This window comes from Cydia splendana, unplaced genomic scaffold (assembly GCF_910591565.1).
Source record: "Cydia splendana unplaced genomic scaffold, ilCydSple1.2 scaffold_10_ctg1A, whole genome shotgun sequence".
Classification (NCBI taxonomy): Eukaryota; Metazoa; Arthropoda; class Insecta; order Lepidoptera; family Tortricidae; genus Cydia; species Cydia splendana.
This window is the reverse complement of record NW_026946835.1, coordinates 182,757-254,145: the sequence shown is the minus strand read 5'-3', so window position 1 is coordinate 254,145 and position 71,389 is coordinate 182,757. Positions and strand designations below refer to the sequence as shown.

Below are 71,389 nucleotides of genomic sequence, written 5' to 3'. Positions count from 1 at the left end.
TTTATATTTTTATGAAGAGCATTTTCTAAAGAATTTATGTAATAATTTCGATAATTTTATGCGTTATTTAATAAAACAAAGGAAGCCTTTTTATCGTTGTCCCGCGCGGCACTTATTTTGTTATGACTTAAATATACCCCCCAAAATTTTCTTTGTCTATTAAATAACGGTTAAATTAAATTTACGACGCAATAGTGCGGTTAGTTGGGCGTCGATCAACATCGAATGTGGACGTGGAAGCAGCTTTATTTATATAAAAACAGGCAAGAATCTCTTTCGATATATTTTGGTACAACTACAACGACATTTGTATGGACGCTTAATATGTTGGTATACAGTCGAAATAAAAATGTGTATTTTACAATAACAGTTACAAATACAGTGTTATAATATATCGTAAAATAAATAAGTGAATCGGTTATATTGTGTAGGAAATATCGCAAAAAAATATTATTGGCAACATTTGTATGGCGACATTTGTACGGCTATTTTTACCATATAAATGTCGATTGTGGTATACAAATGTCGATATACTGCCATACAAATGTCGAAAAGGTGCCATACAAATGTTGTCAGGGTCTTACAAATGCCACAAAAACAATAAATAGTGCCATAAAATGTTGATACTGCCATAAAATGTCGAAAAAATGCTATATACATGTCAAAAACGCCTTACAAATCGCTAAATAGTGCCATACAAATGTCGATATTTAAACGTCCATATAAAACTATATCCTAGTCCTAGCTAACTATAAAAACCGGGCAAGTGCGAGTCGGACTCGCGCACGAAGGGTTCCGTACCATAATGCAAAAAAAAACGAAAAAAAAAGCAAAAAAAAAACGGTCACCCATCCAAGTACTGACCACTCCCGACGTTGCTTAACTTTGGTCAAAAATCACGTTTGCTGTATGGGAGCCCCATTTAAATCTTTATTTTATTCTGTTTTTAGTATTTGTTGTTATAGTTTAGTTTAGTTTAGTTTAGTTTAGTTTATTGATCTCTCAATACAATTTTCATAGTTAATGTAAAAGAATACAGAAGCAATTACTTATCGTATAGCGATCGTCAGGATACAAAACAAAGCAAATAATTAAATTACAATTGATATTATAGTTGAAAAGTAGTTATATACAATGGTATATAAATATATCACAAAATATTAGTAGTAATTGAATTCTCTTACTCTTCTTCTTGCACCATTTTTATTACATCTCTGTTTAGCCCTATGGTTGACTGGTAGAGAATGCCTTTAGGCATTAAGTCCGCCATTTGTACATTTTATTTGTATTTTGTGCAATAAAGTTTAAATAAATAAATAAATAAATAAATAATGTCAAAATATTCAAATAGCAAATTATACAATGTCAAAGATAATAAATGATAATAGAAAATAAAAAACAATTTTAATATAGTACTACAGAGTACCTATCAATAAATATATATATATATATATATATATATTTTTTTTTTTTTTTTTATACAATGTCAAACATGTCAAATGAGAAATAAAAAAAGAATAAAATAATAATTGAAATAAACAACTTAAAAATAAGATAACAAAATAACAATTTACATTAGATACACAATTATAATTGGTCAATTCAATTTGATAAATATTCCTTTACAGAGTATAGGGATTTCTTAAGTAAAAAGATTTTTAGTTTGCGTCTGAACGTCATATCACTTGTCTCATTTTTTATTTCATTTGGTAGGTGCTCATAGAAAGTCGGACCTATCACACGTGGGTTTCTAGCATGCAATGCTGTGCGACGCGGAACAGTCCGAAGTTTTCCCGTGCTCCGGAGGCATTTGCCCACAACTTCCACTCGCTTAAATTGAGACAGCTGTATACGCGTGAACATAATGACCTCAAAGATGTACTGCGAATAATGAGTCATAATCTGATGTTCCGCAAACAATGCTTTACAGGACTGCCTCTGTTTTAGCCCGAGTATAGTCCTCAGCGCCGAGTAAATAGTCACTACCTTGCGCATACAAAGTGGCGCCCCCTATCGAAAAAGTTTTGGTCCAAAACCGGCACAAACACACTACTACCATAAAATTGATACACACCGTAAATATTGAAATAGCATGTGGATTCATGCTTACAATTGAAAAAAAAACTTACTTTTCTTAAAAAAAAACATACACTTAACCAAAATCTTCTTAATCTTAAATTTAAATATTTTACTTAATTACAAACACGTCGACTTACTTTCACCCCCCGAACCGCACTGAGCGACGGCGCAAACGTTCGAGTAATGGCCGCGACAGCCGCGTTAAAACGAAATAAGGCGCAGAAGTTTAAACCTTACGCCCTACAATAGCGGCAACAGAAATACATCATCTGTGAAAATTTCAACTGTCTAGCTATCACGGTTCGTGAGATACAGCCTGGTGACAGACGGACGGACGGACGGACGGACGGACGGACGGACGGACGGACGGACGGACAGCGAAGTCTTAGTAATAGGGTCCCGTTTTACCCTTTGGGTACGGAACCCTAAAAAGTAGAGTGGTGCCTCGTACAGTATATTTTTTGTTGTTAAAAACCCTTTCTAAAGCGATGATTATAAATCTGATTTTCCAAAAATAAAAAATTGCCATACAAATGTTGAAAAAACAACCTCTTCAAAAATTGACCCTCATACGCGAACATAACTTCCACTTCAGAATTTCCACCGCCGCCCAACCAAGCACCCCAAGCACAACCAAAATATCAGAAACCAGTGCAGCCAGAACAGATGGCAAACAAGGAAAACAGCATGGGCTCCATACAACTTGACCAAGAGCTACATACAATCATGAAACAAGTATTACCCCAGTTACAGCTACAACACGACATTCCCATAAAAATTCTCAACAAGTAATCGCAGAAATCGATATCAAAAGCTGCGTATAATGCACCTAAATGCGCAAGGTCTCAAAGGTAAATTCCTCGAGTTAAAATCTCTAGCCGACCGTCACAAACCACATATCGACGCCGAAAAGCAAACACGTAGTAACCCACACAGGGTCAAAAAAAAAATTTATTGCATTTTTGGAATCTCCAATTTTTTCTGCGTCGATAGGTCGAAACCACGTGCCAATACGATGAAAAATGGGGAAAATAGGAACACAAATTTTCTCGTTTTTCTTGAAATTTACTCAGCAAACACGCAGTAAATAGCAAAAAAAACTCAATAATTTAAATCATTGTATTTACAGCACTTTGAATTCCATACAATTTCTAGTTTTGTTATTTACAACCTCCGTAATTCTGACGCAAGTGTAGGTTGCTACGTGTTTGCCGCTCATGAAAGTGAAATTCTTGCAGTTACGCTATTTGGCGGGAAATAATGTTTAGTCGAGTAGTGGTTTAACACAAATTCACATAGTATTCAAATTTGAGAGAAATTACTTTAACTACGTTTACAAGGATCAAGTAAAACTACTACTTAATAATTACTTCACTATTGTAGGGCGTAAGGTTTAAACTTCTGCGCCTTATTTCGTTTTAACGCGGCTGTCGCGGCCATTACTCGAACGTTTGCGCCGTCGCTCAGTGCGGTTCGGGGGGTGAAAGTAAGTCGACGTGTTTGTAATTAAGTAAAATATTTAAATTTAAGATTAAGAAGATTTTGGTTAAGTGTATGTTTTTTTTTAAGAAAAGTAAGTTTTTTTTTCAATTGTAAGCATGAATCCACATGCTATTTCAATATTTACGGTGTGTATCAATTTTATGGTAGTAGTGTGTTTGTGCCGGTTTTGGACCAAAACTTTTTCGATAGGGGGCGCCACTTTGTATGCGCAAGGTAGTGACTATTTAGTTCCAAATATCCCCGCTAGATGGCGCTGCTTGTTAGTTTCGGAAAGATCCGTTAGATGGCGCTGCTTGTTAGTTCACACTACTCCCCGCTAGATGGCGCCACTTTGTATGTGAGTTATTGATTCGCTTAAAGGTTCTCTAAAAAATGTATAGATGTCTCTAGTGCAGTCGCCTCGTCAATGAACACCGCTAGTTAGTTCCGAAAACATCCGCTCCCCGCTAGATGGCGTCACTTTGTATGTTAGTTGTTAAATCACTTAAAGGTATAGATGTCGCTAGTGGCGCCTCGTCAGTGCACCCACTTGTTAGTTCCTAATGATTCCCGCTAGATGACGAGACTTTGTATGTGAGTTGTTGATTCCCTGAAATGAATAGATGTCGCTAGTGGCGCCTCGTCAGTGGACACCGCTAGTTAGTTCCAAAACCATCCGCTATGAAATGAATAGATGTCGCTACTGAGTAGTACTAAAAAAATCCGCAGAGTCAGAGGAGGTTCTCTTAAAGGTTCTCCATCAAATGTATAGATGTCGCTAGTGGCGCCTCGTCAGTGGACACCGCTAGTTAGTTCTGCAGACTTTCGCGGAGCCGTGAGGCACGCTCATCCACTCCTAGCGCTATTGGAGGAGGGTTATTCCATGCCTCAACCATTGCGGCTTCGTCCGCCATCTCGCGGTCCAGCTTTGTTATGGTCCACTTAGGGAAACCATTTCGGCCGGGCATCGGTGGGACTACCGGCGCATTGTGGACCCTCATTTGTATATAGAGGTGGTCGGACAGGGTCTCCACCTCCTCAAGGACCCGCCAATTCGTTATACGCGCGGCAATGGCAGGGGTCGCAAACGATATGTCAACAATAGACCCCCCCTGCCGTCGCACGCATGTATTGGCGTTGCCCTGGTTCAGGACAGCCAAGCCCGTCGCCACCGCCCAGTCTCTTAGGGCAGCTCCCTTTGGGTTTGTGAGGGGCGAGCCCCAAGCCTCACTTTTGGCGTTAAAATCGCCCAATACGAGCACCTGGCTGGGGCTCGCTCTCCTCACAATATTCCCGATCTCTTCTAGGAATTGCTCAAGATCGCGAAGCGGTTTATTGGGGGAGAAGTAGCTCGCTACGACTACAGTTTCACCCCATTTTTCCGCTGCGTATCCCCGGCCTCGGGCTATTGGCGTAAGGAGTGGAAAGTCACCCACCGCCGGTACCATCATGGCCACCCTGCCGTCTGTGGCCCCTACCCAGTTTGACTGAGGAGGAACAAAATATGGCTCTGCCACCACCGCTATGGAGATGCCCCACTCCGCCGTGAATTGCATGAGCAGATCTTGAGCACGAGCGGAGTGGTTGACATTACACTGTAAGATGTCCAGATGTGGGTGTACTGGCATTACATGTCCATATTTTGTCCCTCACAGGCCGGTTGGTCGGCGTTACGCTTTGGGGGGGCTCTTTGGGCCTTCAGAAGAGCCTCTTTGCCTTTTGCTGGTGGGGGCGCACAGGAAAAGCCCCCCATTATGTGCCCCGCTGGACGTTTGGCCGCATGGCACACCGAACAAAAGGCAGCCTCCGCCTTGCAGTCCGCCATCCTGTGGTCCGGTCTGCTACAGTGGAAGCAGAGGCTGCTCCTATCTACTGGCGATGGGCACAGTGCTCTGGTGTGCCCCGTGCCCATGCACCTGAAGCACCTCATTGGTGTTGGGTCCAGCGCCACTACCAGGGCCGAGGACCAACCTATTAGAAGTCGACCCGCTGCGGTGACCCTTTTGGCTGCCGTTATAGGGCATTGTGCCAACGCCGACCCTGTCCCATTATATTGGGCCCTAATAGATCCCACCTTAACTTCATTCAGCGAGCATTCGCCCAATTTAGCGATTGCTCCAGCGATCGCCTCCTGAGTGGCTGCCTCATCTAGGCCCGAAATGCGTAGGTCCGCCATTTTGGTGGGCCTATATACTCGGGCTTCCTCTCCAATCACATCCGTGATTTTTCGGCAGAGTTCGTCAGCCGCCCTGCCATTGTCCGACCCGGACACCTCAATTATCCTGGCTCCAGCAGCTGTTTTACGGACCTTGACGTGCTCTAGACCCACATCAGCAAGGTTCACCGATGTGGTGGCCTTAGACATGATTGAGGCGTATGTCGCCTCAGACTCCGGCTTCAAAGCCACCACGATCGCAGCCGTAGAGGGCACAACCAGCTTTCGTGGGCCCGCAGGTGCCGATTTCCGGGCTGGAGCGGCAGGGGGGGAAGAAGGCTTGGCGGATTTGCCAGATTTGCTCTTTCTGACAACCTGCGTCCAAGACTCTGCAGGCTGTTGTGTTGTTGTTGTAGTATTTGGAGTTCAGTGAAACGCAGGTTTGGAGGAACACTTATGTTTTATTTTAGTTATTGAGTTATTTTACAGCAAGTAGTACTTATCGTTAGGCAAGCTTCCGGCAAAGAGGGTGTGGTCACCCATTTGACATTACATATCATTTTTTTAAAACTACGTTCGGAAACGTCCTATACTGTTACATTTGTTTCGGATACTAATACCACAGATATTACATCTTCCCCTTTCTTTTTTTAAAAATTATACATTCTCTTTCCCCTTTTTTTTTTTAAGTAACGCTGCATTACAAATGAAAATACCAAGTCTAAGTTTTAACTACCACTACCAATATGGTTAAAGATTTACACATAGTTGTATTAAAAAAAAAAATCAGTATGTGCCTCTACTTACATACTAAGTACCTTATGACTAATAATGTGTCTATAATAAGTACCATACACAATATAAGGATCTATGTAGCCCCACACTCAACCAGTAGCAGAGCGCCGGAGGACTACCAATCACCCAGGTCGAACATGATAAGAAGTCCTAGTGTACCTAACATTACTATTATCTATAATATCATAGGACCTCAGTCCATTGTTTTGAACAATTTGGCCTTGTAGCCACTTATTACTATTACAGTCTTTCTTAAACCAGACTTTCTGGCCTACAACAAAATTATTTTTACTTTTGGTATTAGCATTATAGTTATGTACATTTCTAGATACAGTCTTATGGAACTCACTTTTAATATTAATATTCAGTCTTGGTCTTAAATATGTAGATGTTACAGGTAATTTAGTTTTTATTTTTCTATTCATTAACAATTCAGCTGGTGAAAACTTAGTGCCACAAACAGGAGAAGATCTATATTGTAAAAGCGCTAATCTGTAGTCTGTGTTGTCCACCTGGCATTTAATAAGCAATTTTTTAGCAATTTGTACAGCTCTTTCCGCCATACCATTCGACTGTGGGTACCTAGGGCTGGTATAGGTAAATTTAAATCCCCATATGTTAGCAAAATTTTTACATTCTCGTGAGTCAAAGGGAACATGATCACAGACTATCTCACTCGGTACACCAAATATACAGAAAATATCTATAAGACTACTTATGACAGTCTTGGCACTTTTATTACTTATTGGTTTTACTTCTAGCCATTTAGAAAAATAGTCATATATCACTAGATAGCTTTTATTTTTATATTCCATTATGTCTGTTCCTAACTTTGAGAAAGGTAAGTCTGGGATGTTATGACTTAATAGTGGCTCTTTTGTGTTGTTATTTTGGTAAGTTTGACAAACAAAACACTGTCTTACAAAATTATCTAGATGTTCATCTATTTTGGGCCAATAATACATACTTCTAGCTAGATTTTTCATTTTAGTCATACCAAGATGGCCTTCATGCAATTTTTCCATTATGTGTGTCCGTAAAGATTTAGGTATTAATAATCTATGATTCATAAACAACAAATTATCATCAACAGTAATATCACTTTTGAATTTAAAATAATATTGCATGTTATCAGGAATATGTTTTTTATCTGGCCATCCATTTTTAGTAAATTCTTTAAGATTTGACAATTCCGTATCTTTATTAGTTTCAGAAATTAATTCTTTTTTAAATTCATTAGTGCACTGCAAGTTATTTGCTAGGCCAACACAGTGAATGACATCATACATGTCTGGTTCATCAGTTTCATTACCGGTCATGAAAGCACGTGACAGTAGGTCAGCAATATACATAAATTTACCTTTAAGGTACTGAAATTCAATGTCATATTTGAGTAATTTTAATTTTAATCTTTGAAGTCTGGGCGATGGAACCTCATGTATAGATTTTTTAAGTAAGGTTTCCAGTGGCTTGTGATCATTAAGAACAATGCACTTTTGCCCATAAATATAGTAATGGAATTTCCTGGTTGACCAGACAACACTTAAAAGCTCTTTTTCTATTTGTGAGAAATTCCTCTCCGATGCTGTCAAACTCCTCGATGCAAAACAAACAGGTTTTCCATTTTGAAGTAAACAACAACCAAGGCCATCCTTTGAGGCATCACATTGTATAACCACCGGTTGTTTTACATCAAAGTTTTGCAGAACAGGTGCCTCGGTGACATGCAATTTTATTTTATTAAACGAATTTTCATGTACATCTGTCCATAACCAATCTACATTTTTCTTAAGAAGTAATTGGAGTGGTGATGCAATTTTAGCTAGGTTAGGAACGAATTTCCTTAGGTAATTTACCATTCCTAGAAACACTTGTAGCTCTTTTTTATTACTGGGACTTTTAATACTATTAATGGCTTTTATTCTTTCGGGGTCAATTTTCATACCTTCATGAGAGAAAATGTGACCAAAATATTTTACTTCATTCATTTTATATTGAAATTTATTTTTATTGAATCTCACATTATGTTTTTTAGCTCTTTCAAACACCTTTGTTAAAATTGCATCATGCTCCGCTTCACTGTCAGCACATATTAATAAATCATCACAATAAATTATTACTCCCGGAATGTCCCCAAATGCCCTTTCATTATATTTCTGAAAAATTTCAGGTGCTACAGACAACCCAAAGGGCAACCGATTAAATTTGTAGCAGCCAAACGGGCTATTAAAAGTACAAAGATCACTGGATTTTTCATCTAATTTTATGTTATAAAATCCTTCTGATAGATCAAGCACTGAAAAATATTTTTTATTTGACAGTCTGGGGACAATCTCCTCAAGAGTAGGTATTAAATAGTATTCCCTGACTAGCACACTATTAAGATCTTTAGGATCTAGACATATTCTCAGTGATTTGTCTTTTTTTTCTATAATCACAAGATTACTCACAAAATTCTTAGGATGTTCGACCTTGGTGATGATCTGTCGTTCTTCCAACGATCTTAGTTTCTCCGCAAGCCGGGGTTTGATTGCGTTAGGCACCCGACGCGGCGGCCGCACCACAGGTTCTGCATCCGGTTGAGTGTGGAGCACCAAAGGTTCATTAAACTCTCCAACACCCTGAAACAGTTTACCATATTTTTTAAAAATTGAATTTTTATCCCATTGAGACTTATCAATTGTGTTTATATTTTTATTTGGAATGAAGTTTAGCTTGAACAGGGAACACAGGCCTAAAATAGCTTTTACATTTTGTTTTACTATTATAAACTGTGTACTATACTGAACATCATTAAGTGTCAGTGTTAATGTAATTTTTCCTTCAGGAACAATGCGTGATCCTCCAAAAGCCACTAAAATACTTCTTGTCTCAGACAGTTTTATATTATTTTCATCATCGACAACTTTTTTAAGATCTTCTAATGACAAAATATTTGCCTGTGCCCCTGTGTCACACTTAAAATTAATTACAGACTTGTTATTGACTTTTAAAGACTCTGTCCACTCACAATTACATTCGTTACTTGAGTGACATACCCGAACTAGTCAGATCATTTCCTCATTTTCCTGCTCAAAACACTCAATCTGATTGATTAATTTACACCCAACTTTAAAATGATTGTACCTGTTACAATTTTCACATCGCTGGCCATAGGCCGGGCACGCCCGAGGGCCATGCTCTGTGTTACATTTTTTACATTTATATTTTTTATTATTAAGAGAGCTTAGGTTATACTTAGCTTGAGTATTTGGTGGTGACTGAGATGGCTTAGAGTGCTGCGCTGATGAACGCCTTTGTACTGCATCCACCTCCGCCAAGGTCTGCTTTGCCAAGACCCGCGCGTGTTCTCGGGAAAGCTCCGCCGATCTGCAGACATCAACTGCTCTTTCAAGTGTTAGGTCTTTTATTTCCAACAGTTTTTGTTGAACTCGCTGCTCTCTGACGCCCACTACAATTCTGTCCCTTAACATCCGGTCCAGTTGCTTGTCAAAGTTACAATTTTTTGCTATTCTTCGAAGCTCGGTGTAATAGGAATCAAAGTTTTCTCCTTCTTCTTGTATTCTTTTGTTGAACTGCCATGTGTTAATTACCTCACTTGATTTCGGTTTAAAATATTCTTCAAACAGTGTTAATACCTCTTCTAATTTAGCGGTGTCTTCTGTATTTTCTTTCTTTAGCGTAAAAAAATATAGTTCTTGCGCCGGTTGACCGATACAGTTAAGTAGAACTGATGCTTTTCTGGCCTCCGTGATTTTTTCCAAACCAGCCGCTGAGACGAATATTCTAAACGCCTGCTTAAATCTAAGCCATTGCGGATAAAGGTCTTCAATTACCTCAAGATTTAACGGTGCCGGCATGCGGTACTCGACGCCCGACATCTTGACTTGATTTCTTGTGTTTTTATTTTATTCTTATAGTTTTATTTTAACTGGAGCTTGGCTCTTGTACGACTGCGCCATGTAGTATTTGGAGTTCAGTGAAACGCAGGTTTGGAGGAACACTTATGTTTTATTTTAGTTATTGAGTTATTTTACAGCAAGTAGTACTTATCGTTAGGCAAGCTTCCGGCAAAGAGGGTGTGGTCACCCATTTGACATTACATATCATTTTTTTAAAACTACGTTCGGAAACGTCCTATACTGTTACATTTGTTTCGGATACTAATACCACAGATATTACAGTTGTTGCCGGCTGTGAGGGTGGGGAGGCACTGGGCTCCTTCACCATTTTCTGCCTAGGAGCAGAGTTAGCCCTCTTCTTGGTCGCTGGTGCCGCTGGTGCCGAAGGCTGAGTCGCAGGGGCCTTAGGCTGCCTAGTGGGCGGCGCACGTGTCACTGCCCTTGAGGGCACCCCAGAGAGAAGTTCCGGCTGGGGTATGGGCTGGCTCGCAGTCATCTTATTCCTGTTCGCCGCGAGAGGGGGACGGGGGACTGGCTAAGGGGAATAGTCCGTGCGAGCCGAGATCATGTTTCCCATAGTAATTGTAAGATTCCGCTTCAGGTTCTCCTTCAGTTCCTTGAGGGCCTCCTTGAGGGCCTCAGCGAAGCCCGTCGGGGACTGGTCGAATTGAGCCGTCGGGACCTGTGCTATGGGCTGGGTCTCCCTCTCAGAGAAAGCTCTACGAAGGGCCTTCATCTCCGCCTGACATTGGGCAAGTTGCTCCCGCATTCTCTTATTATCAGCCTTTAAGGCTCGCAACTCCTCGTCCTCTTCTCTGTCTGCCAGACAGTCAGTGGCCGCCAAGATGTCCTGGCAGGCCTGGTTCATTTTGCCCCAGACTTGTCCATTTAGGTTGCCGGATTTCCCGGCAGCCTGTAGGACAGTCTGGGTCGCCTCCCGCACTATTTCGATGTAGTCCGTCCCTGTGTATAGGGGCGGGCTGCGTTCTCTCATGTCTTTGGAGACGGGGACGGGGTCAGCTTCCGGGGCTCCTTATCCTTCTTCTTCTTATTGTCCCCCTTGTTGTCCCCCTGGGACCTTGTCTGAAGGGGGGGGGAAAGGGAGAACAACCCCCTTTACCTCCTGGCTGTCCAGCACCTCCAAAAGGAAGTCCTCCTTATGGGCCCTCAGTCTGGCCTTGGCTGCTGCCAAGCCAGTAAAGTGGCCTTTGGAGCCTTTCTTCCCCATGGCCTTGGCCCTACCCCTCAGCGAGGTGCTAATTTTAGGCCCGCTCCCAACATTAGCCTCATAGTCCAGGTCCTCCTGGTTCCGGTCCCCCTCATGGGGCCTCTTGGTGGAGGCGGCCTCGGCCATGTCCTGACCCTCCATAGGTTCCTCCCAGTTGGGCGAGGTCGGAGAAACCGCCCCTAAAGCCCCTTTATGGGGCCCCGTATTTGGAGCCCCCTCCGGATTCAGCCCCTTCGCGGGGTTATCTATATATTTACCACGCGAAAACCACCCCTTATGGGTGGAATTCGCCCAAAAAAGGTGAAAAACCCAAAAACCTAACCTAACTATTTTGGTCAAGTGCGAGTCGCAGCAGAACCAAAACAGCAAAAACAAACTTAAAATTATTTTATGCGACGGGATGTAGCGTCACTCCTGGTTGAGCTACAGATCTCGAACCAGGGTCTAAAAATAGCTCTAAGTATGTGCTACCTACTAATAATTTTTTGAACTAAAAATATGTCATATATTACAAGTTATTAAATTTCCAACACAAAAACCAACTTATGTTTGCGTTTAACGACGCCTGAAATTTTAGAATAGCAATCCTTTAAAAAATTAATAACTACTAAACTATACACTTTAAAAATATAATTCAAATGGATTTGCATTTCTTACAATGAGCTTAATCTAAATAACCTACTAGAAAGAATTTATTTACAGAAGAACAGAAGATATGATTTTTTGAAAGTGAAATCTCCTAACGTCGTCAACCGCAAATGGGGTAAACTTTTTACAGAACGTGTGAACTTTGAACCCCACTATCTCCCGAACCATAAGTCGGATCGGGGATCCTTTTAATTTACCGAAACTTTTTTGACCAAATTTCGTTTCCCAACCAAATTTTACCAACTGCACGTTTGTCAACTCAATCTTTCCCATATGAACATTTAACAAACTTAAATTCCGACAAATGATCATTTCCCAAACTATTACTTTGCAACTTTTATAAGACCAACTGTTTTTTTTCCAAATGTTTTACTTAGACTATAAATGTTCGCTCAAATTTATTTTCGTCAAATGAATCACTGGACAAAATTATTTTTTCCAAAAATATCTTTACTTAAAAAATGTTTGTTCAAACAAATGTATTGCAAAACCACTACTGGACAAATTATGTCTATCCAAAACATTAGGTTATTAAAAATGTGTTACGGCTAGGTTAGGTAAAGTGGGTGCTTAGTTTGGTTTGGGAAACTAAACAGCCCGAAAGCTGCCCAAAAAACCACTATTACCTAGGTAGGTTCGTGAGTTACCTTGTGTTCCTTAGAGCGGTTGCCAAGTCTCACTTGCTTTAAAAAAAGGGATTGTAATATGCAACAATTGTTTTTTTATTAATTAAGTCATACTTTAGAATATGTTGCGTTAGTCTAAACCACGCGAAAGCTACCAAAAGGGGGGACGGGGGGGCGAAGCCCCCGAAAGGGGGGCTCGGGGGGCGAAGCCCCCCGCATTGAAAAAACACTACAGTATTACGTATATTTCCACCTAGATAGGTTCGTTAGTTACCTTGTGTTCCTCAGAGCAGAAAATAGAAGCCCCGCGAAGCGGGGCTTCGTCGACCGGCTGCCGGGTCTCACTTACTTTAAAAAAAGGGATTGTTATCGGAGCCCCCCGCATTGTAAAAACACTACAGTATTACCTGTATTTTTACCTAGATAGGTTCGTTAGTTACCTTGTGTTCCTCAGAGCAGAAAATAGAAGCCCCGCGAAGCGAGAAGCGGGGCTTCGTCGACCGGCTGCCGAGTCTCACTTGCTTTAAAAAAGGGGATTGTAATATACAACAATTGTTTTTTTATTAATTAAGTCATACTTTAGAATATGTTGCGTTAGTCTAAACCACGCGAAAGCTACCAAAAGGGGGGACGGGGGGGCGAAGCCCCCCGAAAGGGGGGCTCGGGGGGCGAAGCCCCCCGCATTGAAAAAACACTACAGTATTACGTATATTTCCACCTAGATAGGTTCGTTAGTTACCTTGTGTTCCTTAGAGCAGAAAATAGAAGCCCCGCGAAGCGGGGCTTCGTCGACCGGCTGCCGGGTCTCACTTACTTTAAAAAAAGGGATTGTTATCGGAGCCCCCCGCATTGTAAAAACACTACAGTATTACCTGTATTTTTACCTAGATAGGTTCGTTAGTTACCTTGTGTTCCTCAGAGCAGAAAATAGAAGCCCCGCGAAGCGAGAAGCGGGGCTTCGTCGACCGGCTGCCGAGTCTCACTTGTTAACGATTATTAATTAAGTCATACTTTAGAATATGTTGCGTTAGTCTAAACCACGCGAAAGCTACCAAAAGGGGGGACGGGGGGGCGAAGCCCCCCGCATTAAAAAACACTACAGTATTACGTATATTTCCACCTAGATAGGTTCGTTAGTTACCTTGTGTTCCTCAGAGCAGAAAATAGAAGCCCCGCGAAGCGGGGCTTCGTCGACCGGCTACCAGGTCTCACTTGCTTTATAAAAAGGGATTGTTATCGATGAAAAAAAAAACATAAATGAGTATTTTATTTTCAATCTTTACTATTTTACCTTTACTAGAACATTTTAAAGAAAAAAATAGGTAAGTAGTTACACGTAAGTAGCTACAAGATATACTTCTATCTTAATAAACAAAATCGGATTCTTCCCAAAAAAATCTTTTATGAAGCAAAGTTAATAATAAATATCGACGGTATTCAGACGCTTATACGGATACTTCAATCTCCTACCCACTTATTAAAATATTAGTGAAATGCAATTCGTACCACCCTACAGATAATAATTTTTGACATTTGTTCTGTAATATTTGCCATTACTAAATTTGGAATTATTTAAAGTATTTATTAAATAAATAACAAAATGTGAAATAATAATTGTCAAAATAAGAAAATGACAAAATACAATAGTTTGTCACGTTTAGTTTTGGTTTTTGTATTCTTTGGTAAGTACTCAAACAAACAAACAAACAAAATTTACTTTATTCATGTAGGCCTAGCAACAAGCTCTTATGAATCGTAATTAATCTTAATCTAATTATCAGAGCAATTTATTGATGTTAATATTATTCCATAATAAAATTGGATTATTATACATATCAAATTTAACACTAAAAATTTCACAAAAGGATCGTCAAACATTAAAAAGATTGTATAAAAAAATACTAGTCTAGAATTTCTAGAATAAAATCTAAATGTCAAAAAAAAAAGCATAAGTGACAAAAGAAGTAGATAGTATTACATCGGAATATCCATTTCCTCATCAATAATCAAATATACCTAATAAATAAATCATCATTTCGAATAACAATTAATCCCACGTTGTAATATCATTCATGTAGTCTTGTGTGGTATAATAAGCTTTAGAAATAAGTTTACGCTTTACATAATTCTTAAATTTATTAATAGATAATTCAGTAATATGGTTTGGAAGTTTATTATAAAATCTTACACAATTACCCATGAATGATTTTTTAATTTTATGGAGCCGAGTGAAGGGCACTGCGAGCTTATGTTTATTTCTAGTATTAATATTATGAATTTCACAATTTTTCCTAAAATTTACAATATTTTTATGTACGTACAGAATATTCTCATAAATGTATTGACAGTGCACTGTCATTATGTCAATTTCCTTAAATTTATCTCTAAGTGAGTCTCTATGGTTCATTTTGTATATTGCTCGAATAGCCCTCTTCTGCAGAACAAAAATGGTATTTATCTCTGAAGCACCGCCCCACAGTAAAATACCATATGCCATAATGCTATGGAAGTAACTAAAATATACTAATCGAGCTGTTTTCACATCAGTTAACTGACGGATTTTGCTCACTGCAAAAGCTGCAGAGCTCAGTCTATTCGAAAGAGTAGCAATATGGGGACCCCACTGGAGTTTAGAATCTAAAGTTATACCAAGAAAAACTGTACTATCAACTAATTCCAATTCCTCATCCTTCACAATGACACTTGTTTGCACATGCCTTACGTTACTACTAGTGACAAACTTAATACATTTAGTCTTTTTCTCATTTAACAGTAAATTATTAACATTGAACCAATTTACTACTTTTGAAATAGCATTGTTTACATCATTGTAAGCTTGTTGCTGTCGTTTGACTTTGAAAATAAGTGAGGTGTCGTCTGCAAACAATACTATATCATGGTGGGTCTTAATAAGGAATGGCAAGTCATTTATGTAGATAAGGAACAGGAAAGGCCCCAATATTGACCCCTGTGGAACACCCATAGAGACCAATGACCCAGGTGATCGCTGTCCATTCACATCGACCCTTTGTATTCTACCATTTAAGTAGGACTTAAGTAAATTCAGTGCCGATCCTCTAACTCCGTAATAATGAAGTTTCCTGATTAATGTTTCATGACAAACACAGTCGAAGGCCTTAGATAAATCACAGAAGACACCTAAAGCATCTCGTGACTCCTCCCAGGCATCGAAAATATGCTTAATTAGCTCAACACCAGCATCGGTTGTTGAGCGACCCCGTGTAAAACCAAACTGCTTATTATGCATCAAATTATTAACGTTAAAATGTCGTACTAATTGAGAAAGAACTAATTTTTCAAAAATCTTGCTAAATGTTGGTAGCACAGATATCGGTCTAAAGTTAGTGGGGTCAGAGCTGCTACCAGATTTAAATAAAGGAATTACTTTACTATGTTTCATTAGATCAGGAAACTCGCCGCAATCAACACTGTTGTTAAATATAACTACCAAGTCAGGCGCTACAATTTCTACTAAGGATTTGACAGCATGGACAGAGACTCCCCAGAGGTCATTAGTTTTTTTGACATTAATTGATTTAAACGCCTTTATTACATCTGAGGTACAAACATGTTCAAAATGAAGGTCTCCACAACACTCTGGAGCGTTATGTTTTAATAATGTAACAGCAGATGAGGGTGATGAATTTAAATCCTTAGTTGTGGATACTGGTACCTCGGTGAAAAAATTTTCAAATTCTGTAGCTACTTCTAAATTGGAATCTATAATTTTGTTATCAATGTTTAGTTTAAGTTCTTTAATTGTATGTTTCGAGCGACCAGTCTCCACATTTATAACTTTCCAGGTTGCTTTAACAATGTCGGAACTACTTTTTATTTTCTGACTTAGATAATTTCGCTTAGCTATATGACAATCTACTTTAAACTTCTTCGAATACTCCTTCACATGTTCTTTAAATTCATCACTCTGATTAAACCGCCGTTCCTCATATAAGGCATACAGTTCACGTCTTCTTTGATGTAAGTCCGCAGTAGCCCACTCACTAAAAACTGATGCACCACTAACTACGACCGATTTTGAGGTGAATATCGCATTATAATGATCCATAAAAGTGTGAAAGAATGAATTATACATACTATTAGGACTCATATCGGAAGACAAAAAGGGTAGCGCCTGAACTAAACTTAGCTTCATTCTTTCCACGCGGTCCGAGGTTACTGGTACAAAAGTTATTTGTTTTCTCATGGTATTTTTCCTTAATGCCTCAAATACCATTAATTGACCTAAGTGGTCTGATTCTAAATTGCTGATAACTTTTTTAGCAATAGGAAAAATATCTGTGAAAATATTATCTATACAGGTTGCACTAGTAGCAGTCACTCTAGTGGGCTCCATAAACATGTGGTTGAGATTACAAGATTTAAAAAGATTCAATAATCTACAAGACGTTGTTGAATTTTCCATAATATTTACATTAAAGTCGCCGCATATAAGCAATTTCTTACTAGAAGATGATATTTTAAGTAGGGCAGATTCCATTATGTTTTCAAATAATTCAAAATTACTTAATGGCGGCCTATACACACAGACAACAATAAATTGCTCTAATTCTACTGCACTTAGTTCTATAGTCCGTTCAACAGACATGGATACAATGTCCTTACGTTCCTTAAATTTTAACTGACTATTTAATATAATTAATGACCCACCATGTATGGAACTAAGTCTGGTGAACGAACTTCCTGCCTGGTGATTATTAAATTGGGGCATTAATTCATTATTATTTAACCAATGTTCAGTAAGACATAAAATATCAATATTAAAATCATTCAAAAAAAGTTCTATCTGTAAATTTTTCCCTCTAATACATTGAATATTTTGATGCACCAGGTGGATATACTTTCCATGTTTGCAGTATTTTTCATTATATTTATTTAAAACTAAATTGCCAGAGACAGAATCTTTTGTCTTAACAGCTAGTTTAAATCTATTAAATCATTGGTTATGACTGGAACCAATTCCATGTTCATACTGGGCTGCTCAATAGGAGCAGAATTGTCTGCCAAATTCTTGGCAGAAATGTCAAGTAAATAACTCATTTGGAGAAATTAAAATTTGTTCAAATAAAAATTGGCAATTTCTTTTTTTGATAACTGTTACATTTGTCATGTTTTGTTATGGTTTTTGTATTCTTTGCCAACTAATACTTTCGAGTAATTAAAATTTGGTAAAATAAATGTTGCCAAAGTAAGGAAATGTCAAAATATTTTTTTGCATATCGTTCTCTTGGAAAATATTTTTTTTCGACTTGTTTAGTTGGGAAATGATTAGTTGGATTTTATATTTTTGGGATAAATTGTTTGGGATATGAAAATCTGGCAAAAATATTTCGGTAATCCATTAGTAACCCGTCGGATCGATATGGGGCAAACAGCTCCTTGTAAAGCAAAAAGCGGACCCAAAATTAACAGACGAAACGAACAAAGTAAGAAAACGAAGATGTGAATTTTTTAAAGTGAAAAAGTGCCTGAAGTGAAATAGTGAATTTATATGTAAAGTGAAAGAAATTGAAAATAGTATAGAAATCTAGGGAAAAGCTGGAAAAGAACAACGGTATAAAATAGTACTCAATTAACTTTATCTAACCACAAAAATTCGCAAAACTCCCTCACTTCTACCTCTCAAATTTTACCTCAACCTAACCTTTTTTTTTTTTTTTTGACGCAGGGGAAATGCGTTTATGCATTCACCCCGGGGCTGGGGCCCATTGGGGGGTGATATGTGGGACTCGCTCCTCCCGTAACTGCCTTTGCTAGTCAGAGGGAGGGGAGGAGAATACCCACTAAAACACCTCAACCTAACCTTTTTTTTTTTTTTTGACGCAGGGGAAATGCATTTGCGCATTCACCCCCGGGCTGGGGATGCCCATTGGGGGGTGGTATGTGGGACTCGCCCCTCCCGTAACTCCCTCTGCTATTCAGAGGGAGGGGAGGGGAATACCCACTAAAACCCCTGCGGCCTTTCCGTCCGTGCCGTTATAGGGGGATGCAATGGGGTCGCGAGCATGTCACCAAGACATCCCCCCGGCAGTCCTGGCCCGGTTAACCGGGACATACCATCAGGTTCGGGGAGAGTTAGCAAACGCATAACTATCTCTCCCCCCTGCCGTGTAGGGTCGTGTTATGCGGGTCCCCTACCCGCTGCCCTACTGGGGTATGGCACGGTTCAAAATGGCATACCGCCTGGGTCTCCTTCCCAGTCTTCTGCGTCGGATTGGGAGCGCATTCGGGTCTTCCTCCCGCTCCCTCTCCTTGGCCTTCTTCTGCGAGACAACGGTGTCGCAGAAGGAGAACACTGCCTCCCAGGATCTCTCGCTGTTCAACATGGCCGCCACGACGCTGTGCAGCGAGAGATCATCCGTCCTAATGGTTACCGCCAGCGCACTACGCTCCACGACCCAGTGATTGCACACCTCGAGGGTGTGCTGGGCCGTGTCATCTGTCTCACCACATTGATGGCAGGCTGGGGTAGGCTCGCGACCAATGTGCACGAGCGGAGTGGTTTACGTTACATTGGAGTACCTCAGCATCTTGTATTAGAGGCATTAATGTTCCATAAGCTGTCGTTCCGTCCGATTTTCAGGTTCATTCGGTAGGGCGGCTGCGGCGGCAGCCATGGGACCGGCAGTGCAGGCCTCCTTCCCTCTAACTGGTGGTGGGGTGCAAGCTTGTCCGCCCATCACATGTCCCGCCTTTAGTCCAGCGTGGTGGCATACGGCACACCAGGGGGCCGTCACGGTGCAGTCTTTGCTCTTGTGGCCTGGTTTGCTGCATCTATAGCACCAGCTGCCTCTATCCACTAGAGACGGGCACAAGGGCCTCGTATGTCCCGTCCCCATGCAGCGGTAACAGCGTAAGGGTAGCTGTTCCATAGCCTCCACACGTGCCGCTGACCACCCGAGCATAATGCGTCCCGCCGTAACGATCACTTTAGCCACTGTTAGCGGGCAGCGTACGATGACTGAGCCGGACCCACTACGTGTCATTCTTATTGTTCCAACCGTCACCTGTTCCTCTTGGCATTTGCCGCTGGCTATTCTGATACCTGGTGGTACCGCAGCGCCTCTTTAATGCAGCCCCAAGGCAACGAGTTAAAGGCATTGGCAATGTCCAGGGACACTGCCAAGACTACCTCGCCTCGGGACACCGCCTCGTCAGCGAGAGCCTTAACACGCTGAATGGCGCCCACTGTTGAACGGCCGCTGCGGAAACCAAACTGGCAATCTGCCACATCAGGTCCGACACGAGCGAGGTGCTTGATGAGACGGCTGGCTATTATGCGCTCCAGGAGCTTCGCAATTTCATCAAGCAGCACTATTGGGCGGTAGGCAGATGGAGAATCTGCCGGGCGTCCTTCCTTTTTTATGAGAACCAGCTAGCCTGTCTTCCACTGCCGTGGAAGCCTGGCTTGATGAAAGCAAGCTGAGAACATTTGCAGCATTCGTGATTCCAGAGCCTTACTGGCCAAGACCCAGGCGCGACCCGGTATGCCGTCCGGCCCAGGGGCTTTGTTTTGGCCTTAAGTCTTAGCACAGCTGCGCCAAGTTCATCATCAGACACGTCGGGTATCTCCTCCTCGTCACCTTCAATTTCAGCGGGGGGTGCCATTGCTGGCGGTGCGAAGTTATCGCAGGCCGGGAACAGCGCTTCCACCACATTTCGCAGTAGATCCGGCTCGAGACTTCGCGTTAGGGGGGGAGCCCAAGGGCGAAGTTTGTTTCGGACCATCTTATATGGTCGCCTCCAAGGATCATTATTTAACATATCGAGCATTTCCCGATATGAGCCCTCCTTTGCCTGCTTTATAGCGATCTTCAGGCTTTTTGCACGCTCTCTATATGTTCAGTTCAGGATCCCGGAGCCTGCGCCTTCGCTGATGACTGTAAAGGCGCCTCGCCGCAACAAATGACTCTCGGAGTTGCGTGAGCTCCGGAGACCACCAGTAGACCTGACGTTTAGGAGGAAGAGGCTTGGCTCGGGGCATCGCTGCATCGCAAATGTTCGACATTGCTTCGCCGAGCCATTTCGCCTCCTCGTCTACATCTATTGGATCCGCCGGAGGCGGGTTCCATGCCTGGACCTCAGCAGCAAGAACCAATGCCTCTCTGTCTAGGCGTTTTAGTGCCCATCTTAGACCGTCACCTGGCAGTGACTGACTAATTGGACCGCTCAGAGTACCTGGGAGTGCGGAGACCCTGAACTGTATGTAACGATGGTCGGATAAGGACTCTACACTCTCAAGCACCTCCCAACCCTGAATACGACGGGCCAAGGCAGCATTAACAAAGGTTACATCGACAATGGAACCACCCTGTATTCGAACACATGTGTCGACAGAACCCCGATTGACAACCACCAGACCAGCCGCAACCGCCCACTTCTCTAGTTCCCGCCCACGTACATCCGTTGCTGGAGATCCCCATGCGACGGACTTGGCGTTAAAATCACCGCTCCTACTTCTACTAGAAAGGCTTCAAATTCGGCCACACTCCTATTGGGCGAGAAATAAACACTGACTACTGTGATGCCACCAAGGAGCGCGGCCACAAATCCCTTCCCTTTTTCCACCTTTTCGAAGGGCGGTGAGCCAGTAGCTGTTTGAGTTATAATCGCCGCCGTGCCATCGTGGTCCCCAGCCCAGTTGTCCCTTTGGGGGATGTGGTATGGCTCGGAGAGGATAGCCACATGTGCCAACCACAGCGCCATGCTCTGAAACAGGAGATCCTGAGCATCGAGGCAGTGGTTGAGATTCACCTGCACAAATTTTAACGCCATTATTATGTGGTTTCCATTGGCGCTGCCTGCTCACCCTCGGCCGCATCATTGGCAGGTTGGTGGACGGATTGCGAGGGGGCTCGGGAGCCATCGCCAGTCTTCTTCCCCTTCTTGTTGATTTTGGAAGCAGAGCATGTCTTGCTCCCAATTGTGTGTCCTGCCGGTTTATTGGCCACCGCGCAAACAGCGCAGTGCGGTGCAGTAGAGCACGTGGCCGCCTTATGGCCGGACTGGCCGCAGCGGTAGCACAGGTCGCTGCGGTCCTCTTGAGCCTGACACTGCGCGCGGACATGGCCTGCTTCAAGGCAGCGGAAACAACGCATAGGCTTTTGATCCAGCAGTTGGACCCTTGCCGATACCCATCCAACAATCAGTCGGCCACTGTCAGTCAACTTTTTAACCACCGTAATTGGGCAGCGGACCCAAATGGAACCTAGGCCTGAGAAGTCCTGGCGGATTTCGCCACACTTTATTTGGTCTAAGTGACACCCACCCACTTTGACCACGGCTTTTCTCACATCATCAGGCGTGACAGAGTCATCCAGCCCTGAGATGCGGACTTCAGCGGTTTTTGCAGGCCTGGAGACTTGGACAACCTCGTTATTTAATTTCTCCCTCAATTTATCAGCGAGAGCATCTGCTTTTTCGCTGCTGGTCGCCCCGGGGACCTCAATAATGGTAGCCCCTGTGACTGCTCGTTTGAACCGGACTCCCTCGATCTGTAGTTCCTTTAAGTCGATTTTAGATCTAGCCTCCTTAAGGATGTCCCGTAGGTAGTTTTACCTCCCTCAGCTTCCGGCTTCAGCGTGAGGACAATCGCCGCTGAGCGTGGAGGGCGCAGTTTACGTGCCTTCTTGGGGGCTGCTTGCTGCGTTGGAGGACTTGGTGCCTTCTTCTTTGTGCCCTTTTTAACCACCTTTGTCCATGTCTCGTCCACGTTAGCCGGAGCAGGCGGTAATGGACGAGGCTCACGCGGTGCATCCGCAGGTTGAGCCGTCTTTCCCTTCTTCTTCTTGCCCTTTTTTGCTGTCGTTTTCTTCCCCTCATTCCCAGGAGCAGAAGATGGTTGCAGACCATTGGGTGCCTTTGATTTATTTAACCCACTAGGTCCAGCGGTAGATTGTACCGTCGGGGCTGGGCGAGGTGTTGCAGCCTGCCTGTTGTCCTTCTGATATGCAGGTTGGGCATGGGCCGTCTTTTTTGTTTTATCTGCGGCCAGCGGTGGCCGCACAGCTTTAGCTGGAAGGAGCCTGTCCTCTAAGGCTTCCAGGCGGGCGTTCACCATTGTGCCCACGCTCATCATTATCGTGCGCTCGGCCTCCTCTTGGGACACGTTAGATGGTGCCACGAGCGACTGCTGTGAGGCCGGTGTCAACGGGGACGGGGCTGCTCTAGCGAGTCGCAGCTCATTTCTGAGTTCTTCATGTTCCTTTTGAAGGTCCGCTATTTGTGTTTGCAGACGGGAGACAGTCCGCTGTAGCAATTTGGTCTCATCCGTGGTGGTGCGTTCTAGCATCACTTGGGCGAAATCAGTAATCGCAGTGGCCGCATCCTTCAGCTTCCGCTGGTAGGTGCCTTTTAAGTTCCCGGACGTAGCTACCACTTTTTTAACCACGGCCACGCTGTCAAGAACTTGCTTGTTAAGGTCCGACATTAGCTGGCTCTCTACGTCTGTACCAGACGCCACACTTCGCTCCATAGTTGGCCGCATGCGGATGGTCATGCTTTCCAGCTCCGCCTCAGCCTCCTTCTTTGTGCCCTTTCCTGGACTGAGGGAAGCAAAGGTGCTGCGTTGTAAGCTTCTCGGGTCTTGGCCATACCCGCGTACTTGCCAGTGGTTATGGCGTGACCACGACCCCGCTTCGATGTGGGCTGCGTCTTTTTGTTCTCGGCGGTCCCGTCTGATTCCGACCCAGAACCGCTCAGATTGCGTTTCCGCCAAAACCGTCGGTCACTGTCACTCAGTGAGTCGCAGCTCATGGCCGAGTCTGACTCAATTCGCTCATCTCTATGCCAGTCATTCAAAGCTGACTCTCCTACATTTACCTCGTTTTCACCCCCACAGGCTTCCGTCTCTTTTTCTTTTACTGACGCAGTCTGCAACTGCGTGCAGCTACTCTTCGGAGCTGGAGAGTCACAGCGGGTTAAAGACACGCGGATGTCTGGGAGCGATCTCCGGCTCCTCAGTCGACACCGCCAGACCCGCCGCGCCGCAAGCCTTGAAGGCTCGCCATCCCACGCCTCCAAGCGGCCGCTGGCCCTGAACCGGGCCCCGACAACAAACGATGCAAACGCACCACCTCCAAGACGGCTGCATCCCCTGACACCTCAGATTAGCTGAGGCATCTCGGGAGCAGCCATCCACAACAACACGGCACTAAAGCCAACGCAGGAGAAGACTCGACTGCCATAACCACTCTGTGACTGGTAGTTCGCAGGGGGAGAATAGCGCGCAACTGAGCGGCTATCTTCCCCTGCCCAGGGTGCACCACGAGGAGGTCTACCAATCCCGCACCCCGCTCCACCTCAACTTAACCTAACCTAACCTTTTTTTTGTTTTTTTTTTTTCGTTGGAAAAATGCTTTATGCATGCCCACACACCCGGGGGAGTAATGCGGGTTATGTGGGACTCAGCAAACACACGCCGCTACCCACTAAAAAACCAACGGTATGCCTTCGCGCCGCCAATGGGGCCTGGCCACGGGTTCTCTTAAGTACGCAACCGTGACCACGCCAACGCCGCTCGCCACTACCACATGCGGCGGGCCCTTCTCTAGGGGGGGCTCCCCCCTACCCCTGCCTCCTCAAAAGGCGCGTGGGCATACCACGCGCGCCTCCTCTGCGAGGCCTATGTAATGGGCAGCGACCCACTGCCCAGACCTCGCTAGGTGGGGGGAAGGAGGTGTGCATACGCTCTCCTGCGGGCCCCTGCGCGCTTGCGGCGGATCAGGTGCGAGGCTGGATCAGCCTCCCGTTCCCTCTCCGCTGCCTCCTTCTGCGACATTACATCCTCGCAGAAGGAGAGAACCGCTTTCCACGACCTCTCGTCGGCAACCATAGTCTTAACTATGGCTGGCAAGGAGAGGTCGTCCCCCACCACTGCCACGAGGTCACGGCACTGCCCCGCCCAGGCTGGGCATTCCTCCAGGGTATGCTGCGCCGTGTCCTCGGCGCAGCTGCACTGGTGGCACTCGGCCGTCACCTCCCGTCTTGCAAACCGGTGTAGGTAGCTCCCGAAACAGCCATGACCCGTGAGCACCTGCACCAAACGGAAAGTTAACGAGCCCCGCTCTCTCTCCAGCCAGTTTTGTAGAACCGGCCGGACCGCCTTGACAGTCCTGTGTCCTTCCCCGCGTCCAGCTAGTTGTTCCTCCCATTGGAGGACGATGGACTGCCGGACGAGGAGCTTCTGCGCCTCTACTTCCCTGGGCGCCGGATGGTACTCCTGCAGCCGGAGGTCCCTGCGCCACTCGTACAGAGACGCTTGGGCCTCCGCCTCCAGATCCCAGGGAGGCGTTCCCGCTAATAAGCAGGCCGCATCGTACGAGATTGTGCGGTACCTGCGTACAACGCTGATGGCCATCGCCCTCTGAGCCTTCCTCAGCAGGGCGACATTTCGGGCCGCCAGATTCACCGCCCAGATCGGTGCCCCGTAGAGGGCCATCGATCGCACCACCCCCATGTACAGACGGCGGCTCGCAACCTCCGGCCCCCCGATGTTGGGCATCAGCCTCTTCAATGCGGCCGATGCTGCCATTAGTCGGGGGGTCAGGCGGACAAAGTGCTCGTGAAAGCTCCAGCTGGAATCGAGGACAAGTCCAAGATATTTCATGTTGGACTCTACCTTGATTCGAGTGCCACCAACGACCCTTTCTGTAATGCGTTCTAGTCGCACTACGGCTTTACGTCTCTCACTAAGCACCCTAGCTGGTTCGGGTGGAGAGCGTGCGGAGTCCACCGCCGTCCCCGGAGGCACGTCTTCAACATGGCGCACAAAGCGCCCCTGGGCATCCCGGAATGACCGGAACCCATCTTTGGGGGGCCTGGTGGAAGCTTCTGCCTCTGCCTCTGCCGGACCACCATTCTCCCCATCACCCCCTCCTTGCAGCCTCAAAACCAAATTACTCTGCAAATCGGTGTCCATAAAGTATTTGCCAGTGTCGTCGTTTTGGAATCTAGAGTGGTTTGCCCCCCCCAGAATACGGAAGGCGGCATGTCGCCACAGCACGGGCGCTTGCTCGTCCTGTGGCGACATGGAGGATTAGAACCTCCTGGGGTAGTTCTCCATTTTCGTTTCCACTCATTTTTTGTTTGCTATTTTTAAGGAGGTATGCCCCTCCCTGACGCTTGTGACTGGACTCCCTCCAGCCACGCATCCCGTCGGCACGTCAGACACACCTTGGGATTGGGATGATTTTTATAGTGGTTTTCTTCCACGTGCTTTCCCTCTCAGTGAGCGGAATCCCCGGCCCACTCAGTGTGGGTTACGGGTTGCCCGACGATGGCCAAGGCCAGCGTCCGTCTGCAGACTGCGAGACGGATCCGCCGCGCTTAGTGACCGAAGCCACTCCCACTCCTCCCCCCGCCAGAGGGAATTCCTAATGGGTCCCATCAGCGTCCCAACAGGGACCTTGCGGCTCACACTGTGCCCTCTGCTACTCAGAGGGACACGTGGAGCCACCCGCCATTTATCTCGGCCCTTCATCCCCGGCCTGTCCGATATGGGAAGCCCTATTCGGCATAGCCCTGGGGAACACTGGCATAGCTACGCAGCCACTCCTCAGGGTATCAACCAAGGAACTGCTCCGCGGGCGAGGATCCGGAATATGTCCCCCGCAGCCGCCATTGGAGGCCAACAGCCCCCCAGACGCGCAACAGATACGCGCGGCATCCGACGCGCGAGCCTCCCGATCCGCTAACACCGCCGACCCGCCCGGAGAAATGGATCTGCAATTGGGTTTCACAGAAGCCCAATGCACAATCCTTCCAGACAGCTAGGCAATGTCAGAAGAGCAGAAGGCTCCCCAAACCGGCAACCACACACATCCATGAGGTGTCAGGGGCCCATCCAGTCCCCTCCAGTGCCTACGGGGGGAGAGTCCCCGGACGTTCGCGCGCAAAACAGTGACCCGATTGACACCACATACCATTACTATCTGCTCATCCACTGCGCCATCTGCTTATTCAGAGGGACGCGTGGAGAGCCATTCTCGGGCAGAAAGCCCCCCCAATTCCCCCCCGGTGTTTGGTTCGTGGGACTACGTCCTACCCCGGCTTGATGACGAGACGGGGCTTTCCCCTATTCACCACCTGGGGACGCGCCACGTCGGGGTTCACCTCCCCGCCCACTCGGACACCCGAGCAGGTCCGTGGAACCTTTTTTTTTTTTTTTTTTTTAAGAGGGGGAAATGCGTTGCGCATACCACTGGGGCGCGGGGACGGGCCCCGGTGGTTATGTGGGACTCCCGTGTGCGGTTTACCCACTAAAACCCCCTCTGTTTGCCACCTCTACGCTCTGAGGCGAGGTCACAGGTGTTAGGGTCCTACTGGGACGTAGAAATAAAATCGCGGACTGTATCAAAATAGGCTGGTTTATTTCGCCTTAATTACATGAAAAAGCCCGGCCAAACAATTATAAAATTAAATTCGGTATTCGTCCGTTGCCGGTGAAGTAGGTAAAGCGAAGTGGTGGGCCGCGGGTCGCTCGCGGCTTGCCGCGATGACGTCGCGTGCTGCCCGCCGCCCGCGCGTCTCCTCCCGTGCGTATATCCAGTACTTAACAACAGGGACACCGAAGCAAGCTTCCGCAATCTCGCCAGCGGCAGTCCGAATTTTTCGGACCCGACTTGGGAGGAACTGTTCCTCCGTTCCTCATTGTGGCCGCACCGCCGGAGCGGCACGCCTGCCCACACAGGGACCCTTGTGTAGGCGACAGACGTCCCGAGTCTAACGCCCACAGGTACCTTTAAGGGGGGAGACGGCGGTCATACGCCAACCGCCGCTGCCCTACTCGCTTGCGACGCATAGGTTGAGAAGCAGGGTCAGCTTCCCTTTCGCGCTCCGCCGTTTCTTTTTTTGACATTACCGCTTCGCAAAACTTAAGCACGGCCCTCCAAGCGCGTCACTGTCCACCATCCTGCGGACTACAGTAGGTAACGAGAGGTCGCTACCCACTGCAGCCGTAAGCGCTCGGCGTTCCTCATCCCAGGCAGGGCAGTGCTCCAGCGTATGCTGGGCGCTCTCCTCTGGGCAGTTCCTATAGTGATGACATTCTTTAGTCAGTTCCCTCCCCGCTATTTGGTGTAAATACCATCCGAAACAGCCGTGTCCCGAAAGGATCTGTGTCAACCGGAAAGTCATAGGGCCGTGGTCCCGATCAAGCCACTGTTTTAAGACCGGGCGAATAGCCTCGATGGTTTTATGGCCCGCACTAGCATGGGCCAGCCGATGCTCCCAAATCTGTATCATTTCAAGGCGGATTGTGTCGCGCCATCCTTCGCTCTCTCTTGGTGCTCGTGGATCACCTCCCTCACGTGCCTCCTCGCGCCAGCGGTAGACCGCTGCGAGGGCTCTTGCATCGAGGTCCCAGGGAATAGACCCAGCCAGCACACATGCTGCTTCAAAAGAAATTGTTCGATACCCGCGTACGGTTCTTGTGGCCATAGCTCTCTGCGGTGCTCTCAAGAGAGATATTTCCGCCTTCTTCAGTACATCACCCCATACTGGTGCTCCATATAGGGCCATGGATCTCACGACTCCCATATAGAGCCGTCGACATGACGCCTTGTCTAGTAGTAAGTATACGCCCTAATGCGCCAGCTGCTCCCAGCAGTTTCGGCATCAGGTGTTCGAAGTGAGCACGGAATGTCCACCTGCTATCGAGTACGAGACCGAGGTACTTCATATTGGACTCTATGCTTATCCTGGATCCACCTACCACTATGCATCGGGTGGAGGAGCATTTCTGGGCCCATGGAAGCACAGAGCTTCCGATTTATGTAGGGCCACTTTCAATCCCAACCGTTGAATTTGGCTAACGACATGCGCGACTCCTGCTGTTGCCAATATAGCCGCTTGCCTAAAATTGGCTCCTCGAGCTGTTACCAAGGTGTCATCGGCATAACAGGTGAGATCTATGCCATTCAGAGTTGCACCTCGTAGGACCCAATCATACCCAATATTCCACACATCTAGCTCTGCCTCCGTTACCGGAGGCACACCGACTTCCGCAACGTCATACCCTACGAGCTGATGGGAAGGTGCCATTGCTGGGGGCTGGTGTTCCGGTCTGTTCGGGAACAAGTTGGAAACAACCACCTCCAGCAGTCGAGGCTCGAGACTCTCCGTCAAGGGGGGGGGGGGGGGGGGGCAGGGGCACAGTTTGCCCCTGACTGCCTTGTACGGCCTCCGACGCTATTTTCACCGCTTCACGATCTAGGCTGTTCAGGGCCCAACGAGGGGAAGGAGTCGCAGCGCGGCCATTTGGACGACGACGATCCGTGTCTGTCGTGTCCCCGGAGGACGTGGAGACATCAAACCGGATGTACAAATGGTCTGATAGTGTCTCCACCGTCTCTAGCACTCTCCAGCCACGGACACGCGTCGCGAGTGCCGGGGAGGTCCGTGGAACCTAACCTTTTTTTTTTTTTTTTTTTTTTTTTTTTTTTTTTTTATTTATTTATTACTATTCGGAGATCCAACAGCTGTTAACATGTTAATAGGTTTTATAAATGTGATACAAGAAGCCAATTACAGGTTCTCACCAGTAAATACAGATTAACAAAAACAATTGGTGGTTAGCACTATTGCACTACACATACATTTCAACGCCAAAGGCAGAGTAGCAAATTTTTAATTCGTATTACTAAAGAAGATTCAAAAGAAATACAGATTAACAAAAACAATTGGTGGTTAGCACTATTGCACTATACATTCATTTCAACGCCAAAGGCAGAGTAACTAATTTTGAATTCGCATTACTAAAGAAGATTCAAAAGAAATAAAGAAAAAAAAAAAGAAAAAACACAGCACAATGAAATTTCACATTCCACTAAGCCATGCTCATTTAAAGAACTCCTCTGTCAGGATACGCCGCACAGTTTGGATGTTGCTGTTGAAAATATCGATGTCATGCTCCTTCGTGAGTTTATTTAGACATTTACTAGCACGTATCAAAAAACTGTTCTGTCTGTAGTTACGCGAAGCATTTGGAACAGCAAGGGGTCGAAAATTTCTTGTAGATTTGGATGGAATACTGAAAGAGAGCTCAGCCAACAACTCAGGGCAATCAATATTTCCGTTTATAATATTGAGAATGTAAACTATGTCTGAGATTTCACGGCGTGTATGCAACGGAATGAGATGATGCTTCCTACAAATAAATTTTTTACGAGGGGAAATGCGTTACGCATACTCCCGCCCCCGGGGGGGGGGGTCGGGTTATGTGGGACTCTCCTCCCTTAGGGGGAGGCCTACCCACTAAAACCCCTCGGTGTACCCTCGCTCCGCCTGAGGTAGGGCTAAGGGAACGCTTGGCGCTTACCTCGGCCCTGCCATGTGCGTGTCGCCCTTGCGGGCTCGGCTATTGCGGCTTTTGCCACTGTCCCTCCTAGGTGTGCACTTTTTGCGCCTTATCCGCCTCGGGACACTCTCGTCAGGCAGGAGATCCCCCGATCTCCTGCCCGAGGTCCCAGTTAGGGCGGCAAGCGGCGGTCATACGCGGCCCGCCTCCGCCCGGTCCTTTTTCGGCGGATAGGGAGCGAGAGGGGATCGTCCTCTCGCTCTCTCTCCGCCGCCTCCTTTAGGGACATGACAGCGTCGCAGAACGCGACGACCGCCTCCCAGGTGCCTCTGTTACGGACCATCGCACTGGCTATTGCCGGCAGTGATAGGTCTGCTCCAAGAACCGCAGCCATCTCCGATCTCGGTTCATCCCACGCAGGGCATACGGCGCGGGTGTGATGCGCCGTGTCCTCCTCACCTCTGTCATAGTGCTTGCACACCGCTGTGTCCTCTCGTCGTGCCACTCGCCACAGGTACCTACCAAAGCAACCGTGCCCAGTAAGTACCTGTGTCAAGTGGTACGTCATTGGCCCGAAGTCGCGCTTCAACCAGTCCCTAAGGACTGGGCGTACTGCGCCCACCACCTCGCGGCTTGCGCTCGGGGCTTCTAGCCTTTCATCCCACCTCCGGAGAAGGTCATCCTTGGCCTCCTCCCTCCAAAGCTTGATCTCCTCCGGAAGTGGACGATTTCCCGCCGCCCGCTCTTCCGCAACTTGCCAATATACCGCCGCCAGGACCCCAGCCAGGTCCCATGGTGGGCTGCCGGCCAGCAACGTCGCCGCCTCAAAGGAGACCGTCCTGTACGCTCGTATCGCTCTTGTGGCTATAACCCGTTGGGGTCTGCGCAACAGGGCCACGTTCCGAGCGTTCAGGGATTCTGCCCATATTGACCACCAATAGACTTGTCGTTTAGGAGGGAAGGGCTTAGACCGTGGCATAGCTGCATCACAGATGTTTATCATGGCCTCGCCAAACCACTGCGCCTCTACGTCCACGTCTATTGGATCTCCTCGGACCGGGTTCCATGCCTGAACTTCAGCGGCAAGAACGAGCGCATCTCTGTCCAGGCGTTTTAACGCCCATCGTGGTCCATCACCTGGCAGCGACTGACTAATCGGCCCACTTGGTGCATCTGGGAGCGCGGAGACCTTGTATTGGACATACCTGTGGTCCGACAAAGTCTCCACATTTTCGAGCACTTGCCAATCTTGGACACCTCACTAGGGCAGCGTTGGCGAACGTCACGTCCACGATGGAGCCACCGTGTTGTCGCACGCACGTGTCAACCGACCCCTGGTTAAGCACAGCCAGCCCTGTTGCGATTGCCCATTCCTCCAGTTCGCGTCCACGAGTATCCGTTGACGGCGATCCCCACGCCACGGATTTGGCGTTTAGATCGCCGGCAACAAGCACGGGGCGTGGGTGGTTTCGACCAATAACCATCCCCACATCTGCCAAAAAGGATTCAAATTCAGCCAGGCTTCTATTGGGCGAAAAATAGACACCGACTACTGTTATGCCGCCGATGAGCCCAGCCACGAAACCCTTTCCTTTCTCTACCTTTTCAAGTCCAAAACCTAACCTAACCTTTTGTTTCTTTTTTTTTTTCGTTGGAAAAATGCTTTATGCATGCCCACACACCCGGGGGAGAAATGCGGGTTATGTGGGACTCGGCAAAGGCGCCGCTACCCACTAAAAAACCAACGGTATGCCTGCGCGCCGCCAATTGGGCGTGGCCACGGGTTCTCTTAAGTACGCAACCGTGACAACGCCGGCGCCGCTCGCCACTACCACATGCGGCGGGTCCTTCTCTGGGGGGGGCTAGAGAGGAACTTCTACCCCTGCCTCCTCAGAAGGCGCGTGGGCATACCACGCGCGCCTTCTCTGCGAGGCCTATGTAATGGGCAGCGACGCCCCCGCGCCGCTGCCCAGACCTCGCTAGGTAGGGGGAAGGAGATGGGCATACGCTCTCCTCCGGGCCCCTGCGCGCTTGCGGCGGATCGGGTGCGAGGCTGGGTCAGCCTCCCGTTCCCTCTCCGCTGCCTCCTTCTGCGACATTACATCCTCGCAGAAGGAGAGAACCGCTTTCCACGACCTCTCGTCGGCGGTCATAGTCTTAACTATGGCTGGCAAGGAGAGGTCGTCCCCCACCACTGCCACGAGATCACGGCGCTGCCCCGCCCAGGCTGGGCATTCCTCCAGGGTATGCTGCGCCGTGTCCTCGGCGCAGCTGCACTGGTGGCACTCGGCCGTCACCTCCCGTCTTGCGAACCGGTGCAGGTAGCTCCCGAAACAGCCATGACCCGTGAGCACCTGCACCAAACGGAAGGTTAACGAGCCCCGCTCTATCTCCATCCAGTTTTGTAGAACCGGCCGGACCGCCTCGACAGTCCTGTGTCCTTCCTCGCGTCCAGCTAGTTGTTCCTCCCATTGGAGGACGATGGACTGCCGGACGAGGAGCTTCTGCGCCTCTACTTCCCTGGGCGCTGGATGGTACTCCTGCAGCCGGAGGTCTCTGCGCCACTCGTACAAAGACGCAAGCGTCTTTGTACGAGTGGCGCAGAGACCCAAGGCCCAAGGGCCTCCGCCTCCAGATCCCAGGGAGGCGTTCCCGCTAATAAGCAAGCCGCGTCGTACGAGATTGTGCGGTACCCGCGTACAACGCTGATGGCCATCGCCCTCTGAGCCTTCCTCAGCAGGGCGCCAGATTCACCGCCCAGATCGGCGCCCCGTACAGGGCCATCGATCTCACCACCCCCATATACAGACGGCGGCTCGCAACCTCCGGCCCCCCGATGTTGGGCATCAGCCTCTTCAGTGCGGCCGATGCTGCCATTAGTCGGGGGGTCAGGCGGACAAAGTGCTCGCTGAAGCTCCACCGGGAATCAAGGACGAGTCCAAGATATTTCATGTTGGACTCTACCTTGATTCGAGTGCCACCAACGACGATGCTGGATCCTTCAGGTGGCGCCTTTCGGGCAGCGTGGAAGCAGAGCGCCTCGGACTTGTGCTGCGCCACCTCCAGACCCAGCATCGTTATGCGCCTCACCACCTGTGCTATCGTCACGGTGGCGAGGCGTGCTGCTTCCCGGTACGAGGTCCCCCGGGACGTGACTAGCGTGTCATCTGCATAACAAGTCACACTTGACCCCGGGAGAAGCTCCCCCCGCAGCACCCAGTCGTACCCAATGTTCCACAGGAGCGGCCCTAAGACCGAGCCCTGTGGAACACCGCACGATGTCTCCCACCTTGTTAGCCCGCCGGCCCGGACCGGATACTCCACGCACCGCTCCGAAAGGTAGGCCCCGACAATTTGGCACAAATAGGGGGGCACTTTGTGGTGTTTCAGCGCCTCCCTAATGCACGACCACGGCAGGGTGTTAAAGGCATTGGCGATATCCAAGGACACCGCTAGCAGAACCCCACCGTGGTCAACCGCCTCATCCGAGAGGGCTTTGATGCGCGCGACCGCATCTACGGTCGACCTGCCCTCTCGGAATCCAAACTGATGTTCGGACAAGTCAGGTCCCACTCCCCGGAGGTGCTCGACGAGGCGACAGCAGATGATACGCTCGAAGAGCTTGTCAGCCTCGTCGAGCAACACGATCGGACGGTAGGCTGATGGAGAGTCCGCGGGACGCCCATCTTTTTTAAGGAGGACGAGCCGGCCGGTTTTCCAGATGGTCGGAAATCGGCCGGACTGCAGACAGGCGTCCAGTAGCCCGCGGAATCTCTCCCCCAGGGCCCGCAGCGCCAGAGCCAGGACGCGTCCTGGGATCCCATCTGGACCAGGTGCCGTGTTTTTAGCTTTAAGCCTCAGCACGGCTGCATCTAGCTCTGCCTCCGTTACCGGAGGCACCCCGACTTCCGCAACCTCATACCCTACGAGCTGATGAGGAGGTGCCATTGCTGGGGGCTGCCCAAGTAGCACAGACTAGTTGTATAGCAGCCGCATAATGAAGTACGAATACGCTTGAAGCTGTAATATAAAAGCTGCATAAGAGCTGTATAAGCGTCTTTTCAGCTTTTATAACTCTTAAATGGGCACAAATTAGGCAGCCTTAAGTTCACATAGCTACTTAAGAGCGTTGTAGCAGCAATTTAACGGAATTATAAGGGGTAACAGGAGTTATAAGAGGTGTATATTGGCTGGGTAAGAGACCACCAGTTACCCTTTATTCAGCTAATATGTCACATGTGCGCCCTAATACCGGGAAATATTGACATTGGGCTGAATAAAAGATAATTAATAACATACTTTTACACCTCTGCCTTAAAAATCAGCTATTATATTTAGTATAGTGACGACGAACGCAGAGGTGAACATATTTATATTGAAGCAAAAACATTAAGCGCAACGATACCATAAGTCATTTTGTTAAAGTGTTTGTTAAATGTTTGTAGATGATCTTTTATATATTAATGCGAGAAAGATGTTTGGGAATGCAAGTTTATTGACATTATATATATACATTATCTAAGAAAATTTCAGTGCGCCACGAAAATAATCAGTATTTATTTATTTTAATGATATAAATAAGCTATGTGTAAAAACTATTTCAGTGGTTTGGACAGAATTATGAGATAAAAAGTTAATAATACGTTATAGGAAGTACTAAACTAATGATTTAGGTTAAGAACTCAGGCACAAAACCATATTGTTACCCTTATAAGTTGGAAAAGCAATTTCAATCTTGTAGGTTATATACAATAAAATGGCGGTCAATGTTAAAAAGCAACGTGAACCGTTAAAATTCTTATATGCAGCATACGACTGTTATATATCTGATAAAGATACTTAAGTGAACCACTATAAAGTCCAAGTCGCTATTTCGATACACTAGTGAACCTCTAAACAGTTATAAGGCATCTTATGAACGTTTTAACAGCCGCTATGCAGACAGTCCCAATGGTAGTATAATAGGCTGCTTAGCGGTAAACATGTTCAGCGCTAAGCCGTATTATGCGCCACATGTGTTCGATTATACGTCTATTTGTTTCAAAATAGCTCACTCGTTCTCCCTTATAATAATTCAGCGAAATAAAAGCTGCTTTAGCGGTAAACATGTTCAGCGATAAGCTGTATTATGCGCCCCATGTGTTCCATTTATACGTCTATTGGCTTCATATTAGTTCACTCGTGCTCCCTTAAAAGTCAACGTAATAATAGCTGCTTAGCGGTAAACATGTTCAGCGATAAGCTGTATTATGCGCCACGTGTGTTCCATTATACGTCTATTGGCTTCATAATAGTTCATTCGTGCTTCCTTAAAAAGTCAGCGTAATAAAAGCTGCTTAGCGGTAAACACGTTCAGCGATAAGCAGTATTATGCGCCACATGTGTTCCATTATACGTCTATTGGCTTCATATTAGTTCACTCGTGCTCCCTTAAAAGTCAGTGTAATAAAAGCTGCTTAGTGGTAAACATGTTAAGCGACAAGCTGTATTATGTGCCACATGTGTTCCATTATACGTCTATTAGCTTTATAATAGTTCACTTGTGCTCCCTTAATAAGTCAACGTAATAAAAGTCCACAATTACCTCCTTATACAGCACATGGCGTAATTTTATCCACTAAACAGACCTTATAACGGTTAAAGCATTTGAAAACCCTTAAAGCTGTATAGGGTCGTAGCAAATATACCTTTATATCACTCTTTGCGTATTAATGGTAGTTTTCAGAGCCGTAATGCAGCTTTTAATCGGCCCTAAGCTATATAAATATCACTGAGATCTATTATACAGCTGTAGGACCACGAGTGTGCTCTTATAAGTGTCTTAATACGCACAGAGCGTTAGATAGAACTAAAAGTGAGTAGTTATAGAGCTATCTGTGCTACTTGGGTGGTGTTCCGGTATGTTTGGGAACAAGTTGGAAACAACCACCTCCAGCCGTCGAGGCTCGAGACTCTCCGTCAAGGGGGGGGCCCAGGGGCGCAGTTTGCCCCTGACCGCCTTGTACGGCCTCCCCCATGGATCTCGGTTTAGCGTCTCGAGAAGCTCCGCTCTGGCGCTCGCTTTCGCCTCGCAGATGGAGAGCTGCAACGCCTTGACTGCCTCTCTGTAGGCGTTGTACAGCCGCGTCTCTTCTTCAACGTCTCGGGTCTGCCTTCGTCGGCGGGACCGTGTGTACTGGCGTCTCGCCCTGTTGGAGCGGGATCGAAGTTCTTCGATTTCTCGAGACCACCAGTACACTTGACGCTTCGGAGGCCGTGGCTTGGCTCGTGACATGCCTGCGTCACAAATTTGTGACATAGCTTCACGAAACCAGGCTGCCTCTTCCTCGACCTCCACAGGCCCAGGAGATGTTGACCAGGCCTGTACGAGGGACGCTATTTCTACCGCTTCGCGATCTAGGCTGGTCAGTGCCCAGCGAGGGGAAGGAGTCGCAGCACGGCCATTCGGACGACGATCTGTGTCTGTAGTGTCTCCGGAGGACGTGGAGACATCAAACCGGATGTAGAAATGGTCTGATAGTGTCTCCACCGTCTCTAGCACTCTCCAGTCACGTACTCGCCCACTCCTCTAACAGATCTCCACGAATATCTGTTGCGGGACAGCCCCAAGACCTGGATTTGGCATTTAAATCACCCGCGACAACTACCTGGCGCGGTTGGGTCTGGCCGACGAGAGCCGCTAGCTGGCCGAGGAAGGCTTCAACCTCGGAGACTCTTCGGTTGGGGGAGAAATATACCCCAATCAGGGTGATTTCGCCCCAGAGGACAGCCACATAGCCTTGACCTCTCGACAAGGTGGAAGGGGGCGGTATGCCCGCTGCCCCTGCCTTTGTTATAATGGCCACTAAGCCGTCCAGGTCCGCAGCCCAGTTGTGGCTGGGAGGGACATAGTACGGCTCGGCGACCACGGCGACATCTATCGACCATTGCGCCATGGACTGCAGGAGGAGATCTTGAGCCCCGGCGCAGTGGTTTATGTTCGCCTGGAGGACCCGATTAACTGACGTCGTCATTTTGACGCATTGTTAATCGTATCGCTCTTGTGGCTATAACCCGTTGGGGTCTGCGCAACAGGGCCACGTTCCGAGCGTTCAGGGATTCTGCCCATATTGGGGCCTTGGGGTTTGAGTGGGGTCGGCATCCGTGGGCGCACCTTTCCCTTTCCCTTTCCCCGGTTTTTGGGGTTGCCCGTTGGAGCCTTCCCCTCCACGTCGGTTCCTTGACGTTCCGTGGTCGGGCTCCCATGGCGACTAGGGGGGGGGGAAATCACCGGCGACGGGCTGGACCGCACCGTGTACATGGTGCCGTCCGAGTCACCCCCACTTCCCGCTAGAATCCCTGGGTCTATTCGGGTCAGGAGGACTTTGGCGACCCTCTCGAACCTGGCCTCACGGCCTCCCTCGAGCGCCAGTAGTGCGCGTGGCTCCTCCTGTCTTGCCCCTACTTCTGTGGCGGTGCTCGGAGTTGCACCTGGCGCACGCCGTATAAAGCGGCCCTGCCTGTCCTTTGCCGCTGTTAGGACGTCAACCCCTCCAAACGGAGGAATCTGCAGCTCGGGCAAGCTGAGGTCAATGCGTGGGCTTGGATAGTCCACACATTGACTGTGCTGTGACACGTTCGCCTGTGCAGGGACAGGCCCCTGCACGGGCTAACGCGCCAAGGAGCTTCGCGGAAGAAAGACCCTTTCCTCCTCGTCCTCAGAGTTTCCTCCCCTCATCCGCAAAATATCCATATCGCTTGCGTAATCGAGTTCCGTTTGTTCATAGCCAATGTCGTGTTCACGAGAGCCGGCATCCCGCCGGCCCACGAAGCAACTTTTGCCCCCTCCGTATACGACGGGGCTCTCACCCGCCGAAGCGAGTGAACGGGATTGGGTACCCGCCCGGAGAATTTTAAAGTTGCTGATCTCCATGATTAGCTTTTTTAAGGGGTGAGCTCCCCCGCACGCTCGGGACTGGACTCCCTCCAGCCACGCATCCCATCGGCGCGATTGCTCACCTTGGGATTGGGGTAATTTATTATAGTGGTTTTCTTCCACGCGGTGCTACTCTCAATGAGCAGCACCCCCGGCCGGCTCAGTGCGGGTTACGGGTTGCCCGACGGGGAGCCGAAACTCACCCAGCAGTCGCATGACTGCAACTGCCAGACCCGTCGCGCCGCGAGCCTTGAAGGCCCGCCATCCCATGCCGCTCGAAGGCGGCCGCTGCCCAATATTAGGGCTCCTTCAAACACGGTGCACGCGCACCACCACCGTGCGTGCCTCCGTCGCGGGTACCTGGCCTCGTGAGATCCACACACATCTCAGGCCAGGCCCGCCCACCCTATGTACTTCCCCTGCGCCCTCTGCTCCGTCAGAGGGACGCGGGGAGAACCGTCATGTGCCGCTCTTTGTCTGGTCTCTCACCCCAGGCCTGTCCGGTATGGGTAGCCCTGTCCGGCGTAGCCCCGAGGATCATTGAGACACGCAAGCCCCCCCACCACGGCAAGGTGGCAGCACTTCGAGGGGGGAACCTAACCTAACCTTTTTTTTTTTTTTTTTTTTTTACGAGGGGAAATGCGTTACGCATACTCCCGCCCCCGGTGGGGGGGTCGGGAGTTATGTGGGACTCTCCTCCCTTAGGGGGAGGCCTACCCACTAAAACCCCTCGGTGTACCCTCGCTCCGCCTGCGGTAGGGCTAAGGGAACGCTTGGCGCTTACCTCGGCCCTGCCATGTGCGTGTCGCCCTTGCGGGCTCGGCTATTGCGGCTTTTGCCACTGACTGATAGGGAGCGAGAGGGGATCGTCCTCTCGCTCTCTCTCCGCCGCCTCCTTTAGGGACATGACAGCGTCGCAGAACGCGACGACCGCCTCCCAGGTGCCTCTGTTACGGACCATCGCACTGGCTATTGCCGGCAGCGATAGGTCTGCTCCAAGAACCGCAGCCATCTCCGATCTCGGTTCATCCCACGCAGGGCATACGGCGCGGGTGTGATGCGCCGTGTCCTCCTCACCTCTGTCACAGTGCTTGCACACCGCTGTGTCCTCTCGTCGTGCCACTCGCCACAGGTACCTACCAAAACAACCGTGCCCAGTAAGTACCTGTGTCAAGTGGTACGTCATTGGCCCGAAGTCGCGCTTCAACCAGTCCCTAAGGACTGGGCGTACTGCGCCCACCACCTCGCGGCTTGCGCTCGGGGCTTCTAGCCTTTCATCCCACCTCCGGAGAAGGTCATCCTTGGCCTCCTCCCTCCAAAGCTTGATCTCCTCCGGAAGTGGACGATTTCCCGCCGCCCGCTCTTCCGCAACTTGCCAATATACCGCCGCCAGGACCCCAGCCTCCAGGTCCCATGGTGGGCTGCCGGCCAGCAACGCCGCCGCCTCAAAGGAGACCGTCCTGTACGCTCGTATCGCTCTTGTGGCTATAACCCGTTGGGGTCTGCGCAACAGGGCCACGTTCCGAGCGTTCAGGGATTCTGCCCATATTGGGGCCCCATAGAGTGCCATGGAGCGCACAACACCCTGATAAAGGCGGCGGCATGTGCTGCCCGGTCCCCCGGTGTTCGGGAGCAGTCCCCCGAGTGCTCCGGCTGCGGCCAGCAATTTTGGCGCCTTCCGCGCTGTGAGAACGCATCCATAATGAACGCAACCGAATATGCGGTCTCTTTCGCGCCGCGTGGTCTCGCTCTTCGTTCGTAAAAAAACGTAGACATTAATGGCCGACTGAATGTAAAACAAAATTATAATAAAGTGCAAAGTTAATCAATCTGAGTATCTTTTCTCAAACATCACAACTGGCGACGAGGACGTTCAATAAAATTAAGAAAAATCAAATAATTGCAGTGAACAAATCATAAAATAAGTGTTATGTCGAACCCAGTACTCGAACCGGCGTGACTGTCTATTGTTTCATGTGAAAAAGTAACCTACAAAATAGACTAATGAGTAAAATCACAGAAGATAGTAGTGTTGAAGATATCATCGAAGAATTAAACAAAGGAAAAAGAGGTTATATTTACTACTGTAACAAAGAACAACTATTACAATTAGTGAGCCACCTAAAACTTGACAGTACTAATAAGACCGTGGATCAACTTCGAAAACTCATAAGCGAAAAACTCAAATCTCAAGACACAGAAAAACACAGAAAACAATGTCACACAACGACACAAATGTCAAACCGTTCGATGGCACAAATTGGGAAGCATTCGAAAAGCAATTGCAATGCTTACTATTAGTAAACGACATTCCAGAAGAAAAGAAAGTGCCACTACTAATTACAAAATTAACCACTACTGTTTTCGATAATATTCTTAACATTTGTGAACCAGTATCACCACTGACAAAGTCATATGATGAGTTGTGCAGTCTCCTAAAGAAAAATTATACAAATACAAAAGCTCCATCAATTAACAGAGTTGAATTCAGAAAGAGGAACCAAACGGCAAGTGAATCGATTGATCAATATATCACAGAATTACGGAAAATTGCTAGAACATGCGGATTCAAGGACATGGAAGATCAAATAAAAGAAAAATTTATTGACGGATTGACTTCAAATCCTATAAAGTTTGAATTGTTGAAAAATTCAGAATTATCACTAGAAAAATTAGTTATCTTGGCTCGCAGCATTGAAGCAGCTTTGAAGACCACAGAGACTACAGAATCAAAAAACATAACACCAATGTTTAAGAACACCTCGGTTAATTATAGAAACACAAATACCAGACGAGGACAAGGCCGGGGCGGACTGACAGGTGCAAATTCAAGAATGTGTGTTATTGCTGTGGAAAAACCAATCATATCCGTGCAGAGTGTTCACTTCAGAAGAAATATTGTTCGGAATGTGGACGACAGGGGCATATATATAAGATGTGCCCGAACAACAAGATGCAACGGTCCACTAACATGGTCTCAACGGACGAGCACAAACCAGAAGATGAAGGCAATGAAGACATTTTTGATGGCTCCTTAGCACCTTTGTTTCAAGAGTATGAAGTAAAGTCACTAGGTGTAAGTAAAATACCTGCACAATATTTAACCTTAGACATAGATGGTATAAAAATAGATTTTGAACTTGACTGTGGGTCAGAGGTGACTGTAATACCTATCAATTATGTAAAAAAATATTTCCCACACAAAGAAATAAAAAGGTGTAACACACTTTTTAAAAATTTTGACCAAAGTTTGTCACAACCCATAGGTATTATTGAGGATCTTAAAATAACATTTAACGGAATTTGTATTAAATCTACTAGTTTTGTAGGAAAAGAAGTGATGCCTTGTATATTAGGTCGGGATTGGTTATACCAACTAAAGCAATGGCCACTTAAATTAAAGGGCCAAGAAGAAGAAAAATCACAATACTTTAATACTCAAGAATGTAACCTGACTAAAACTGTTTCAGAGGCTGAACAATTAATTAAAAGGAAGTTCGCAGAAGTATTTTCACCTGGCTGGGGAAACTTTGAAGGCGAGGAAATAACTTTAAAACTGAAACCAGGTGCCACTCCCAAATGCCTACCGGTAAGGCGGGTGCCTTTTTCTCTTCGAGACAAGGTAAAAAATTAAATCTCTAGATTATTGGCTAATGGAAGAATAGAACCTATAGAACATAGTCAATGGGGAACCCCAGTTGTTCCAATTCTCAAACCCGATGGGTCAGTGCGTCTATGTGGAGACTATAAGCTAACCCTTAACCCTAACCTAGAGATTGACCATTATCCGCTACCACATGTAGAAGAAATCTTTAATTGTTTAAAGGATGGACAATACTTCTGCGAACTAGATCTGAAAGAGGCTTATTTGCAAGCCCCACTAAGCAAAAAGTCACAAGAATGCACTACAATTGTGACAGAGTTAGGAACTTTTAAATACAAATATCTTCCATATGGTGTGAACACCGGCCCAGGATCTTTTCAAAGACTAATGAGCAACAAATTGGCAAACATTCCTAATGTAATAGTATTTATAGACAATATCTATATGTCAGGCAAAGACCTTGAATCCACCATGGAGACACTATGTAAAGTACTAGAAAAATTAAAACAGTGTGAATTTAAACTTAAACCAGAAAAATGTAGGTTTTTTCAGAACCACATTGATGTGTTCGGTTATAGAATAAATAGTAATGGAATAAGTGTAATAAAAAAAAATATTGACCCTCTGCTGAGAACACCGCCGCCGACAAATTTAACATTATTGAAATCATTTCTAGGCAAAATAAATTATTATTCGCGTTTTTTAAAGAATATGGCTAGCATTTTAACACCCCTATATGACTGTACAAAGAAAAATAAATTTGAATGGACACCTCAGTGTGAACAAGCATTTAATGCAATCAAGTTAAAACTTGCTTCAGTTCAAAATTTAAGACACTATGATCCAGATCTGCCCTTAATATTAACATGTGATGCATCAGATGTGGGGGTGGCAGCGGTGATCTCAAACAGGGAGTCAAATGGTACTGTCAGACCAATTGCATTTGCTAGTAAGAAACTGAGTTTAGCAGAACAAAGGTATTCAGTTATAGATAAAGAAGCGCTCGCAATCATATTTGGTGTGACTAAATTTTATAACTATACTTATGGGCGCAGTTTTGAACTGGAAGCAGACAATGCAGCCTTAGTCAGAATATTTGGTCCTAACAAGTCAATACCAAAAATGGCTGCTAAAAAATTGCAGCATTACGCAATATTTTTGTCTGCATTTAAATATAAGATAAGACATATTAAAACAAACCTTAACCCTGCAGATTATATGTCTCGCACCGTTGAGGAGAGCCAAAATGATGTAGAATTACATAAACTATGTAAAGAAGGGGATATAGGGAATACATTTTATACAGATAGTAGCGAATTGGAAGTGCTAGATTGGAAATTAATAAAGAAAGAAACAATAAAAGATTGTAATTTGTCAACTGTAATACGTTATTTAGTAGATGGATGGCCAAGTAAGGAAATGACAGATCCTAATTTATTACCATACTTCAACCGAAAGGATGAAATTAGTACAGATAGGGGTTGCCTATTTTGGGGCTATCGCATCATAATTCCACATTCACTACAAGACAAGGTATTACAGGAGACACATAAAAGCCACTTCGGGATTGTAAAAATGAAAGAAATAGCCCGGTCATACTTTTGGTGGCCTGAACTCAATAAACAGATAGAACAAATTACCAAAAACTGCATGGCTTGTCTAAGCAATAGTAAAAATCCAACAAAAATTGTAAAATTGTGGCCAGTAGCGCCATCTACTTGGTACAGACTTCATGCCGATTTTATTGGACCATATAAAAAAAAGATGTTTCTGGTAATTATTGATAGTTATTCAAAATGGGCAGAGGCTTTTATCATGAATGATATAACGACTAAAACCACCATAGAAATTTTTAAAAATTTATTTGCTAGGTATGGTTACCCACATCAGCTGGTTACAGACAATGGCACAAGTTTTACCAGCGCCGAATTTAAACAGTTTTGTAATTTAACTCAAATTAAACATACATTCTCACCACCTTACCATCCAGCCACCAATGGCGCTGCAGATAAATTTGTGGAAACATTTAAAAGTCATATAACTAAAATAATGGACAGTGGGTACAACATAACAACAGCAATGAATCTCTTTTTGGCAGATTATCGTTCCACACCGCACAAAAGCAATGGCGTGACGCCAGCGCGATTAATGCTGGGGAGAGAGCTGAGGAACAGATTTTCACTGTTGCGACCACCTCCTGTATCTTGTATACAATATGAAAATAAAATCAAACAAAATAATTATAGTAGTGGTGACCGCAGTGTAGATTTTAAAATAGGACAGAGTGTTATGGTTAGAGATTACAGGAAGGGATGCAAACCATGGATTAAGGGAATTATAGTCCAGGAGTCTGTACCCGGAGCAACATATTTAGTTGATGTCAATGGTTCGGTTTGTAAAAGACACGTTAACCAAATGCTTGAATGTGGAGAGCAAGATGTTAACTGTGATGTGTAGAATAAGTTACAATTCTGTATCATATTTAATATGTTAGGTTTAAGCTGTACCCTTACTTAAGTATTAAAGGCGGGAAGAGTGTGAGAACGCATCCATAATGAACGCAACCGAATAGCGCTAGGACGGCACTGGCGCGTTCATTGGAGATCCCAGAGCCGTCCGAAATGCGCCGAGGAAGACTACTGGGAGGTTTTTAGTCGGTGAAAGTCCGACATAACCTCCGCGCTGTCCCTGCGGTGCGGAGGTATCCATAACGGATTTTCCTCCCAATAAAAAAAAAAAAAAAAAAAAAAAAAAAGGTACTTATACTAAAATTATACAGGTATTTTATTTAACCCCTTACCGCACACGAAGCCATTTATGGCGGATATAATATTCAACTCTATTGACAGCTATTAAAGTTCACATTTAGAACAACAAAATTTTCAAAATTTTATTTTTTTATGTGCAGTACTGGGTTAGTTTATATAATAAACATCCCCAATATGGGGGTTTATTAGTGCGGACATCCAGTGTCTTTGCAAAAGACTGTCTGGCCTATCCGCTAACATATTTAGAATGCTGTTGGGACTACCCTGGATTCTGCTTCTAATAGACACTATTTTTTTGCGCATTACGGCGTGGAAGTCCTCTACGTGGGCGTCAGCGAACATTCCAGATGCGCTGCAGAATCTAGGGAGTCCCATCAGGACCCTAAACATGTTATTATAGAGGACTCGTAAGGCGTTGAGTGCTCTCTGAGTGTAACTAACCCACAGGCCGCTGGTGTAAAACGATTGACAGAAGGACTTGAACAAGGTTCTTTTTACTTCCCCTGTACAATGCGCGAACCTGCGAGCCAGCATATTCCCCCGAACAGCCAACGCCCTACGCTCCCTCTCTATATCACTGTCGTCCTTTAGGTCACTCGTGATAATGTGACCTAGATATTTGAACCGGTCAACCTTCTCCAGCTCTTTTTCATGCAATTTGATGGGCGGCACATAGTCTAAAGACCTGCCCCGCACTGTGAAAACCATAACCTGAGTTTTGAGACAGTTATACTTCAGTCCATGTGAATCGGCATAGGTTTCGCACTTGCGCAGCAGGTCTCTAAGTGCACTGACTGACGGACTCAGCAACACCATATCATCCGCGTAACTAATGTTATTGACCATTTGGCCATCTATAGAACATCCCGCATACGTGTTGCTGAGTCCGGCAATCAGCTCGTCGACATACAGACAAAAAAGCTTAGGCGAGGTTAGCCCCCCCTGCCTCACTCCGCATTCCAGTCTGTATCTGTCGGACACCGCTCCCGCCCACTTTACACAATTCTCCTGCCGCTCATACCAGTAACTGAACAAGTCAACCAGCTCTTTAGGCATGCCAGTGGCCCGCAACTTTCCCCACAGTATCCGATAGGAAACCATGTCGAAGGCTTTGGATAAGTCCATAAAGCATCCATAAACTGGTGTCTGTCTTTGAGTATAGTACTTGACGGTCTCCTTTAAGGTGAAGATGGCGCTCTCCGTCGAGAGACCGGCTCGAAACCCGAACTGAGCATCATGTAAATGCAAATACCTGTCGAGCTGCTTATTAAGAAGACCGTCAAGCACCTTTGCTATTACTGTAGCCAGCGATATGGGTCTATAGTTATTCCTATCGGATACGTCCCCGGTTTTGTTTTTAACAATGGGCACCACCAGTGTACGCATGAGACTCGCAGGCAAATAACTATGCCGGATGCAGAGGTTGAAAAGCATACTGAGAACTCGTGGGAGATGTACGCCAGCATGTTGAAGATGCTCGATGCTAAGCCCGTCGTGCCCCGGTGACTTCCCACGCCTCATGTTATTTATTAAGTCGGACACCTCCCGAGTTGAGAAATACACCAACGGCGAGTCACCACTTGCCTGCTCAGCATCGAGCATCCCCACCCCCCGCCCCCCGCACTGCCCCACATACGCAATCTCAGTGGTACTAGCAGCCTGTATTCTAAACTGACGCATAAACAGATTGGCAATGTCCCTAGGATCACTTATCCCATCCACACTCGTAGGTAGACAAGGCTTTGAGTTGAGGCTTTGCGTACTTTTCCAAAAGGATTTAAAATCTTTTTTGTCGTGCTGCTTAGCAATGATATCCATTTTGATTTGATTTTGATTCTTTAAACACCACCTTAGTTTGTTTTTAAATGTTCTCCGAGTTTTACGCATTTGATCAAAAAAGTGCCCACCCGACTGTTTACCATACAAAACCCACAACTCAAAACATCGCCTGGCCTCCCTATGCGCTTCACTAACATGAAGATTCCACCCTGTTACTACTTTTTTCCTACTTTTGTTTACCCGGCCGCTGTGGGTCAAGGTCGCAGCACGTGTCATTACTTGAGTTATTTTTACGTACAGCTCGTTTATTATCTGCCTATGAGACTCACAGTTACACATCTGATCCGCACATTGACTCAAATCAGAAGGAAAGTCAATTTCTCGTAATTGGTTATGACACATTTTTGTATATTGTTCTATATGTTGCAAGTCCCTATCACCCCATATAACTTTATTATTAGCTAACTCATGGTGTTCCAATTTAGACCTTATTACATTTAGGTTACATTCCACAATTAACGGAAAATGATCTGACGAAAAGACATTATAATCAATATAAACATTTGTTATTGTTTGCCAAGCGGAGCACGTAACAAGGCAGTGGTCAAGCCACCTCTTACTATTATGAGCATCACTTATAAATGTAAAATGTTGAGAGTTCACATGTAAATACTCATAGTCCGCACACATCCACATTTGTTCGACAGCAAATGATAACATTTCCTTACCAAAAGTCTCCGTGTGGTGGGCATTATAATCTCCAAACATGTAAACACATTCAGCATTACAACTTTCCACTATAGCACTCAACGAACCTAAACACTGTATAAATAACGGTAAGTTATCATCACAATTCGTGGGCATATAGACGTTTGTCACTACAAAAACACTGTCGGCCGTTTGCACTTTTATTGCAACCACACGGTTATTATCCGACGAAATTACGGTGACGCTCGGAAATACGGACTTGCGCCATAAAATAGCTACACCTCCATACGGCCGCCCGCGCAGCACTCCCTTTGAGACGTCAACAGCTGATGTTCCCGTGTAGGCAAAGTCTGTGTGTATGTTTCCTAAGAATGGAATATCCGCTGGTAAAAGCCAATGCTCTTGAAGACATATTATATCTACTTTTTCACATAGCATTCTAATTTCATTTACAGACGTTTTAACGTTCTTGCAATTAAAGGTGACTAATTTACACGTAGGGACCGTATTTTCCATTATTTATTTATATTTGATGAGTCACCGATCACAGCGCTGCTCTTGAAGTATTCGAAACGTCGAAAACATATATCCTCAGGCCATAATTGTGCATTTAGGAACAGGTGTACTTTATCTCTTGCTACCCATAATTTAAAGGAATTATAGCCTTTGTCTCGTTTCATATTTATCTTGATCAAGTTAACTTTCACCTGGGTATTTTCTAAAATATATTCTAGAATATCACTTTCAGTGGTGTCCTTGTGAACGTTGTATATAAACAAAGGAACCTTTGTTTCCGCCGCTCTGAACTTACTTGCGGTCGCGTTTTGGGCCCTCCCTGTACATACCTCTAATCGTTTTTTACGTGAGTTGTTACGTTTGCTTCCTTTTGCCACTATCCAACCGTCATCCTTTGGCTCTTTCCACTCCCGCTCCGATTTAAGCATATCAGCCATGGTTATAGGTTCCCCACTTGCCGGAATTTGGGACGGTTTATCCTGTGGAGTATGTAATACTTGCTCCGTTGGTACATTGTTTCGGTCATTAGCGCATGGTGACCCCAGGTTTACGTTGTTAATAACGTCACAACCTGAAGCCGGTGCTACGGGCAATTTCTTTTTTAAGGCGCAATTAGGGGAACTAAGGCTTTGCTATCTGATTTATAGATTCATTAACCGTGTGGTGATTCATTAATGGCCGACTGAATGTAAAACAAAATTATAATAAAGTGCAAAGTTAATCAATCTGAGTATCTTTTCTCAAACATCACACGCGCAAAGTGCTCAGTGAAGCTCCACCGACCGTCGAGGACAATGCCTAGGTACCGCATCGTCGACTCGACGGCGATGGAGGTTCCCCCGACCACTATTTCCAGCCCAGGAGGCGGTGCGTTTCGAGGCCCGTGAAAACAGAGAGCCTCGGACTTGTTGAGGGCCACTTCGAGTCCCAAGGCCCTAATGCGACTCACCACGTGAGCTACCCCTGCTGTGCCGAGCAGGACGGCCTGCCTGTGGGTGCTCCCCTTTGCGGTGACGAGAGTGTCGTCAGCGTAACACAGTACGTTGACGCCCCGCAGGTTGGTACCGCGAAGCACCCAGTCGTACCCGATGTTCCACAGGAGTGGTCCGAGGACTGACCCCTGTGGGACACCGCACGTGACCGTCCTGCTTGCCCATCCAGCTTGAGTCGGGTATGTGATGGCCCGGTCTCTGAAGTAGTCCTCGACTACTATTCTGAGATAGTGGGGCACACCGTGGTACTTCAGTGCCTCCTTGACAGTCTCAAAGGGCAAAGTGTTGAAGGCATTCGCTATGTCTAGCGACACTGCCAACAGCACTCCACCCCGTGTGACTGCCCCATCGGCGAGGACCCTCAACCGCGCTATGGCATCAATGGTCGACCTTTCCCGCCGAAAGCCGTACTGGCACTCGTGCAAGTCGGGTCCTACCTCCCCGAGGTGTCTGACGAGACGGGCCGCGAGCACTCGCTCAAGGAGCTTGCCCATCTCGTCAAGCAAGACTATGGGGCGATAGGCCGACGGCGACTCAGCCGGGCGCCCGTCCTTCTGAAGAAGGACGAGCTTACCGGTCTTCCAGCTTCGCGGGAACCGACCTTGTTGGAGACATGCGTGGAAAAGGGCCCTCACTCTCTCCTCCAGCTCACCAAGCGCGAGCACCACGACACGTCCGGGCACACCGTCAAGTCCGGGGGCGCTGTTTTTCAGCCGGAGCCTTAACACCGCTGCCCCGAGTTCCCCCTCTGTGACAGGAGGTATGTCCTCCTCTACCGCAGTGCTGGTAGCGTTCCCACCCATCGCTGGCGGTTGCCATACACCTCTTTCAGGGAACAGACCAGTAAGGATTCGTCCTAAGAGGTCCGGCTCAAGGCTGCTGGTTAGCGGAGGGGCCCAAGGCCGGAGTTTTGCCCTTACAGTTTTGTAAGGGCGTCCCCATGGGTCCCGGTCCAGCGTCTCCAGCCACTCCTTCCACGCCGCTTCCCTAGCCTGTGCGATGCCTGCCTGCAGGGCGTGGCATTTGGCTCGGTAGGCGGCGTAGAGCTCATCCTCCCTGGCCGGATCGCGCATCCTTCTCCGTCTGCTCCTGGTGTATTGGCGGCGCGCAGCTGTGCATCCGCTTCGTGCCTCACGAAGCTCCTCGCGCCACCAGTAAAGCCGGCGCCGCGGCGGAGTCGCCTTTGCTCGGGGCATTGCTGCATCGCATATGCGCTGGAGAGCAGCAACCTGCCGCTCCGCCTCGGCGTCGACTTCACCGATGGGCCTAGGCCCGGCCTGCCACCCCTCGACAATCGCTGCCTCTTTGGCCATTTCTCGGTCGAGTTTGCGCAGTTTCCAGCGCGGCCCTTCCCCCGCAGTGGGTCGACCGACACCCCTTGGAGTGGCAGGGAACGTGGAGACATCGAATCGAATGTAGCGATGATCCGACAGCGTCTCCACGTCTACCCTCACTCCCCACCCCATTACGCGCCGTGCGAGAGCAGGGCTGGCCCATTCTTCCATGGCCTGCCCTCTCGCGTCCGTCGCTGGGGATCCCCATGTCGTGGACTTGGCGTTAAAATCTCCCGCGACGAGCACCAGCCCCGGGCGACTGCTGCCGATCAGAGAGCCCACCTCATCCAGGAATGACTCGAACTCGGCCAATCTCCTGTTTGGCGAGAAATACGCCCCGACCACCATCGTGTCTCCTAATAGTGTGGCGACAAAGCCGTGGCCTCTGGTGACGTTTTGGTGACGCGGCGCATTAGCTTGGGCCTGCGTGACAACCGCTACTAGGCCATCCCTGTCACGCCCAGTTGTCCCTCGGGGGAACCTAACCTAACCTTTTTTTTTTTTTTTTTTAAGAGGGGAAAATGCGTTACGCATACCACCGAAGCGGGGGAACGAGCCCCGATGGTTATGTGGGACTCCCTACCCATGGTGTACCCACTAAAAACCCCTCTGTTTGCCGCCTCCACGCTATAGGGCGAGGCCCCAGGGACGCCAAAGCACGCTTCCGCGACCTCGCCAGCGGCCGTCCGGACTCCGGACCCGGCTCAAGAGAGTTGTGTAGTCCTCTCTGTCCTCATCAGTGGATGCGTCCTATGATGCACCCATCCACGCAGGGACCATTGTGTAGGCGACAGGCGTCCCCGAGCCTGCCGCCCACTGGCACCCCTATGGGGGCAGTCGGCGGTCGTAAGCCAACCGCCGCCGCCCCACGCGCTTGCGGCGCATTGGCTGGGAGGCCGGATCTTCCTCCCTACCGCGCTCGGCTGCCTCCTTCTGCGTCATCACAACCTCGCAGAAGGAGGCTACCGCCTTCCACGATCTCCCGCCGCCCACCATGGCTTCCACTACGGCTGGCAGGGAGAGGTCATTTCCGACTACGGCCACGAGTGCGGCCCGCTGCTCAGTCCACGCGGGACACACCGCCAGCGTGTGTAGCGCCGTATCTTCGGCGTCGCCACACTCGTGGCATTCTGCCGTCGGTTCCCGTCCTGCCCTCCTAGACAGGTACCTCCCGAAGCAGCCATGCCCCGAGAGGATCTGTGTGAGGTGGAAGGAGAGGAACCCCTCCTTTCGTCCGACCCACCTCTCCAAAACGGGCCGGATGGCTCCGATGGTCCAGTGGCCCGCGCTCGGCGCCTCCAAACTCTCCTTCCACTTCTGAAGGAGCAGTAGGCAGGAGTCAAGCCTCCACTGCCTTACCTCCTCCAGAAGTGGTTGGATTCCCCTGGCCCGCGCCTCGGCGACACGCCAATAAACATCGGCCAGAACCTCAGCGTCTAGGTGCCAGGGTCGAGTCCCCGCCAGCACGCAGGCTGCACGCTGACCCCCGGCAGGTTGCCCCCCCGTAGCACCCAGTCATATCCGATGTTCCACAGGAGGGGTCCCAAGACCGACCCCTGTGAAACACCGCACGACAGCTCCTTCTCCTTCCACTCGCCGAGTGCTGGGTACCTGACGGCTCTATCGGAGAAGTAATCCTCTACCGTCTTCCGCAGGTACTCAGGCACAGCATGGCGCCGTAGTGCCTCCTTGATAGTGGCCCAGGGTAAGGAGTTGAACGCGTTTGCGATGTCCAAAGACACCGCCAACACCACCTCACCCCGGGACACTGCTCTGTCCGCCAGGGTCCTCACCTGCGCAATAGCGTCAATGGTGGACCTGCCCTGGCGGAATCCGAACTGGTGGTCACTGAGGTCCGGTCCCACTCCGACGAGGTGCCGCACGAGTCGAGCAGCCACCACGCGCTCAAACAGCTTCCTGGCCTCGTCCATCAGCACTATGGGTCTATAGGCCGAGGGCGAGCCTGCTGGTCGCCCCTCCTTTCGCAGTAGGACGAGTTTCCCCGACTTCCACGGCCGAGGAAACCGCCCCTGTGCCAGGCATGCGCTGAAAAACGCTCTCATACGCGGTTCGAGTGGGCCCAGGGCCAAAACCCAGGCTCGACCGGGTATGCCGTCCGGGCCCGGGGCTGTATTTTTTGCCTTCAGCCTTAGCACAGCTGCTCCGAGCTCACCTTCAGAAACATCGGGTACTTCTTCCTCTTCATTTCTCGCTGCGGATGGTGATGCCATTGCGGGGGGCACAAAGTTATCGCAGGTCGGAAAAAGTGCTTCCACCACGTCTCGTGGTAACTCCGGCTCGAGACTTCGCGTTAGGGGAGGAGACCAGGAGCGGAGTTTGCTTCGGACCATTTTATATGGTTGCCCCCACGGGTCATTATTTTGCGTCTCTAACATTTCATGGTGAGCGGCTTCCTTCGCCTGTTTTATTGCAAGCTGAAGGGCTTTTTTACGCTCTTTGTAGAGTACATACAGTTCTGTCTCCCGGACTGTATCTCTGAGCCTTCTCCTTCGCTGATGGCTGTATAGACGCCTCGCCACGACGCAGGACTTACGAAGCTGTTCGAGCTCCACAGACCACCAATAGACTTGTCGTTTAGGAGGGAAGGGCTTAAACCGTGGCATAGCTGCATCACAGATGTTTATCATGGCCTCGCCAAACCACTGCGCCTCTACGTCCACGTCTATTGGATCTCTTCGGACCGGGTTCCATGCCTGAACTTCAGCGGCAAGAACGAGCGCATCTCTGTCCAGGCGTTTTAACGCCCATCGTGGTCCATCACCAGGCAGCGACTGACTAATCGGCCCACTTGGTGCATCTGGGAGCGCGGAGACCTTGTATTGGACATACCTGTGGTCCGACAAAGTCTCCACATTTTCGAGCACTTGCCAATCTTGGACACGTCTCACTAGGGCAGCGTTGGCGAACGTCACGTCCACGATGGAGCCACCGTGTTGTCGCACGCACGTGTCAACCGACCCCTGGTTAAGCACAGCCAGCCCTGTTGCGATTGCCCATTCCTCCAGTTCGCGTCCACGAGTGTCCGTTGACGGCGATCCCCACGCCACGGATTTGGCGTTTAGATCGCCGGCAACAAGCACGGGGCGTGGGTGGCTTCGACCAATAACCATCCCCACATCTGCCAAAAAGGATTCAAATTCAGCCAGGCTTCTATTGGGCGAAAAATAGACACCGACTACTGTGATGCCGCCGAGGAGCCCAGCCACGAAACCCTTTCCTTTCTCTACCTTTTCAAAAGGTGGTGAGCCAGCAGCTGTTTGCGTGACTATCGCAACCGTACCATCCTGGTCCCCAGCCCAAAAGTCTCTTTGGGGGATAAAGTAGGGCTCGGAGACGATAGCCACATGTGCCAGCCACTGCGCCATGCTCTGGAGCAAAAGGTCCTGAGCTCGTAGGCAGTGGTTGAGATTCGCCTGCAAGAAATTTAGTGCCATTATATTGTTTCCATTGACACTGCCATCTCAACCCCGGCCAGAACAGTGGGGGGTGGGTGGACGGATTGCGAGGGTCCCCGGGAGCCATCGCCATTCCTCTTCCCCTTCTTATTATTTTTGGAAGCAACGCACATTTTGCTTCCGATCGTGTGCTCTGCTGGTTTGTCGCCCGCTGCACAGACAGCGCAGTGTGGCGTGGCAGAGCACGTGGCCGCTTTATGGCCAGACTGGCCGCAGCGAAAGCATAAATCGCTTCGGTCCACCTCAGCCTTACACTGCGCGCGCACGTGACCCGCTTCGAGGCAGCGGAAGCAGCGCATAGGCTTTTGGTCCAGCAGCTGTACCCTTGCCGAGACCCATCCCACAAGTAGGCGGCCGCCCTCGGTTAGTTTTTTGGCCGCCGTAATTGGGCAACGAACCCATACTGAGCCAAGGCTAGAAAAGTCCTGTCGGATTTCACCGCACTTGATTTGGGCTAAGATGCACCCACCCACTTTGGCCACGGCATCCTTGACATCCTCAGGCGTGACAGAGTCATCCAGTCCCGAGATTCGCACTTCAGCGCATTTTGTCGGCCTGGACACTTGGACAATGTCATTATTTAGCTTCTCCCTCAATTTGTTGGCAAGAGCATCTGCTTTTTTTTTTAATCTTTATTTAAAGAGCTTAGTCACTTTTGTGACGATGTCGCTCTGTACGTATACAAAATTAAATGTAACATTATCTTCTACTTAATCCTAAGGCAACAAGTTTATATACACATTTTGCATCCTCAGATAGTGGGTGCCCCAAAATTTGGTTGCAACCCCCAACTTCAAATAAGGTTTCGTTCATTATATCCTTTCTCTCCCTTTCGTTTCGGACACACTCCATTATGACATGGTATGCATCCTCCAAAATGTCACATTCGTCACAGTTTGGCGACGGCACCTTTTTCATCAAATACGCAAATTTATTTAATGGTATGTGTCCGGAACGTAATCTAAATGCTAAAACTAATTCGCGCCGACCCATGCACGAGTCTTCAAACCATGGACTCCTTAAAAGTTGTGGCTGGATCGTTTTATACCAGATCGCTTTATCTAACGATCTACAATCAAAATATTCACTCCATATTTGCCTACATTGTTTTTTGACTAGGTGAATTGTATCCATAAATGTAGGTATTATGCTCAACGGGATTCCATCGCTAACCGCCTCATTTGCTAAAATATCCGCCACCTCATTACCTGTGAGACCTATATGGGACGGTATCCATTGTAGGGTAATCGATTTATTGTGTTGTTTCAACGTGTAAACTGTTTTTAGGATGGAATAGGCTATCGGTGCTCCTCGAATATTCGAGGTGCATCGAGCCAGGTGCTGAAGGGCACTTCTTGAATCTGTCAGGATTACAAAATGTTTTCCATCCACTGATTCAATCCAAGATAATGCTTCTGAAATAGAAACTAGTTCGATCTGCATAATTGAGATATTGGTTGATATTTTAAACTTAGCCGATACCTTGCATTGGGGATCATAAAAAGCGGCACCCGATATTTCCTTATTCTTGGATCCATCTGTAAATATTTTGTAGTGCAACCCATATGTTTTGTCCAAATATTGTGTGCATTTAGATTTGAGTTGGTTTTTGTCGTATAGTCTTTTGGCTTGTGTTATGGTTTCTAAATTGATTTTAATGACATCAGACATATTTATGTTACTAACCCAAGTATTTAATGCAAACATTTCCAGTTGTTTTTTTGACTGAATTAGGACATCCTTTAGATAATTGTGAATCGAAACTAAAAGAGGTATTTTAATGCCATACTGTCGAGAGCCAAGAATTTGAGATAAATTGCAAATTGAATCAATTGTAGGATTATTTAAAAGGGATTTAGATTTTAAATAATATTTACCAGCCAGATAATATCTACGAATGTGTAATGGGGGGATATGCAATTCATTTTCCATTACATGTATAGGAGAACTTTTGATAAATCCACCAATCACTCGCATACATTGGTTTTGAACTTTGTCTAATTTATATAAGTGACATTTTGCACTCGTGTCATAAAGGAAACTACCGTAATCCAATCGACTACGTATAAGAGCTATATATAATCGCCTTAAGTGTTTAGGATGTACACCCCAACGGGGTCCTGTGAGAACTTTAAAAATATTGATAAATTTAGTCAACTTTTGTGTTATTTCATTTATGTGTCGATTCCATCTTAGTCCGCGATCAAGCCACAACCCTAAGTACTTAACATTATCAACTACATGTAAGGCTGAATCGTTTACGCTAATGTTTATTGGCTCGGCCTTTATAAGTTTGCCAAAAACGCATATTTTGCTCTTAGACCCTGAAATTGATAGCCCCTTTTCCTTTAATAAGCAATTCAACATATTTAAAGCAGATTGTATCCTAAATATACCATCATTGACGTTCTTGGCAGCAGTGTATAAAACGAAATCATCAGCATATTGCGATACTGTTACATTGGTTATTTCTCTGCAGATGTTAATCGTCGCTATATTAAATAACAAAGGCGAGAGAGGGTCACCCTGCGCCAAGCCTCGACCGGTATGTCTGATGGTATAAGTGTCTGATATTAAACATTTGAGTATACGTTCCTTAAGGAAATTCCACAAATAATTACATATTTGAGCTCCTACTTCATAATTGTCTAGTTTGTTTACCAAATAAGATATGTCGACATTATTGTATGCATTTTCTAGATCTATAAAACAACTCACAGTCATGAGTCCCTTTGCTTTTCCTAATTGCGCGTCAGTCACAAAGCGACTCAAATTATCAACACATGAGCGAACTTTCCTAAACCCGGTAGTAACCTCAGCAAACTTCAGATTTTTTTCAAAGTACCATTCGAGACGTTTATTTAATATATAATGAAAAATCTTACAAATGCATGATATCAATGATATTGGGCGAAGTGAATTGGCGGATTGTAGGTTACGACCAGGTTTCGGAATGGGCACTACCCTAATATCTCGCCACTGATACGGAACATAGCCACTCTCAAAGAATATGTTGTACAGACGCAATAAGATTTCTTTGCCACAATCGGGTAAATACTTTAACATAGAATAAGAAATATCGTCACATCCTGGGGCGGTATCCTTTGATTTCATGCAGCTGTCAAGTTCTTGGCGTGAAATCTCGGCACTTAGATGGAAGTTCTTAGACTTAAAACTTGGGGCTGCCGGTAACACATAATCAGGCGCTAAGCTGTGCAGTAGATCGTCGATCTTTTCACTATCTGTATAAGCCCTGTTTGACTTAATGCCTTTTAGCCACTTCATACGAGACCACATATCGCTAGAGGACGTAGATTTATCTATTGATGAACAAAATGTTTGCCAGCTCTGACTTCTAGCCTTTCTTATCTTAAGTTGAGCAATTCGAGTTTTTTCTTTTAACCTATCCAGATTTTGCGGGGTCGGATTTCTTCGCAATTGAGCCAATGCTAATCTTCTTTCGGCCACCGCTCTTGAAAGCTCCGTGTTCCAGTACGGTTTTGGGGTAAAATTGGTTGTAGGGTTCCGATTAAATTTAATATTTGGAATATATAGGTCAGCCGCTATGTTTAAATGTTTTAAGAATAGATCATATGCTTCTTGAGGACTGTCAGACAACACGAAATTGGAGAAGATATTATCAAGATAGTTTTGGTATTTGTCCCAGTTAGCATTTTTAAAGTTGCGCGTTTTCCTTATATCGACAGAGTAATTCATTTTCATTTGTATTTTGATGAAAAGATGATCACTGCCCAAAGATTCATTTGTAACTGTCCATTCTGTTTTTAGGGCTAAATCTGTTGATGCTATCGAAATATCTGGAGATGAACTCTGCAGCCTCCCATTTACCATTTTTAGTCTAGTCGGTTGACCATCATTTTAATGAAATGAAATTATAATCTATCAGGCTGTCGAAGATTTGCGTCCCCCTCTGGTTAGATTTATTTGACCAATTTGAGTGATGTCCATTGAAGTCTCCCAATATCAGAGTTTTTTCTTTAAATTGTGAAAAAATGTGGTCCCAATCATTTTGCGATGTATTGATACTCGGTGGACAATATATGGCAACAATATCACTTACATCGTGACAATTGTATAGTTGAACGTGTATCATTTCAATGTCATAGTTTAATGTACTTATTGGACATTGCTGCGCTTGAATAGAATAATGAGTCAAGATACATACCCCTCCATATCCATCATTTCTGTCCTGACGAAAGACGTTATAGCCGCTTATTCTAATACTAGCTGTGCCCGCGGCTCCGCCCGCGTGGAATTCGGTCTGTGTCAGTAAGCGGCTAATTTCTAATCCTAATTTCTCTCCCTCTCCCCTGGAGGCGGAACTTGAAGTAAAGTTGACAGATGGATATGCTAGAGGACTGTATCCACTGTGTCCCGATAAAATATTTTACAATTACCTTATTAAGCCCCAAGAGCCTAGGCTCTTAAATAGAATTAGGCTCGGGGGCTAAAGAGCTAAATAGCCTTTTAGCCTTTTAGGCGTCAAGAGATGAGGCGAGCCCTAAAAAAAGAGCTAAAAGGCTCGAGTCCTTTGGATCACTTCCTTTATCATATGTTAGAAAGTCATTGAAAAGGCGAGCGAAGCGAGCGCGACAATTTTTCGATGTAAAAAAACGCAATTCGATAGACAGTTGTACATGTTTACTTTTAGTATGGAAATCAGTCACATCATTATATCACGAAAATTGAATGTCACCTTTATGATATCTTAGAAAGTTATTGAAACCGCGAGCGAAGCGAGCGCGAAAATTTTTCAATATAAAAAAACGCAATTTGATAGACAGTTGTACATTTTTACTTTTAGTACGGAAATTAGTCACATCATTTTATCACGAAAATTTACAGTGCCGCAACAGTTACGTTGCAACAGAGTACCTAATGCTGCTGCAGTCGCCACCCGAATGTCACCTTTATCATATCTTAGAAAGTTATTGAAAACGCGAGCGAAGCGAGCGCGACAAATTTTCGATTTAAGAAAACGCAATTGGATAGACAGTTGTACATGTTTACTTTTAGTATGGAAATCAGTCACATCATTATATCACGAAAATTGAATGTCACCTTTATCATATGTCAGAAAGTTATTGAAAACGCGAGCGAAGCGAGCGCGAAAATTTTTCGATATAATAAACGCATTTTGATAGACAGTTGTACATTTTTACTTTTAGTATGGAAATCAGTCACATCATTTTATCACGAAAATTGACAGTGCCGCAGCAGTAACGTTGCAACAGAGTAATGCTGCTGCAGTCCCTGACCGAATATCACCTTTATCATATCTTAGAAAGTTATTGAAAACGCGAGCGAAGCGAGCGCCAAAATTTTTCGATATAAAAAAACGCAATTTGATGGACAGTTGTACATTTTTACTTTTAGTACGGAAATCAGTCACATCATTTTATCACGAAAATTGACAGTGCCGCAACAGTAACGTTGCAACAGAGTACCTAATGCTGCTGCAGTCGCTACCCGAATGTCACCTTTATCATATGTCAGAAAGTTATTGAAAACGCGAGCGAAGCGAGCGCGAAAATTTTTCGATATAAAAAACGCATTTTGATAGACAGTTGTACATTTTTACTTTTAGTATGGAAATCAGTCACATCATTTTATCACGAAAATTTACAGTGCCGCAGCAGTAACGTTGCAACAGAGTTCCTAATGCTGTTGCAGTCGCCACCCGGATGTCACCTTTATCATATCTTAGAAAGTTATTGAAAACGCGAGCGAAGCGAGCGCGAAAATTTTTCGATATAAAAAAACGCAATTTGATAGACAGTTGTACATTTTTTCTTTTAGTACGGAAATCAGTCACATCATTTTATCACGAAAATGGACAGTGCCGCAGCAGTAACGTTGCAACAGAGTAATGCTGCTGCAGTCCCTGACTGAATATCACCTTTATCATATCTTAGAAAGGTATTGAAAACGCGAGCGAAGCGAGCGCCAAAATTTTTCGATATAAAAAAACGCAATTTGATGGACAGTTGTACATTTTTACTTTTAGTACGGAAATCAGTCACATCATTTTATCACGAAAATTGACAGTGCCGCAACAGTAACGTTGCAACAGAGTACCTAATGCTGCTGCAGTCGCTACCCGAATGTCACCTTTATCATATGTTAGGAAGTCATTGAAAACGCGAGCGAAGCGAGCGCGAAAATTTTTTGATGTAAAAAACTTATTTTGATAGACAGTTGTACATTTTTACTTTTAGTACGGAAATTAGTCACATCATTTTATCACGAAAATTGACAGTGCCGCAGCAATAACGTTGCAACAGAGTACCTAATGCTGCTGCAGTCACTACCCGAATGTCACCTTTATCATATCTTAGAAAGTTATTGAAAACGCGAGCGAAGCGAGCGCGACAATTTTTCGATATAAAAAAAACGCAATTCGATAGACAGTTGTACATCTTTACTTTTAGTATGGAAATCAGTCACATCATTATATCACGAAAATTGACAGTGCCGCACCACTAACGTTGCAACAGATTACCTAAACGTGCTGCAGTCGCCACCCGAATGTCACCTTTATCATATGTTAGGAAGTCATTGAAAACGCGAGCGAAGCGAGCGCGAAAATGTTTTGATATAAAAAACGCATTTTGATAGACAGTTGTACATTTTTACTTTTAGTATGGAAATCAGTCACATCATTAGATCACGAAAATTGAATGTCACCTTTATGATATGTTAGAAAGTTATTGAAAACGCGAGCGAAGCGACAATTTTTCGATATAAAAAAAACGCAATTTGATAGACAGGTGTACATTTTTACTTTTAGTGTGGACACATTATTTTATCACGAAAATTGACAGTCCTGCAGCAGTAACGTTGCAGCAGAGTAATGCTGCTGCAGTTGCCAACCGAATGTCACATTTATCATATCTTAGAAAGTTATTGAAAACGCGAGCGAAGCGAACGCGTAAATTTTTCGATAATTTTTGGTGCCCCTAGACAATGGTGCCCTAAGCAAGTGCTTATTTTGCTTAAAAGAAAATCCGGCACTGCAAATGACAGAGGTCAATGTTTTTTTTTTCAAAGTACCCAACTTCGTGGCCATTATTAAGTGCTTAAGGAGGCGATACGTATGAATATGGATTTGATATGGATGCGATATAATTACAATTAGGTATAATTCATGACGGAGAAAATAAATAATTTTATGCAATTATACGCGTGTTGATATGTGTGTTTATTTTACCACTACGTAACTATGTAAACTCATTTTTAGTTTTCTTGGTTACTTAATGTTTACTCAGCTCCCCAAAAGATGGCACTGTGCAATGAGGGGCAATTAATTTACTGTCGTTTAATTTTGTTGTATTATTAAATCAACACAATTATTCAATTAAATTTGTTGATATCCGTACGATTGATTGAAATTTTAGAAAAGGGGTCTTCTAAACTTAGAGTTAATTTGGCAAAATCCTTCCTCGGTGACTTATTTATGTCACATCGTATTAAATTCAGCGCCATCTGTTAGTTTACCAGGGTACTCTATAGTGTTAGCACATATTTGAAAAAAGATTGCCCCTCCTTCCTAAGTAGCGCCATACGATTTAGGGGCAAACTTAAGTCAATCGAGTGTTGTGGCTACCCCCCCTTTTAGGGGTTGAATTTTTATAGCCTATAACCTGGCCGGGGATTTTCTCGACAGATTAGTAAAGTTTTCATCAAAATCCGTTCAGCCGTTTTCACGTGATGCGCGTTCAAATAAACAGACAAACAGATAAACAGATAAACAGACAAACAGACAAAAATTCTAAAAACTGTTGGAACGTGTTCTGTTATCAATTCTAAGTCTCCCCAGCCAACTTTTTTTCAAATATCTTCCATGTACAGACTTTCGACCCTCTTCAGCTTTATTATATGTATAGATTAATGTCAAGATGTAGCCATGTCTCACTAATAATACAAATATGTACTTTTTCTTGGCGAAGTAGTAATTCTAACTCCAATATTTTATTTCTTAAACTTTGGGCGTTCCATTGCAAAATGCTTAATTGCTTGAATGTGCTAAATAACTTAATAAGGGTATTTCCGAGATGTTTTCTAATAAGTAGTTAATAGCCCACTGAATGCATACTTGAATTATGTTGCCGAATTTAGCTTTTACAGTTTCCTCTGGTGAAAAACATATTCCCTTTATCTTATCCAGTAATTGACTAAATGTCATCGATTTATCTCTCTTAGTTTTTCGTTGTTTAGTTGTTGATTCTTCTTTCTGGTCCGTTGTATTTTCAGTTGTATCTTCCGAACACGACATATCCCACTCATCTGTATCGACATTATCGCGTTGTTTTGGCTTTTTATTCCCTGTATTCTTCGCGCGTTTGGTTTTTTGCGACTGCGTGTTTTCGTGATGTATAATCGCTTGCGTGCGTACAACTGAGCCGTTGTTGTCAGATTCCCGAGTTTCTTGAGTTTCTCTAGATTTTGGTGGTCTTGTCGGTTCTTGGCTAGCCGCGTACGCGTAGCCTCTGGCGGTTGAAACCTCAGATGTTATTTCGGGACGGAAAGCGGGCTGATGAATAGGCGGAGAAGGTGGAGAGTACAGCGTTGATGCTTTCTGGTAAGTATGGTTATGTTCACTCATTATTTCTCTTATTTTTCTCTCTTTTAAGAATACCGGGCATTTCCTATCCAACGAAATGTGATTCATACTGCAGTTTACACACTTAAAGATTATAGTTTCGCAGTAAGGGTGGTTTCCTCCACATTTGGGGCAAACAAGTCTATTTGACGGGCATACCTTTGATGTGTGCCCGTACCTCCAACATTTTGAACACTGAGTGACTGGAAATACATAAGGTTCCACTCTTATTCTTAAATCATTCATATAAATGTATTGTGGTAACGTATTGCCCTTAAATCCTAGTCGCACCTTTTCTGATTTAACCCAGCCGCCCTCGTCATTTGACCTACGACTTAAACGTTTCGCGGTTATTAATTCCATGTCACTTGTAATATTAGTTGTAATATCTTCATCTGACATTTCTATCTCTATATCTCTGATTAAGCCGTAAGATATTCCCACATCTGAAGACTTGTAGCACCTCCACCCAAGTTTGTTAATTTCTCCCGAGTTCAAAAACCTGTCCGCACTTATGTCTGTATCGAATATTAAGCGTAGTTTATATAAATTGACATACTTAACTTGGAGTACACCCGTTATGTTATTAGCCTTCAGAATCTTGGATAGTGCGATTTGTTTTGGCATCTTTTCTTTGTTAGTTACGCATACTTCGATATTATCCGTATTGATGCGTTCGCTCAAAATTGGACTTCGAGAGTTCTTTCTATCTAATCTTTTACGTGTTCGATCAATTAGATTCCACTCCCCTTCCTGATCCTGATTTTCCTCCTCATCCCTCGTTCGTTTTTCAGGTCGTTCTACACTTCCACTGTCGTTTATAGGTAGGTAATCCATCTTCTCATTAGTTAGGTCTGTCTCACTACTTTTTCGTGTCGATGTTACACTATCGTTATGACTAGCATTGTACAACTCGTGTCCTTTATATTTGTCACCCATTATAAATCCGATTACACTTCATCACTACTTGTGTACAAACAATAGATGCGCACACGTGTTCGGCTGCCGGGCAGCCGGCCGGTGCGATAAGAAACCTGTTGTTTAACTTAATTGCAATTAGACAATGCGCTTCGGTCACACGTCTAGCTAGCACAATGCACTAATCCGAACTGGAAGAGCATCTGCTTGTTTTTGTTGGGGCCGGCTGCAATGCGCGGGACTCCAGTGGGGCTTCCACGGATTGCGCCGTCCTCTCTTCTTTCTTGCCCTTCTTCTTCGCCGGCTTCTTGTTATTAGTGGGAGCCGTAGCTGGTTGCAGATCACTGGGAGCTGAGCCAGCCGAGGGCTTCGTGGGGGGTGGATTTGCTTGCCTTCTATCCGCGGTGCTGGTGGCCTGTGGTGCAACCTGCTTTGCCTTGTCTGAGACCAGTATTGGCCTTACCGTCTTAGTTGGGAGGAGCCTATCCTCCAATGCTTCTAGCCTGGCGTCTATCATTTTCCCCACGCTAACCATCACTTCGCGCTCAGCTTCCTCTTGGGAGATATTTCCCTTCATCACACGTGGTGCTTGTGATGCCGGGATCTGAGAGGGAGGAGCTGTTCTTGCGAGCCGCAGCTCGTTTCTTAACTCCGTCTGATCCTTTAGGAGATCCGTCATTTGCGATTCCAGCCGAGCGATGACCCGCTGCAGTTTCTTCGTCTCCTCCGTGGTGGTGCGGGCCAGCATCACCTGGGCAAAATCCGTGATGGCAGCGGCAGCATCTTTCAGCTTCCTCTGGTGGGTACCTTTCAGGTTCTTTGACGTGGCAATGACTTTTTTTACAACTGCCACGCTGTCGAGCACTTGTGTGTTTAGTGCTGACATAAGCTGGTCTTCTATGTCAGAACCATGTGCGTCTCCATACTCTTCCATTGGCCGCATGCGGATGGTCATGTCTTCTAATTCCGCGTCAGCTTTAGCTTTGTCTACCTCTTTGCGGCGGAAATCCTCCAACGTTTGCGAGGCCAGTCCAAAGCCTGTGGAAGAGGGCCGACTGCGTCCTTGCTTAAACTTGGACTGGACTTTCTTCCTGGGGACCCCCTCGGAGTCCGACCCCTGTGACCCCTGTGACAGATTGTGACCTTGCCGGAGTCGTCCGTGGTCACTGTCACTCAATGAGCTGCAGTCCACCTCAGCCCGTCTATCACCATGTTCGTTGCCGTGAGCTGGCTCAGAGCTCAACAATGCCACGCTCTCCGCATCGGATATGCAATCCACCTCTCTGTCGCCCACGCGGGCTTCCCACTCTTTTGCATTAGGGGTCGCCGTCTCTGACCCCATTCTGCCGCTCTTGTGAGAGAGTGCCTGGGCCACAGACTCGAGATCGCAGCGGGACAGAACCACCCGTAAGTCCGGGAGAGATCTTCTCCACGAGGGGGTCGCTGTCATCGGGGGCCCCGCAGTGACCTCCGTGGGTTGTGGGGTGGTCTCGAGTGGTTGCTCCGGCTTCGGGTGTTTAGCTTTGGCCCGGGCCGCACCCACGCAGATTCCTCGTCCTCTCTTATTTGGCCCGAAGCCGGGCCTTGCTCCGGAAACGGAAGCATCACCATCAGATGCCCCCGACCCGTCCTCCTCGCTCAGCAGCCGCTTCCGCACTTCCCCGGATCGGCCGGAGAAGGGAACATGCAGCGAGCCGTCGGAGTCAGCCGTCTCGCTTTCGGCGTCTGTTTGCAGCGGCGACCAGTAAACTTCCCCACCAGGCAGGTCGCGCATGTCTACTTTTCCGGGGGAAAAGAATTCCTCGTTACCTGACGGGAGCATTTCCAGCCCGCCGCGAGCCCTTCTCTTACAGAACACCCTCGTGGGGATTGGCGTAGGTGACCGCACGTATTCGTTCGGTACCACGGGCGCCTCCTCCTCTCCGTCTTCACTATCGGGGACAGCGTGACGTGTAAAACGCCCGCCTTTGTACCGAATTGGGCGGAACTCCACCATCGGGGGTTTTGGAGTGGGTGACGTATCGGACGCCTCTGCACCATCCTTGTCCCCTCCTCCTCGCAACCTTAAAATTGTGTCACCTGCATCATTGTCCATTAAACGTTTGCCTTGGTCATCGGTTTTCGTCCTTGAGCGGTGTGCCCCCCCAGAATACGGTGGGCAGCATGTCACCACAGCGCGGGCACTTGCCCGTTCTGTGGTGACACGGAGGATTGGTACCTCCTGGGGTAGTTTTTCCCATTTCTGGCCACTCATTTTTTTTGTTTGCTATTTTTTAAAGAGGTATGCCCCCCTCCTGACGTTCGAGACTGGGCTCCCCCCAGCCATGCATCCCATCGGCACGCCAGTCACACCTTAAGATTGGGGATTTTTTATAGTGGTTAACTCCACGTGACCATCCTCTCAGTGAGGGAGGTCCTCGGTCCGCTCAGTGCGGGTTACGAGTTGCCCGACGGTGGCCGTAGCCACAACATCGCGCCAGGTGGACCAAGCCACCTGTCGCAGCTATTGCATGGAGCTCCAACTCCACCCAACCTGGCGTCTCGCACTGTGCCCTCTGCTGGTTTCAGAGGGACACGCGGAGCCGCCCCCCGTGTGCTGTTCTTAGTCTGGCCCCTCTCTTCAGGCCTGTCCGGCTTGGGAGGCCCTATCCGGTATAGCCCTGAGGGTCATTGGAGCACGCAAGCCCCTTCACCACGGCAAGGTGACAGCATTCGAAGGGGGGGGGAACCTTTTTTTTTTTTTTAATTTTTTTTTTTTTTTTTTTTACGAGGGGAAATGCGTTACGCATACTCCCGCCCCCGGGGGGGGGGTCGGGAGTTATGTGGGACTCTCCTCCCTTAGGGGGAGGCCTACCCACTAAAACCCCTCGGTGTACCCTCGCTCCGCCTGAGGTAGGGCTAAGGGAACGCTTGGCGCTTACCTCGGCCCTGCCATGTGCGTGTCGCCCTTGCGGGCTCAGCTATTGCGGCTTTTGCCACTGCCACTGTCCCTCCTAGGTGTGCACTTTTTGAGCCTTATCCGCCTCGGGACACTCTCGGCAGGAGACCCCCCGATCTCCTGCCCGAGGTCCCAGTTAGGGCGGCAAGCGGCGGTCATACGCGGCCCGCCTCCGCCCGGTCCTTTTTCGGCGGATAGGGAGCGAGAGGGGATCGTCCTCTCGCTCCCTCTCCGCCGCCTCCTTTAGGGACATGACAGCGTCGCAAAACGCGACGACCGCCTCCCAGGTGCCTCTGTTACGGACCATCGCACTGGCTATTGCCGGCAGCGATAGGTCTGCTCCAAGAACCGCAACCATCTCCGATCTCGGTTCATCCCACGCAGGGCATACGGCGCGGGTGTGATGCGCCGTGTCCTCCTCACCTCTGTCACAGTGCTTGCACACCGCTGTGTCCTCTCGTCGTGCCACTCGCCACAGGTACCTACCAAAGCAACCGTGCCCAGTAAGTACCTGTGTCAAGTGGTACGTCATTGGCCCGAAGTCGCGCTTCAACCAGTCCCTAAGGACTGGGCGTACTGCGCCCACCACCTCGCGGCTTGCGCTCGGGGCTTCTAGCCTTTCATCCCACCTCCGGAGAAGGTCATCCTTGGCCTCCTCCCTCCAAAGCTTGATCTCCTCCGGAAGTGGACGATTTCCCGCCGCCCGCTCTTCCGCAACTTGCCAATATACCGCCGCCAGGACCCCAGCCTCCAGGTCCCATGGTGGGCTGCCGGCCAGCAACGTCGCCGCCTCAAAGGAGACCGTCCTGTACGCTCGTATCGCTCTTGTGGCTATAACCCGTTGGGGTCTGCGCAACAGGGCCACGTTCCGAGCGTTCAGGGATTCTGCCCATATTGGGGCCCCATAGAGTGCCATGGAGCGCACAACACCCTGATAAAGGCGGCGGCATGTGCTGCCCGGTCCCCCGGTGTTCGGGAGCAGTCCCCCGAGTGCTCCGGCTGCGGCCAGCAATTTTGGCGCCTTCCGCGCAAAGTGCTCAGTGAAGCTCCACCGACTGTCGAGGACAATGCCTAGGTACCGCATCGTCGACTCGACGGCGATGGAGGTTCCCCCGACCACTATTTCCAGCCCAGGAGGCGGTGCGTTTCGAGGCCCGTGAAAACAGAGAGCCTCGGACTTGTTGAGGGCCACTTCGAGTCCCAAGGCCCTAATGCGACTCACCACGTGAGCTACCCCTGCTGTGCCGAGCAGGACGGCCTGCCTGTGGGTGCTCCCCTTTGCGGTGACGAGAGTGTCGTCAGCGTAACACAGTACGTTGACGCCCCGCAGGTTGGTACCGCGAAGCACCCAGTCGTACCCGATGTTCCACAGGAGTGGTCCGAGGACTGACCCCTGTGGGACACCGCACGTGACCGTCCTGCTTGCCCATCCAGCTTGAGTCGGGTATGTGATGGCCCGGTCTCTGAAGTAGTCCTCGACTACTATTCTGAGATAGTGGGGCACACCGTGGTACTTCAGTGCCTCCTTGACAGTCTCAAAGGGCAAAGTGTTGAAGGCATTCGCTATGTCTAGCGACACTGCCAACAGCACTCCACCCCGTGAGACTGCCCCATCGGCGAGGACCCTCAACCGCGCTATGGCATCAATGGTCGACCTTTCCCGCCGAAAGCCGTACTGGCACTCGTGCAAGTCGGGTCCTACCTCCCCGAGGTGTCTGACGAGACGGGCCGCGAGCACTCGCTCAAGGAGCTTGCCCATCTCGTCAAGCAAGACTATGGGGCGATAGGCCGACGGCGACTCAGCCGGGCGCCCGTCCTTCTGAAGAAGGACGAGCTTACCGGTCTTCCAGCTTCGCGGGAACCGACCTTGTTGGAGACATGCGTGGAAAAGGGCCCTCACTCTCTCCTCCAGCTCACCAAGCGCGAGCACCACGACACGTCCGGGCACACCGTCAAGTCCGGGGGCGCTGTCTTTCAGCCGGAGCCTTAACACCGCTGCCCCGAGTTCCCCCTCTGTGACAGGAGGTATGTCCTCCTCTACCGCAGTGCTGGTAGCGTTCCCACCCATCGCTGGCGGTTGCCATACACCTCTTTCAGGGAACAGACCATGCCTGCCTGACCATGCCTGGCCATTGTTAGATCCACAATTGACCCGCCCCGCTGTCGCACGCACGTGTGTGTCGACCCCCTGTTGAGGATCTGCAACCCCACTTCGACCGCCCATTCTTCCATGGCCTGCCCTCTCGCGTCCGTCGCTGGGGATCCCCATGTCGTGGACTTGGCGTTAAAATCTCCCGCGACGAGCACCAGCCCCGGGCGACTGCTGCCGATCAGAGAGCCCACCTCATCCAGGAATGACTCGAACTCGGCCAATCTCCTGTTTGGCGAGAAATACGCCCCGACCACCATCGTGTCTCTTAATAGTGTGGCGACAAAGCCGTGGCCTCTGGTGACGTTTTGGTGACGCGGCGCATTAGCTTGGGCCTGCGTGACAACCGCTACTAGGCCATCCCTGTCACCAGCCCAGTTGTCCCTCGGGGGCACAGAGTAGGGCTCTGCCACCACCGCGACATGTATCAACCACTCCGCCATGCTTTGGAGCAGGAGGTCTTGAGCTCTGGCGGAATGGTTGATATTCGCCTGAAGATACCGGACGGCCATTCCTAGCCATTGGCTGTCCGATCCTCCTCGACCCCGGGCTCAGGCCTTCGTGGGGGACTTGGCTGCGCAGAGGCTCCGGGGCCACCTGCAGCAGTTTTCTTCCGTTTGGGTGGGTTGCATGTTTTGCTTCCCACCCTATGGTCTGCACGGATGCCCGCAGCGGCGCACAATGAGCAATGCGCGGTGGCATTGCAGTCACGCGCGATATGGCCCGTCCCACTGCAACGGTAACATATAAGGCTCCGATCCACCTCCGACTTGCACTTCGCACGCACGTGTCCCACTTCCAAACATCGGAAGCATCGCGTGGGCCGACTGTCGAGCAGTCTGACCTGCGCCGACACCCACCCCACGCGGACCCGTCCGCCCTGCGCCACCTTTTTGGCAGCTGCGATAGGACACCGCAGCCACACCGTACCCAACCCCGAAGGGCCGAGCGTGACCTCCCCGGACTTGATGTCCTCCTCTGCGCAGCCACCTTCCTTTGCTACCGCCGCCACCACTTCCGAGGAAAGTACGGAGTCGTCCAGGCCCGAGATGCGCATCTCCGCGCATTTGGTGGGCCTAGATATACGGACCAGGGCAGGGTCCAGCACCTCCCGCAGTTTGGCGGCCAGATCATCTGCCTTTTGGCCGCTCGCCGCTCCGGGGATCTCGAAGGCGCGGGCATCCGTGGCGGTCCTTCGGATCCGAACACCCGCGATCCCCATCGAGTCAATGTCGACCTTGCTTTTAGCCTCGCTGAGTACGGCGGCGTAGCTCGTGCTGCTATCGGCCTGGGGTATCAGTGTCAGCACCACCGCTGATGTGTTAGGAAGGCGAAGCTTCCGGGCTTTCTTTGGTGGAGCCTTGTTCGTATTCGGGCTCACCTCCTTTTTTGCACCCTTGGGCTTTCCCTTTTTCCCCTTCTTTCCTACCTCGGACCAGGTTGACGTGGCAGGTGCAGGCGCCAGCGCAGCAGCGGCGGAGCCTGGCATTACCGGGGCCGGGATTTCCTGGGCGGAGCTTCCCTTCCGGGGCTTCTTCTTCTTCTTCCTCCCCACAGAGCCTGAGGAGGAAGGTCCCTTTGCAGGCACCGTAGGCGGGACCAGGGCCTTCGAGGAAGCGCCCGCGAGCCTTTTTTCCTTCTGAGTAGTCTCTCCGCCGGACGGAGGGAGGAGTCTGTCTTTGGTTGCTCGAGGGAGGCCGTGAGGCCAGGTTCGAGAGGGTCGCCAAAGTCCTCCTGACCCGAATAGACCCAGGGATTCTAGCGGGAAGTGGGGGTGACTCGGACGGCACCATGTACACGGTGCAGGGACAGGCCCCTGCACGGGCGAACGCGCCAAGGAGCTTCGCGGAAGAAAGACCCTTTCCTCCTCGTCCTCAGAGTTTCCTCCCCTCATCCGCAAAATATCCATATCGCTTGCGTAATCGAGTTCCGTTTGTTCATAGCCAATGTCGTGTTCACGAGAGCCGGCATCCCGCCGGCCCACGAAGCAACTTTTGCCCCCTCCGTATACGACGGGGCTCTCACCCGCCGAAGCGAGTGAACGGGATTGGGTACCCGCCCGGAGAATTTTAAAGTTGCTGATCTCCATGATTAGCTTTTTTAAGGGGTGAGCTCCCCCGCACGCTCGGGACTGGACTCCCTCCAGCCACGCATCCCATCGGCGCGATTGCTCACCTTGGGATTGGGGTAATTTATTATAGTGGTTTTCTTCCACGCGGTGCTACTCTCAATGAGCAGCACCCCCGGCCGGCTCAGTGCGGGTTACGGGTTGCCCGACGGGGAGCCGAAACTCACCCAGCAGTCGCATGACTGCAACTGTCAGCCCCGTCGCGCCGCGAGCCTTGAAGGCCCGCCATCCCACGCCGCTCGAAGGCGGCCGCTGCCCAATATTAGGGCTCCTTCAAACACGGTGCACGCGCACCACCACCGTGCGTGCCTCCGTCGCGGGTACCTGGCCTCGTGAGATCCACACACATCTCAGGCCAGGCCCGCCCACCCTATGTACTTCCCCTGCGCCCTCTGCTCCGTCAGAGGGACGCGGGGAGAACCGTCATGTGCCGCTCTTTGTCTGGTCTCTCACCCCAGGCCTGTCCGGTATGGGTAGCCCTGTCCGGCGTAGCCCCGAGGATCATTGAGACACGCAAGCCCCCCCACCACGGCAAGGTGGCAGCACTTCGAGGGGGGGGGGAACCTAACCTAACCTAACCTTTTTTTTTTTTTTCGTTGGAAAAATGCTTTTTGCTCAGCTTGGCAGCAAGGGAGTCTGCTTTGTCGCCACTGGTGGTGACTGGGCCCGGGATCTCCAAGATTGCCGCCCCTGTCACTGCCCTACGGAACCTCAGACCGGTGATACCGAGCCCGTCTAGGGAGATTTTGGACTTGGCCTCCGTAATCACCGTTCCGTAGGTGACGCCTCTCTCTTCTGCTCCCATCTGCAGGGTGAGGACTACGGCGCAGTGTCACCTTGGCCTTCTTGCGACCCTTCCCTTCTTGCGCTTTCCGCGGTGCCGCCGGCTGTTGTGGCTTCGCAGTCGTCGCCGCTCCAGCGGAAGTCTTCTTTTTGTTCTTACCCCGCTTGACCACAGTCGTCGGCTCTTCAGAGGCTGGCACTGGTGTCTGCAGCCGAGGCTGCTGGACTTGGGAAGCGGGACCAGGAACACTCGTAGGAGGCTTTTTGGGCCCCTCCTTCTTTTTCTTCTTCTTCGCGGCCCGCTTCGCACCCGATGGGTTGGTAGGAGCTGGGGTGCGACCGGGGGGAGAGCTTCCTGCTTTGGAAGGTGTGGGAGCAGTCGACGCCTGGGTAGGTTCCTGTGGGAGCAGTCTCTCCTCCAAGGCGCTTAACCTTGCACCCATCATGGCACTCACCTTGGCAACGATGTTGCGCTCCAAGTCGCCTTGCTCCCGAGCAGGTGGTGTCG

At 47.9% G+C, this 71,389-nt stretch overlaps 6 protein-coding genes across 6 annotated transcripts; all 6 read right to left on the bottom strand.

The window, feature by feature from the left end:
- Positions 1–4,370: 4,370 nt before the first annotated feature.
- Positions 4,371–5,189, bottom strand: LOC134805430 (uncharacterized). Its single transcript, XM_063778737.1, has one exon. The coding sequence runs from the start codon at positions 5,187–5,189 to the stop codon at positions 4,371–4,373; it is 819 nt and encodes a 272-aa protein (XP_063634807.1).
- A 14,310-nt stretch (positions 5,190–19,499) lies between these two features.
- On the bottom strand, positions 19,500–19,940 carry LOC134805429 (uncharacterized). The gene has a single exon (XM_063778736.1). It carries the CDS (start codon positions 19,938–19,940, stop codon positions 19,500–19,502), a length of 441 nt encoding a protein of 146 aa, XP_063634806.1.
- A 1,396-nt stretch (positions 19,941–21,336) lies between these two features.
- On the bottom strand, positions 21,337–21,729 carry LOC134805428 (uncharacterized). The gene has a single exon (XM_063778735.1). The coding sequence runs from the start codon at positions 21,727–21,729 to the stop codon at positions 21,337–21,339; it is 393 nt and encodes a 130-aa protein (XP_063634805.1).
- A 17,259-nt stretch (positions 21,730–38,988) lies between these two features.
- Positions 38,989–39,735, bottom strand: LOC134805426 (uncharacterized). Its single transcript, XM_063778734.1, has one exon. The coding sequence runs from the start codon at positions 39,733–39,735 to the stop codon at positions 38,989–38,991; it is 747 nt and encodes a 248-aa protein (XP_063634804.1).
- Positions 39,736–44,548: 4,813 nt separating this feature from the next.
- LOC134805433 (uncharacterized) lies at positions 44,549–46,077 on the bottom strand. Its single transcript, XM_063778740.1, has one exon. The coding sequence runs from the start codon at positions 46,056–46,058 to the stop codon at positions 44,685–44,687; it is 1,374 nt and encodes a 457-aa protein (XP_063634810.1). The 5' UTR covers positions 46,059–46,077; the 3' UTR covers positions 44,549–44,684.
- Positions 46,078–65,957: 19,880 nt separating this feature from the next.
- Positions 65,958–66,932, bottom strand: LOC134805425 (uncharacterized). Its single transcript, XM_063778733.1, has one exon. The coding sequence runs from the start codon at positions 66,903–66,905 to the stop codon at positions 65,958–65,960; it is 948 nt and encodes a 315-aa protein (XP_063634803.1). The 5' UTR covers positions 66,906–66,932.
- Positions 66,933–71,389: the final 4,457 nt, after the last annotated feature.

What these genes read in the sequence shown, in the direction of transcription:
- LOC134805430 (XM_063778737.1), bottom strand. Translation starts at nt 5,189, where the DNA reads ATGCCAGTACACCCACATCTGGACATCTTACAGTGTAATGTCAACCAC.
- LOC134805429 (XM_063778736.1), bottom strand. Translation starts at nt 19,940, where the DNA reads ATGACACGTAGTGGGTCCGGCTCAGTCATCGTACGCTGCCCGCTAACA.
- LOC134805428 (XM_063778735.1), bottom strand. Translation starts at nt 21,729, where the DNA reads ATGGCGTTAAAATTTGTGCAGGTGAATCTCAACCACTGCCTCGATGCT.
- LOC134805426 (XM_063778734.1), bottom strand. Translation starts at nt 39,735, where the DNA reads ATGGCACTCTATGGGGCCCCAATATGGGCAGAATCCCTGAACGCTCGG.
- LOC134805433 (XM_063778740.1), bottom strand. Translation starts at nt 46,058, where the DNA reads ATGAGGCGTGGGAAGTCACCGGGGCACGACGGGCTTAGCATCGAGCAT.
- LOC134805425 (XM_063778733.1), bottom strand. Translation starts at nt 66,905, where the DNA reads ATGCGGTACCTAGGCATTGTCCTCGACAGTCGGTGGAGCTTCACTGAG.